The sequence below is a fragment of the Crinia signifera genome, chromosome 12 (genome assembly GCF_055691185.1).
Source record: "Crinia signifera chromosome 12, ASM5569118v1, whole genome shotgun sequence".
NCBI classification, from domain to species: domain Eukaryota; kingdom Metazoa; phylum Chordata; class Amphibia; order Anura; family Myobatrachidae; genus Crinia; species Crinia signifera.
Genome location: NC_139228.1, coordinates 73,062,691 through 73,134,779, shown reverse-complemented (window position 1 = coordinate 73,134,779; position 72,089 = coordinate 73,062,691). Strand labels below are relative to the sequence as shown.

Sequence of the window (72,089 nt, the reverse complement as noted above, 5' to 3'; positions counted from 1 at the left end):
GTCCAAGGGCGACGCCTCATTTCGTCTCGTGGCTGGCGTTGGTTTGTACCTGCTAGCCAACCATACACCCTATTTTCCTCGTAATCGGCCTCAACGGTGCGCTGCTTGTTATGTTTGAATTTGAGTAGATCATTCTTGTAAGTGAGACACTGCTGTTCAAGCTTCTCAATCCATGCCGCATTTGCAGGGTCACACAACATGGAGTTATGTTCTTTTAACAGGTCTCCAATTTTATTCTTGGTGACCTGTAACTCCCGGCCAGCCTCCTCGATCACTAAGACCATGAGGTCTAACGAGCAATGATTAAGAATTCCAATCCATTTTTTAACAAAATCGGGATTGTGTCTCCCAATGGTCGGTGTATTGCGCACTCTAAATCCCCTCGGAATGTGTTTACTCTGGAAATAGTCGGACAATGATGTCCCATGGAGGAGAAAGTCTGTTTCACGTCTCCTCAGGCGGAACAGCTGATGGTAGATCTCCTCCATGGTAAATGAGGGATTTGCTGTAGTGTCATCATGTGCAAACAGAATATTTCCAATTTCCACTGTGGAAAACGTGAAGGTATCACATGCAGGAACATTAAGAATACGACAGCCAGCCATATCATTTGTAACAGTTCCACTAGCATTATCCATGATGATAGGGTAATGCAACGGCCAGTTCAACTTACGGCAGGTCGTATAAAAAAGGTCCAGTAGGTCTCAAAGCTAACAGCAATACAGATATAGCCAGATTTTAGATTAGTGGTGCCTTGCAACCGATGCTGGTCAGGACCAGCACAACAAATATAGTCCAATATCTGCCGGCACTCCAAGTGAATGAACAACAACTTGCCCCTGGTGCCTGTGAAAGGTATACAGCAATCCAAATCCTCACGGACAGAAAGGCACTCAGGAGACGGTTTCATGCAAATAAAAATGTTGTATTGAATGGGGACGTTTCGGGGTATGAGCCCCTTCTTCAGCCCACTCCTACAGCAATGAGGACAAACATAAAACACATTTTTATACTCACAAAACCACGGAGCCTCACACGCTGCTGGATGCACGGAGTCGCCGCCCGGAAGTCATCACGCAGCACTTCCGTCTCAAGGCGCCTGGCTAGCGTTGCCAAGCAACGTTTAGCATTGCGTTCCAGGAACCAGGAAGTGAACTGCCGCTTGAGATACGTGCTGGATCGCTCCTTCTAGACCAGGCAGAGCGGGCACCCGGGGCTGTGAAACAACATATAAAAACATTAAAACATGACAAGAAAACATGACAATAAACAAAAACGTGGCATATATACATAAAATTGGAAGGAGACGATATGTCGCTGATATGCGAATCTGGACTCAGATGAGGTCATGCTGACAGTGCACCAGGCTGCATGGAGCATGGTGTTAAGCTCACATGCAGCCCCACTGCACATCATGCAATTTCCCAACCGATTCCAATGGATCCGCATAGATCCGGCAGCAAATCATACTCCTTCATAAGCAAGTAATACATCAAATGCTAAACATTAAAGCACAGTGAAAAAAAATAGGAAGAAGAAAAATTGAATTACATGAGACTATTCCAATTAATCTTTTCATTTAGACCTTTGGGAGAGATGGTATTTAAACGGAAAATCCATTCGGATTCTTTTATCAATAATTTTTTGGCTCTGTTACCACCCCTGAGTGAATCAGGGACACCATCGATGATGAAGTGTTTAAACTCACCGATGGAATGCCCCATGGCCTTAAAGTGGCGCGCCACAGGCTGGTCAATCTCCCTCCCTCGTAGAGAAAGGTTAATTGCCGACCGGTGGAGTGCCATCCTATCGCGGAAGGGACGTATTGTTTGGCCTATATAAAAAAGGCCACAAGGACAAACTATGGCATACACAACATGTGTGGATTTGCAAGTAAAGACAGATCTAATTTGAAACCTCTTTGCAGAGTGTGGGTGTTTAAAGTCTTTACAACTAACCATATGCTTACACGTCTCACAGGACCAACAGCTATAGCAGCCCGGAGGTTTAACATAAGTATTGGGTGGCCGTGAGATACCCATCCCAGTGACATCAGTTTTTACCAACCTATCCCTAAGGTTGGGGCCTCTACGAAAGGCAGCCATTGGTCTGATGTTTCTTAAAGCAGGGAGGTCAGGATCAGTTTTAACAATAGGCCATAAGGCATTTGTAGCATGCCTAATGATGGGACTGGCCACTGAAAAAGTGGTGGACCATGGGAGTACTGATGTGGTGTCACGTTGCTTAGGTCTTAGCAATTGAGATCTGGGCATTTTCATAACTTGCTGTTTTTGCTAAAGCAACACCGTGAGGTCATAGCCTCTAGCAATAAATTTCTCGATCAGGGCATCTAGTCTCATTTCAACTTTATCAGAGTCACTTATAATCCTTTTGACTCTGATCATTTGAGACAATGGCAGCCCTCTTTTGAGGGCAGGGGGATGATGGCTAGATGCCATCAGAAAACTGTTTTTTTCTGACACTTCAGAAATGACACTTTGTCACCCATGTTAGTCTATGAGGTTTTTTTTGGGAAGGCATAACTCGGGGTAGGGGAACAATTGAGACTTGGGGTTTGTTTTATTAGGTAGATATTGTCCCAGTGGAGTGCCTTTTGGGGTTGAGGATTTTCAGATAGGTACAGTTTTTTTAGAATTTAGTGAAACATGCCCCATTATAGAGATAGGAGCTCCAACTTGTTGCGCATGCGCAGTAAATAGCCGCCAGCCCAGCAGGGGGAGTAAACAGAGAGGCTTCACTGGGTGTACAAACATGGCCGACTGTGAAGCAATATTGAGTGCAGTGGGCAGAACCTCCATAAACTGCCTGGACAGCGTTGAGGTACTGGGGGGACAGAAAGTGGGTGGCGCCGGCGACTCATTCATATTCCCTGCTTGGTTCATCCATCTCCCCACAGCCAGCGCCGCCTGCCCGGCTCATAGCCCATGCCTCTCCCTGCCCGACTGGTCCCGCTCCAAACAGCCAGCGCCACCTGCTTGGCTCGACAAGCTCCCCACAGCCAGCGCAGCGCCAGAGGAGGAAGCGGCACGATGGGTGAGTTGCGGTGAAGGCAGCCCTCCCTGCCTTCACCGGTCCAGACAGAGCCTCCTTGACAAAGCAGGAGCGGTGCCTGGCTCCCTGCCAGCCCCCAAGTCAGGAGCAGTGACAGAAGCCGCCCGCCCGGACCAAGCCGCGCACAGAGCCGCCAGCCGGGAGGGAGAAGACCCTGCAGCCGCCCGGTCACCATCTCACCCTAACCCCCGGAGACAGCCACACAGCGGGGCCCAGGACCACTAACCCAGGACAGCAACTCCAGCTACAGGGGGACCCGTCGGAGGGCAACAGACAGCACCAGAGACACAGGGGGGTATCGGAGGGCAGGCAGGAAAGAAAAGTAGGTGCCTCAAGTCCTGGGGCAGGATTTTTCACATTATTTCTGTACGCTTCCCCCCGTGTGTATGTTGCCCCCCGTGTGTATGCTGCCCCCCGTGTGTATGCTGCCCCCCGTGTGTATGCTGCCCCCTGTGTGTATGCTGCCCCCTGTGTGTATGCTGCCCCCTGTGTGTATGCTGCCCCCTGTGTGTATGCTGCCCCCTGTGTGTACGCTGTGCCCCCTGTGTGTACGCTGCCCCCTGTGTGTATGCTGTGCCCCCCCATGTGTACGCTGTGCCCCCCGTGTGTATGCTGCCCCCTGTGTGTATGGTGCCCCCTGTGTGTATGCTGCCCCCTGTGTGTACGCTGTGCCCCCCGTGTGTATGCTGCCCCCTGTGTGTATGCTGTGCCCCCCCCATGTGTACGCTGTGCCCCCCCCATGTGTACGCTGTGCCCCCTGTGTGTATGCTGCCCCCTGTGTGTATGCTGCCCCCTGTGTGTATGCTGCCCCCTGTGTGTATGCTGCCCCTGTGTGTATGCTGACCCCCGGGTGTACGCTGTGCCCCCCCCCGTGTGTACGCTGTGCCCCCCCCCCCCCGTGTGTATGCTGTGCCCCCCCGTGTGTACGCTGTGCCCCCCCCGTGTGTACGCTGTGCCCCCCCCGTGTGTACACTGTGCCCCCCCGTGTGTACGCTGTGCCCCCCCCCCGTGGTGTACGCTGTGCCCCCCCCCGTGTGTACGCTGTGCCCCCCCCTGTGTACGCTGTGCCCCCCCGTGGTACGCTGTGCCCCCCCCCCCCCCCCGTGTGTACGCTGTGCCCCCCCCGTGTGTACGCTGTGCCCCCCCCGCCCCGTGTGTACGCTGTGCCCCCCCCCCCCCGTGTACGCTGGGCCCCCCCCCGTGTGTACGCTGTGCCCCCCCCGTGTACACTGTGTACGCTGTGCCCCCCCGTGTACGCTGTGCCCCCCGTGTACGCTGTGCCCCCCCGTGTACGCTGTGCCCCCCCGTGTACGCTGTGCCCCCCCATGTGTACGCTGTGCCCCCCCCGTGTGTGCTGTGCCCCCCCCCCCGTGTGTACGCTGTGCCCCCCCCCCCCGTTACGCTGTGCCCCCCGTGTGTACGCTGTGCCCCCCCGTGTGTACGCTGTGCCCCCCCCGTGTGTACGCTGTGCCCCCCCCCGTGTGTACGCTGTGCCCCCCCCGTGTGTACGCTGTGCCCCCCCCCCCCGTGTACGCTGTGCCCCCCCCCCCCCCCCCCCGTGTGTACGCTGTGCCCCCCCCCCGTGTGTACGCTGTGCCCCCCCGTGTGTACGCTGTTGCCCCCCCCCGTGTGTACGCTGTGCCCCCCCCCGTGTGTACGCTGTGCCCCCCCCGTGTGTACGCTGTGCCCCCCGTGTACGCTGTACCCCCGTGTACGCTGTGCCCCCCCGTGTACACTGTGTACGCTGTGCCCCCCGTGTACGCTGTGCCCCCCGTGTACGCTGTGCCCCCCGTGTACGCTGTGCCCCCCGTGTACGCTGTGCCCCCCCGTGTACGCTGTGCCCCCCCGTGTACGCTGTGCCCCCGTGTGTACGCTGTACCCCCCCCCCGTGTGTACGCTGTGCCCCCCGTGTACGCTGTGCCCCCCGTGTACACTGTGCCCCCCCCGTGTGTACGCTGTGCCCCCCCCCCCCCCGTGTGTACGCTGTGGCCCCCCCCCCGTGTGTACGCTGTGCCCCCCCCCCCCGTGTGTACGCTGTGCCCCCCCCGTGTACGCTGTGCCCCCCCCGTGTGTACGCTGTGCCCCCCCCCCCGTGTGTACGCTGTGCCCCCCCGTGTGTACGCTGTGCCCCCCCCCCCCCGTGTGTACGCTGTGCCCCCCCCCCCCCCGTGTGTACGCTGTGCCCCCCCCCCGTGTGTACGCTGTGCCCCCCCCGTGTGTACGCTGTGCCCCCCCCGTGTGTACGCTGTGCCCCCCCCCCGTGTGTACGCTGTGCCCCCCCCCCGTGTGTACGCTGTGCCCCCCCGTGTACGCTGTGCCCCCCGTGTACACTGTGTACGCTGTGCCCCCCTGTGTACGCTGTGCCCCCCGTGTACGCTGTGCCCCCGTGTACGCTGTGCCCCCCCGTGTGTACGCTGTGCCCCCCCGTGTGTACGCTGTGCCCCCCGTGTGTACGCTGTGCCCCCCCCCGTGTGTACGCTGTGCCCCCCGTGTACGCTGTGCCCCCCGTGTACACTGTGTACGCTGTGCCCCCCCGTGTACGCTGTGCCCCCCGTGTACGCTGTGCCCCCCGTGTGTACGCTGTGCCCCCCGTGTGTACGCTGTGCCCCCCCGTGTGTACGCTGTGCCCCCCCCCCGTGTGTACGCTGTGCCCCCCCGTGTGTACGCTGTGCCCCCCGTGTGTACGCTGTGCCCCCCCGTGTGTACGCTGCGCCCCACCGTGTGTACGCTGCGCCCCACCGTGTGTACGCTGCGCCCCACCGTGTGTACGCTGCGCCCCACCGTGTGTACGCTGCGCCCCCCCGTGTGTACGCTGCGCCCCCCTCCCGTGTGCACGCTGTGATCCCCAAACACCCCCCCCGTGTGTACGCTGTGGTCCGTCCCCCCGTTTGTACGCTGTCCCCCACCCCCAGTGCCCCCGTGTGTACGCTGCCCTCCCCCCAGTGCCGCCCCCCCCCCCCCATGTGTACACATTATTGTTGTTGTAATAATTATTATTATTATTATTATTATTATATTTCCTGCCCAGACTCTGTCCTCCTCATGCTGCCACCGGGACTCGTCGGGACCAGGTTCAGCCGCTTCCACAGCCTGCAGCCCGGTGAAGCCCCGGCCTTGATTTGCCTCCGCCATTCGGGCCATGAGAGGAGCAGCTGCACCCAGGTAAATCCATCCCCCCACTGTCCCTGTGTGTACCCTGTCCCCCATCCCCACTATCCCTGTGTGCACCATGTCCCCCCAACTGTCCCCCACACCCCTATCCCTGTGCATACCCTTCCCCCCACTGTCCCTGTATGTACCGTGCCGGCCGTGTGTACGCTGTCCCCCCAGTGCCCGCCGTTTATACGCTGCCCCCCCACCCGTGCCCCACCGTGTGTACTCTGTCCCCCCTGTACTGCAGCTGCACCCAGGTAAATCCGTCCCTCCACTCTGCGTCCCCCCTCCCTGCATCCTACGCCACTCTGCACCCCCCTTCCCTGCATCCTCCGCCACTCCGCATCCTACACCACCCTGTGTCCCCCTCCCTGCATCCTACGCCACTCTGTATTCCCCCACCCTGCATCCTCTGCCATCCCTCATCCTACACCACCCTGCGTCCCCCCTCCCTGCATCATACGCCACTCTGTATTCCCCCTCCCTGCATCCTACACCACCCTGCGTCCATCCTCTCTGAATCCTACGCCACTCGGTATTCCCCCTCCCTGCATCCTCTGTCATCCCTCATCCTACACCACCCTGCATCCCCTCTCCCTGCATGCATCCTACGCCACTCTGCATCCCCCTACCTGCATCCTACATGCCTCATCCTACACCACCCTGCGTCCCCCCTCCCTGCATCCTACGCCACCCTGAATCCTACACCACCCTGCATCCTACACCACCCTGCATCACCTCACTGCATCCTACGCCACTCTGTATTTCCCACCTCCCTGAATCCTCCACCGCCCCGCATCTTACACCACCCTGCGTCCCCCCTCTCTGCATCCTACGCCACTCTGTATTCCCCCTCCCTGCATCCTCTGCCATCCCCTCATCCCTATGCCACTATGCATCCCCCTCCCTGCATCCTCCACCACCCCGCATCCTACACCACCCTGCATCCCTCACTGCATCCTACGCCACCCAGCATCCTACGGCACTCTTCGTCCCCCCTCCCTGCATCCTACGCCACTCTGCATCCCCCCTCCCTGCATCCTCCACCACCCTGCATCCTACACCACCCTGCATCCATCCTCTCTGCATCCTACACCACTCTGTATTCCCCCTCCCAGCATCCTCCACCACCCCGCATCCTACACCACCCTGCGTCCCCCCATCTCTGCATCCTACGCCACTCTGTATTCCCCTCCCTGCATCCTCTGCCATCCCTCATCCTACACCACCCTGCGTCCCCTCTCCCTGCATGCATCCTACGCCACTCTGCATCCCCCTCCCTGCATCCTACATCCCTCATCCTACACCACCCTGCGTCCACCCTCCCAGCATCCGACGGCACTCTTCATCCCCCCTCCCTGCATCCTCCACCACTCCGCATCCTACACCACCCCTGCGTCCCCCCTCTCTGCATTCTACGCCACTCTGTATTCCCCCTCCCTGCATCCTCCACCACCCTGCATCCTACACCACCCTGCGTCCCCCCTCTCTGCATCCTACGCCACTCTGTATCCCCCTCCCTGCATCCTCCACCACCCCGCATCCTACACCACCCTGCAACCCCTCACTGCATCCTACGCCACTCTGTATTCCCCCTCCCTGAATCCTCCACCACCCGCATCCTACACCACCCTGCGTCCCCCCTCTCTGCATCCTACTCCACTCTGTATTCACCCTCCCTGCATCCTCTGCCATCCCTCATCCCATGCCAATATGCATCCCCCCTCCCTGCATCCTCCACCACCCCGCATCCTACACAACCCTGCAACCCCTCCCTGCATCCTACGCCACTCTGTATTCCCCCTCCCTGCATCCTCCACCACCCCGCATCCTACACAACCCTGCAACCCCTCACTGCATCCTACGCCACTCTGTATTCCCCCTCCCTGCATCCTCCACCACCCCGCATCCTACACCACCCTGCGTCCCCCATCTCTGTATCCTACGCCACTCTGTATTTCTCCTCCCTGCATCCTCTGCCATCCCTCATCCTACCACCACCCTGCGTCCCCTCTCCCTCTCTGCATCCTCCACCACCCCGCATCCTACACCACCCTGCGTCCCCCCTATCTGCATCCCACGCCACTCTGTATCCCCCTCCCTGCATCCTAAGCCACCCAGCATCCTATGGCACTCTTCGTCCCCCTCCCTGCATCCTACGCCACTCTGCATCCTACACCACCCTGCATCCCCTCACTGCATCCTACGCCACTCTGTATTCCCCCTCCCTGAATCCTCCACCACCCGCATCCTACACCACCCTGCGTCCCCCCTCTCTGCATCCTACTCCACTCTGTATTCCCCTCCCTGCATCCTCTGCCATCCCTCATCCCATGCCAATATGCATCCCCCCTCCCTGCATCCTCCACCACCCCGCATCCTACACAACCCTGCAACCCCTCCCTGCATCCTACGCCACTCTGTATTCCCCTCCCTGCATCCTCCACCACCCCGCATCCTACACAACCCTGCAACCCCTCACTGCATCCTATGCCACTCTGTATTCCCCCTCCCTGCATCCTCCACCACCCCGCATCCTACACCACCCTGCGTCCCCCATCTCTGTATCCTACGCCACTCTGTATTTCTCCTCCCTGCATCCTCTGCCATCCCTCATCCTACACCACCCTGCGTCCCCTCTCCCTCTCTGCATCCTCCACCACCCCGCATCCTACACCACCCTGCGTCCCCCTATCTGCATCCCACGCCACTCTGCATCCCCCTCCCTGCATCCTAAGCCACCCAGCATCCTATGGCACTCTTCGTCCCCCCTCCTGCATCCTACGCCACTCTGCATCCTACACCACCCTGCATCCCCTCACTGCATCCTACGCCACTCTGTATTCCCCCTCCCTGCATCCTCCACCACCCGCATCCTACACCACCATGCGTCCATCCTCTCTGCATCCTACACCACTCTGTATTCCCCCTCCCTGCATCCTCCACCACCCCGCATCTTACACCACCCTGCGTCCCCCATCTCTGCATCCTACACCACTCTGTATTCACCCTCCCTGCATCCTCTGCCATCCCTCATCCTACACCACCCTGCGTCCCTCTCCCTGCATGCATCCTACGCCACTCTGCATCCCCCTCCCTGCATCCTACATCCCTCATCCTACACCACCCTGCGTCCCCTCTCCCTGCATGCATCCTACGCCACTCTGCATCCCCCTCCCTGCATCCTACATCCCTCATCCTACACCACCCTGCGTCCCCTCTCCCTGCATGCATCCTACGCCACTCTGCATCCCACCTCCCTGCATCAACCACCCCGCATCCTACACCACCCTGCATCCCCTCACTGCATCCTACGCCACTCTGTATTCCCCCTCCCTGAATCCTCCACCACCCCGCATCCAACACCACCCTGCGTCCCCCCTCCCTGCATTCTATGCCACTCTGTATTCCCCCTCCCTGCATCCTACGCCACCCAGCATCCTACGCCACTCTGCGTCCCCCTCCCTGCATTCTACGCCACTCTGCATCTCCCCTGCCTGCATCCTCCACCACCCTGCATCCTACACCACCCTGCGTCCCCCTCCCTGCATCCTACGCCACTCTGTATTCCCCCTCCCTGCATCCTCCACCACCCCGCACCACCCTGCGTCCATCCTCTCTGCATCCTACACCACTCTGTATTCCCCCTCCCTGCATCCTCCACCACCCCGCATCCTACACCACCCTGCGTCCCCCATCTCTGCATCCTACGCCACTCTTGTATTCCCCCTCCCTGCATCCTCTGCCATCCCTCATCCTACACCACCCTGCGTCCCCTCTCCCTGCATGCATCCTACGCCACTCTGCATCCCCCTCCCTGCATCCTACATCCCTCATCCTACACCACCCTGCGTCCACCCTCCCTGCATCCTACGCCACTCTGTATTCCCCCTCCCTGCATTCTACGCCACCCAGCATCCTACGGCACTCTTCGTCCTGAATCCTACGCCACTCTGCATCCCCCCTCCCTGCATCCTCCACCACCCCGCATCCTACACCACCCTGCAACCCCTCACTGCATCCTACGCCACTCTGTATTCCCCCTCCCTGAATCCTCCACCACCCGCATCCTACACCACCCTGCGTCCCCCCTCTCTGCATCCTACTCCACTCTGTATTCCCCCTCCCTGCATCCTCTGCCATCCCTCATATCATGCCAATATGCATCCCCCCTCCCTGCATCCTCCACCACCCCGCATCCTACACAACCCCTGCAACCCCTCACTGCATCCTACGCCACTCTGTATTCCCCCTCCCTGTATCCTCCACCACCCCGCATCCTACACCACCATGCGTCCATCCTCTCTGCATCCTACACCACTCTGTATTCCCCCTCCCTGCATCCTCCACCACCCCGCATCCTACACCACCCTGCGTCCCCCATCTCTGCATCCTACACCACTCTGTATTCACCCTCCCTGCATCCTCTGCCATCCCTCATCCTACACCACCCCTGCGTCCCCTCTCCCTGCATGCATCCTACGCCACTCTGCATCCCCCTCCCTGCATCCTACATCCCTCATCCTACACCACCCTGCGTCCCCTCTCCCTGCATGCATCCTACGCCACTCTGCATCCCCCTCCTGCATCCTACATCCCTCATCCTACACCACCCTGCGTCCCCTCTCCCTGCATGCATCCTACGCCACTCTGCATCCCCCCTCCCTGCATCAACCACCCCGCATCCTACACCACCCTGCATCCCCTCACTGCATCCTACACCACTCTGTATTCCCCCTCCCTGAATCCTCCACCACCCCGCATCCTACACCACCCTGCGTCCCCCCTCCCTGCATTCTACGCCACTCTGTATTCCCCCTCCCTGCATCCTACGCCACCCAGCATCCTACGCCACTCTGCGTCCCCCTCCCTGCATTCTACGCCACTCTGCATCTCCCCTGCCTGCATCCTCCACCACCCTGCATCCCACACCACCCTGCGTCCCCCTCCCTGCATCCTACGCCACTCTGTATTCCCCCTCCCTGCATCCTCCACCACCCCGCACCACCCTGCGTCCATCCTCTCTGCATCCTACACCACTCTGTATTCCCCCTCCCTGCATCCTCCACCACCCCGCATCCTACACCACCCTGCGTCCCCCATCTCTGCATCCTACGCCACTCTGTATTCCCCCTCCCTGCATCCTCTGCCATCCCTCATCCTACACCACCCTGCGTCCCCTCTCCCTGCATGCATCCTACGCCACTCTGCATCCCCTCCCTGCATCCTACATCCCTCATCCTACACCACCCTGCGTCCACCCTCCCTGCATCCTACGCCACTCTGTATTCCCCCTCCCTGCATTCTACGCCACCCAGCATCCTACGGCACTCTTCGTCCTGAATCCTACGCCACTCTGCATCCCCCCTCCCTGCATCCTCCACCACCCCGCATCCTACACCACCCTGCAACCCCTCACTGCATCCCTACGCCACTCTGTATTCCCCCTCCCTGAATCCTCCACCACCCGCATCCTACACCACCCTGCGTCCCCCCTCTCTGCATCCTACTCCACTCTGTATTCCCCCTCCCTGCATCCTCTGCCATCCCTCATATCATGCCAATATGCATCCCCCCTCCCTGCATCCTCCACCACCCCGCATCCTACACAACCCTGCAACCCCTCACTGCATCCTACGCCACTCTGTATTCCCCCTCCCTGCATCCTCCACCACCCCGCATCCTACACCACCCTGCGTCCCCCATCTCTGCATCCTACGCCACTCTGTATTTCTCCTCCCTGCATCCTCTGCCATCCCTCATCCTACACCACCCTGCGTCCCCTCTCCCTCTCTGCATCCTCCACCACCCCGCATCCTACACCACCCTGCGTCCCCCCTATCTGCATCCCACGCCACTCTGTATCCCCCTCCCTGCATCCTAAGCCACCCAGCATCCTATGGCACTCTTCGTCCCCCCTCCCTGCATCCTACGCCACTCTGCATCCTACACCACCCTGCATCCCCTCACTGCATCCTACGCCACTCTGTATTCCCCTCCCTGCATCCTCCACCACCCCGCATCCTACACCACCCTGCGTCCATCCTCTCTGCATCCTACACCACTCTGTATTCCCCCTCCCTGCATCCTCCACCACCCCGCATCCTACACCACCCTGCGTCCCCCATCTCTGCATCCTACACCACTCTGTATTCCCCTCCCTGCATCCTCTGTCCATCCCTCATCCTACACCACCCTGCGTCCCCTCTCCCTGCATGCATCCTACGCCACTCTGCATCCCCCTCCCTGCATCCTACATCCTCATCCTACACCACCCTGCGTCCCCTCTCCCTGCATGCATCCTACGCCACTCTGCATCCCCCTCCCTGCATCCTACATCCCTCATCCTACACCACCCTGCGTCCCCTCTCCCTGCATGCATCCTACGCCACTCTGCATCCCCCCTCCCTGCATCAACCACCCCGCATCCTACACCACCCTGCATCCCCTCACTGCATCCTACGCCACTCTGTATTCCCCCTCCCTGAATCCTCCACCACCCCGCATCCTACACCACCCTGCGTCCCCCCTCCCTGCATTCTACGCCACTCTGTATTCCCCCTCCCTGCATCCTCCACCACCCCGCATCCTATGCCACTCTGCAAACCCCCCTCCCTGCATCCTCCACATCCTCCACCACCTTACATCCTACACCTCTCTGCATCCTACGCCACTCTGTATTCCCCCTCCCTGCATCCTCTGCCATCCCTCATCCTACACCACCCTGCGTCCACCCTCCCTGCATCCTACGCCACTCTGTATTCTCCCTCCCAGCATCCTACGCCACTCTTAGTCCCCCTCCCTGCATCATACGCCACTCTGCATCTCCCCTGCCTGCATCTTCCACCACTCCGCATCCTACACCACCCTGCGTCCCCCCTCCATGCATCCTACGCCACTCTGTATTCCCCCTCCCTGCATCCTCCACCACCCCGCATCCTACACCACCCTGCGTCCATCCTCTCTGCATCCTACACCACTCTGTATTCCCCTCCCTGCATCCTCCACCACCCCGCATCCTACACCACCCTGCGTCCCCTCTCCCTGCATGCATCCTACGCCACTCTGCATCCCCTACCTGCATCCTACATCCCTCATCCTACACCACCCTGCGTCCACCCTCCCTGCATCCTACGCCACTCTGTATTCCCCCTGACTGCATCCTCACACCCCGCATCCTACACCACCCTGCATCCCCCCTCTCTGCATCCTACGCCACTCTGTATCCCCCTCCCTGCATCCTACGCCACCCAGCATCCTACGGCACTCTTCGTCCCCACTCCCTGCATCCTACGCCACTCTGCATCCTCCACCACCCCGCATCCTACACCACCCTGCAACCCCTCACTGCATCCTACGCCACTCTGTATTCCCCCTCCCTGAATCCTCCACCACCCCGCATCCTACACCACCCTGCGTCCCCCCTCTCTGCATCCTACGCCACTCTGTATTCCCCCTCCCTGCATCCTCTGCCATCCCTCATCCTATGACAATATGCATCCCCCCTCCCTGCATCCTCCACCACCCCGCATCCTACACCACCCTGCATCCCCTCACTGCATCCTACGCCACTCTGTATTCCCCCTCCCTGCATCCTCTACCACCCCGCATCCTACACCACCCTGCGTCCCCCATCTCTGCATCCTACGCCACTCTGTATTTCTCCTCCCTGCATCCTCTGCCATCCCTCATCCTACACCACCCTGCGTCCCCTCTCCCTGCATGCATCCTACGCCACTCTGCATCCCCCTCCCTGCATCCTACATCCCTCAACCTACACCACCCTGCGTCCACCCTCCCTGCATCCTACGCCACTCTGTATTCCCCCTCCCTGCATCCTCCACCACCCCGCATCCTACACCACCCTGCGTCCCCCCTCTCTGCATCCCACGCCACTCTGTATCCCCCTCCCTGCATCCTATGCCACCCAGCATCCTACGGCACTCTTCGTCCCCCCTCCCTGCATCCTACGCCACTCTGCATCCCCCCTCCCTGCATCCTCCACCACCCTGCATCCCCTCACTGCATCCTACACCACTCTGTATTCCCCCTCCCTGCATCCTCCACCACCCCGCATCCTACACCACCCTGCGTCCCCCCTCTCTGCATCCTATGCCACTCTGTATCGCCCTCCCTGCATCCTACGCCATCCAGCATCCTACGGCACTCTTCATCCCCCCTCCCTGCATTCTACGCCACTCTGCATCCCCCCTCCCTGCATCCTCCACCACCCCGCATCCTACACCACCCTGCGTCCTACACCACCCTGCGTCCCCCCTCCCTGCATTCTACGCCACTCTGTATTCCCCCTCCCTGCATCCTACACCACCCTGCGTCCCCCCTCTCTGCATCCTACGCCACTCTGTATCCCCCTACCTGCATCCTACGCCACCCAGCAACATCCTACGGCACTCTTCGTCCCCCCTCCCTGAATCCTACGCCACTCTGCATCCCCCCTCACTGCATCCTCCACCACCCTGCATCCTACACCACCCTGCATCCCCTCACTGCATCCTACGCCACTCTGTATTCCCCCTCCCTGAATCCTCCACCACCCCGCATCCTACACCACCCTGCGTCCCCCCTCCTGCATTCCACGCCACTCTGTATTCCCCCTCCCTGCATCCTCCACCACCCCGCATCCTATGCCACTCTGCATCCCCCTCCCTGCATCCTCCACCACCTCACATCCTACACCTCTCTGCAATCCTACACCACTCTGTATTTTCCCTCCCTGCATCCTCCACCACCCCGCATCCTCCACCTACCTGCATCCTACGCCACTCTGTATTCCCCCTCCCTGCATCCTCCGCCATCACGCATCCTACACCACTCTGCGTCCCCCTCCCTGCACCCTCTGCCACCCCACGTCCTACTCTCACCCTGCATATTCTCTCACCCTGCACCACCCCCATCTCCAGTTACACACTTGTTATTTAAGGAAGATGGCTGGTGAGTAGGATTTCTTTCAACAGGAACATCACCTGGATACTACTGGACAAGGGGACCAAACTACTAGCAACATAGGTAAGTATCTAAATCATGTCTCCCAACTTTCTGTGCGCCGACCCGGGACTATGGGGCATGACCCAGAGGCTCTGTGAGCCTCTAGCCATGCCCCCAGTCCCCTGGCATGTGCACAGCGTTTATTCCCCGCTGCTTAGCAGCCGACAGGGGGACTCCCAACAGCCCCCACAACGCGGGACACTGCCGCCCGCGGGTGGGACAGCGGGACTGGCCCTAATAATCGGGACTGTCCCGCTAAAATCGGGACTGTTGGGAGGTATGTCTATATGAATGGGCTCTGTATGCATTAAAGTTTTATTTTTCAGGTGTGTGTGTGTTTTTATTTAACTATTTGTACTGATGTGGGACTACAGGTCACAGCAGGCCCTTTATTGCCCTGCATGGTGGGACTTGTGGTTCTCCAAGTCCCACCATGCGGTGCAGGCTTGCTGGGTCTTATAGTTCCACAGCAATACACAATAGTTTGTTCTTTTTTTACATTTTACATCAGCCCCGATGGCCACAGCCCACGGCCATCTGGTACAGCCCTGGGCTTCAGCATGGGCAGTTAAGTTCTAGAGAGGGAGTCCCACTTTCCCAGGATTCCTGCCCATGCTGACCGGTCAGCATGCGGACCGGCCCTTGAGCCAGACTGGGCTGTTGGCATCTCCATGGAGACGCCAAAAGCCAATCAGGGCTGAATGCTTCCAAAGCACACACACACACACCCCTCCCCCCCCCAGTCAGTGTGGGGTGAGCTGCTGCAGGACATGAGAGGCAACGCTGGAACCTGGAATTTATAAGTAGAGATGTAAAATTAGTGTGTGTACAATAAACTTTTACTTTTCACTGTGTCTGTGTTTTATTTCAACATTCTTTTTACAGGTGGACTACAAGTCCAAGGGTTCCCATTAATGGCCCGCCGCATGCTGGGATTTGTGGTTCGCCAGGTCCAAGCATGCGGGGGGATGCCTGCTGGGACTTGTAGTTCACCTGCAAAAAGCAATGTTTTGTTTGCGTGATTGTACCATATCAGCCTGGCGTCCACCGCCCAGGACGCCGTGGACAGCCCCGGGCTTCAGCCCTGGAAGGGTGAAGCCTATTATGGGGGGGGGGGGTGACTCCTTTATTGGGGGGGTCCCATCTCCCCCAGTGACCCCATCCAGGGCTGACCAGCCACAATGAGCATGATACGGCCGGGGGACCTTACGTAAAAAGTGTCCCCCGGCTGTGGCATGACACCACAGGCTGTTGGAGCCCGGTGCTGGTTTCCAAAATATGGGGACCCCCAGTTTTTTAGTCCCCCGTATTTTTGGAACCAGAACCGGCCCAAGAGTCCGGAGCTGGTTTCAGAAATACGGGGGAACCCTAAACTTTTTGTCCCCTGTATTTTTGGAACCATGTCAGGCTCAATGAGCCCGGGGCTGGTTATGCTCAGGAGGGGGAACCCCATGCCATTTTTTTCTCACCCTTTGATTCTCATCTGTATAATTACCAACTAATCATATTTATGTCCATTTTTTTATATATTGCAGACTTAATTTAGATATGGAGATCATGATAGAATTCATGTGTACCCTGTCCCCCCCACTGTCCCTTTATGTACCCTATGCCCCCGTATGTACGTTGACCCTCCCCCAGTGCCCCCCGTGTGTATGCTGTGCCCCTCGTGTGTATGCTGCCCCCGTTTTCGCGCTGTCCCCCTCCCAGTGCCCCCGTGTGTAAGCTGTGCCCTCGTGTGTACGCTGTGCCCATCGTGTGTTTTCTGTGCCCGACTTGCCCCCCACATGTGTACGCTGTGCCCCTCCCCCTGTGTACATAGTGGGGAAGTACGCGGACACCCCTGCAAGCCAGCCTCGGGATTCCCAGGATTTGCATTCACGGCGCAAGTCATCATGATTTCTTCAATGTCTCTACTCCTGCAAAGGACACATTTCACCCTGCTCTGTGCCGTTCCAGTCCTGGCTGCTGGAGGGGAGCAGAAGAGGAGAACCGTGCGGTGCCAGCAGCAGAAGGTTAGAAAGCTCAGGAGAGTGCACTGAAGAGCTGAGGGGGAAGAAGGCTGCAGGGAACCTGGAACCAGAGGACCGGACAGGATGAATGAAGAGTTGCAGAGAAGTGAATCATCCAGAGTGTCCCCCAGAAGCAGCCTCCTTTGAAGCACAGTGGGCCAGGTTAGTAGCTACTACATACACATTCCACAGCCTATAACCCTACCCACACACACCCCCGCAGCCTATAACCCTAACCATACACACCGCGCAGCCTATAACCCTAACCATACACACACCCCGCAGCCTGTAACCCTAACCATACACACCCACCCCGCAGCCTATTAACTTAACCATAAACACCCTGCAGCCTACGACACACCATGCACACACCCTGCAGCCTATAACACTAACCATGAACCCCCCCCCCCCCCCCGCACAGCCTATAACCCTAACCATACAGACCCTGCAGTCTATAACCCTAACAATACACCTCCCCCCGCAGCCTATAACCCTAACCATACACACCCTGCAGTCTATAACCCTAACAATACACCTCCCCCCGCAGCCTACAACCCTAACCATACCCACCCTGCAGCCGATAACCCTAACAATACACCTCCCCCGCAGCCTATAACCCTAACCTTGCACACCCTGCAGTCTATAACCCTAACAATACACCTCCCCCGCAGCCTACAACCCTAACCATACCCACCCTGCAGCCGATAACCCTAACCATACACTCCCCCCCGCAGCCTATAACCCTAACAATACACCCTCCCCCTCAGCCTATAACCCTAACCATACACCACCCTGCAGCCTATAACCCTAACCATGCACCCCCCCCACAGCTTATAACCCTAACCATACACCCCCCCGGCAGCCTTTAACCCTAACCATGCACACCCCCCACAGCCTATAACCCTAACCATACACACACACACCCCGCAGCCTACTGTATAACCCTAACCATACACACACCCCACAGCCTATAACTCTAACCATACACACCCTGCAGCCTATAAACCTAACCATACACACACCGCAGCCTATAACCCTAACCATACACACACCCCGCAGCCTATAACCCTAAACACACACACACACCCCGCAGCCTATAACCCTAACCACACATACACACACACCACAGCCTGTAACCCTAACCATACACCCCCAGCCTATAAACCCTAACCATACACGCACACCCCACAGCCTATAACCCTAACCATACACACCCCACAGCCTATAACCCTAACCATACACCCCCCCCCAATACACTAACCATACCCCCCCCCCCCCCGCAGCCTATTATCCTGACCATACACACACCCCACAGCCTATAACACTAACTATACACACACCCTGCAGCCTATAACCCTAACCATACACACACACACACACACCTCGCAGCCTATAACACTAAGCATACACACACCCTGCAGCCTATAACCCTAACCATAAACACACACACCCTGCAGCCTATAAACCTAACCATAACACACACACACACACACTGCAGCCTATAACCCTAACCATACACAGAACCCGCAGCCAATAACCCTAATCAAACACACACCCTGCAGCCTATAACCCGAAACATACACCTCCCCCTGCAGCCTATTACACTAACCATACACACCCCACAGCCTATAAACCTAACCATACACACACATCCTGCAGCCTATAACCCTAACATATACACACCCCGCAGTCGATAACCCTAACTATACACCCCCGAGCTTATAACCCTAACCATACACACACACATTCCCGCAGCCTATTACCTTAACCATACACACACACCCCGCAGCCTATAAACCTAACCGTACCCTCCCCAGCAGCCTATTGCCCTAACCATACACACACCCTGCAGCCTATAACCCTAACCATACACACACACCGCAGCCTATAACCCTAATCAAACACACCCCCCCCCGCAGCCTATAACCCTACCCATACACCCCGCCCCCGCAGCCTATAACCCTAACCATACACTCCCCCCTCAGCCTATAACCCTAACCATAGACCCCCCTGCAGCCTATAACCCTAACCATACCCCCCTCCCCCACAGCCTATTACCCTAACCATACACACCCCACAGCCTATAACCCCCTCAGTGCCCCCATGTATACTGTTCCCCCCCTCTCCCTTCAGTGACCCCATGTGTACACTGTCCCCTTCTCACTGGCCCTTGCGGCCTTCTCCCCCCACACCTCCTGCCCGCACCTCTCACGAGGCCGACCAGTGACCGGTAGCTTTCATTTGCTCGGGGGCTTCTCAACCGCTGACCGCCCCTCCCCGTCCTGCACAAACCAGCTAGGCTCTCACTGCGGCTTCCTTCCTACTACTGCCTGCTCTATCAGACCTCAACTAACCCCCCTTCTACTCCCGCACCCCCGGCACTGCACCTGCCTGCGCCAGTGCGGATTCCTCTGCCCGCTGTGGGCTCTGACCATGACCCAGCTCTTTTCCACTGGCTCCATCACCATCCTGCCTGAGCTTCAAGTGAGGTCTGCTGCTGATACGTTCATTACTTTTAATTAATTGGGACACCAGCACCTTAGGTTACATTGTTTTACCATTAATTACATGTGATTTATGTATATTTTTGTATATGACTTTATTATGTGTTTATAAAATATTTTTGTTATTTCAATTGAACTGAGTCTTGTGCCATTATTGAAAAGGGGGACCTATATTACATTTAGTTTTCAACTTTAATCAAAGGTATAGTTGCTAATGCTACAGTATGTCCCTATTCCCATCCTTGCTGGCGGGTCGCCAGAACGTACGCGCTGGCGACCCGCCAGCAGCCTCGCCAGCGAGGAGACTGAGACGCGCGTGCGTCTCACGCGCACGCGCGTCTCCGTCGCTAGCGTGGCGGAAACCCTGTCCGTCTCCGCCTCAGGGAGACGGACGGGGTTAGGGGGGATGCGGGCAGGCGGCGGGGACCCCGGGTTACCGCCGGCAAGCCGGCGGGGACCCGGGGAAACGTTTCGAAGCGCCGTCAGAAGGGGGCGCGCGCGCCTCTCATGCGCGCGCGTCCCCTTCTCACGATCGCCATGGCGCTGGCGGGGGATGGCGGCTGGCGACGCCAGCGCCATCCCCTGCAAAGATGGGAACAGACCCATCTGTATGTGTGCTTTCCAATTATCTTTTATTTCTTACAAGCTGGTTTGCTTGTTGTCATATGCGGCTTTCCTTGGCTATTATTATATTTATTCAATACTAGCTGACCCACCCGGCGTTGCCCGGGAAAACCTGGGGTTTCTTTATTTCCAAAATTGCTGAAAAATGTCATCTTACAGTATGCTGTGCCAAAGTCCTAAGATTGTAATTTGTAATAGATTCCACCATAATGTTAGAATGTGTTTGCATTGATACTCAATGACGGCAATGAAATCAGGTGTGGTGTTGTTGTTTGAAACACAACGCTCCTGAGTTGATAACTTGTATGTGTTGATGAATTCCACATCCACTCCTGAGATTTAGCACCTACTGTATGACATACCCTCCAACATCTGAGGGTCAGAAATTAGTACAAAATCAGAAAGGGACGTGGCCACACCTCCATTTCTATACTTTCAATGGTACAGTTTCTAGGGTGTGTAATTACAGGCGCTGAGTGCGTGGAGACCGGGGTGGGCGTTACTTACCGCGCCATCATTAATTAAAAATTCACTGCTCCCTGCCAGTGCCACTCCCCTCACCGAACCTGCCTGCAGCAGTCTCTGAGGTCTGGGGATCTGTAAAGCACATGCACCGGGCATCTCTACAAAACAGTGGGGCAGCCCCTGAGTGTGGAAGCAGGTCCGTGGGCCTGGCCACATGATGTCATGACGCGACGCACGCTACCCGCACCACTGTAATGCACCACTGGGAATGGGCCAAATTCTTCCCTACACCCGCCGGGCCAATCCACTGATCCAGCCAATGGGTGCATTGATAAGGTTTGAGTGTAAGAAGTTGAAGAATAAGACTGAGAAAAAGATTTGCCATGTTAAAAAGTGTACAATTTACTCAATAAATCGTGAAAAAAAAATGTAAGTGTACATAGAAGTACAATCAAGAAATGAAAGTAGGATTAAAAAATAAGTTCTGATTCAAACTGATAATTGTTTGGATGGGGTGGGTTGTGAAACAAATCTATAGGTGTGGGTATGGATATTGTGGGCATAATTGGTGTTTGTTACACCTACAGGGGGTCCTCAATTGATGGGATTTTCACTACAGTGTCACGGTCACAGTGTCACCATAGGGGGATTCCCAATTGGGGTCCAGGTGGTCTTTTAGGGACCCTTTACAATCCTGTAGGTCTCTTCTCCTTGAGCCTACGGTCTCCCTTAATGATAGTCAATCACTGAGGGAGACTGTAGGCTCCAGGAGAAGAGACCAACGGGATTGTAAAGGGGTCCCTAAAAGACTACCTGAACCCCAATTGGAAATCTCCCTACGGTGACACTGTAGTGAAAATTTCTCATCAACTGGGGACCCCCTGTAGGTGTACCAAACACCAATTATGCCCACAATATCCATACCCCCCTCCACTTATAGATTTGTTTCGCAACCCACCCCCATCCAAACCATTATCAGTTTGAATCGGAATTTATTTTTTAATTCTACTTTCATTTCTTGATTGTACTTCTATGTACACATATTTTTTTCACGATTTATTGAGAAAATTGTACACTATAACGTGACAAATCTTCATCTCAGTCTTATTCTTCAACTTCTTACACTCATAACATTCAAACAAATGCATGCAGCGCTCATGCCCATGGACCAAACATTATCTATGAACCAAAAGAGTCTGGGAAACCCTTAAGGCAGAGCAGTGCCTGATATCCAGTGTAGCCACTTTGTATTGATCAATGGGTGCATTGGCCAGGACAAAGATTTCTCAGTGCAACTGGCCGGGGAGCGCAGTGACAGGCTGGAGGACTGGAGAGACGGATATGGGGTACAAAGTAGAAACGGTACATTAGGTACAGTTTTTATTTGCCGGTACAGACTGTTAAATAAACGGCAAATAATTTTTTATGTGTTCTGTGTGTTTGTGTGTGTTGTACTGTTTTTGTGTGTGTTGTAATGTATGTGGTTGTGTGTGTTGTATTGTATGTATCTGTCCAATGCGTAAGTGTGTGAGGTGTGCTATGTATATACAGTATGTGTGTGTTGTGTCTTTGTGTATCTGTGCAATGTTTAAGTGTGTGTTTTCTGTGTGTTGTACTGTTTTTTGGGTGTGTGTGTGGTGAATGTGGGTGTGTGTTGTGCTGTTAGAGGTATGTTATGTGTGTGTGTTGTGTGCATCTGCCCAATGTGTAAGTGCGTAAGGTGTGCTATGTATAAATCTGTGTGTGTGTGTGTGTAGTGTGCTGTGTGTATCTGTGCAATGTTTAAGTGTGTGTGTTCTGTGTATTGTACTGTTTTTGGGTGTGTGTTATAGTGAATGTGGGTGTGTGTTGTACTGTGAGTGGTGTGTTATGTGTGTGTTGTGTTGTGTGTATCTGCCGAATGTGTAAGTTTGTGAGGTGTGCTACGTATATATGTGTGTGTAGTGTGCTTTGCGTATCCTGGCAATGTTTAAGTGTGTGTTTGTTGTACTGTTTTTGGGTATGTGTTGTAGTGTGCATGGATTTGTATTGTACTGCATGTGGTGTGTTGTGTGTGTGTGTGTGTATCTGTCCAATGTGTAAGTGTGTGAGGTGCTCTACGTATAAATGTGTGTGTTGTGTGCTATGTCTGCGTATGTGGTGTACTGTGTGTGCGTGTACAATGTGTATGTGTGTGTGTTATGTGTGGTCTATGTATATCCTCAATTATTTCCTAATTGTTTAAAGCCTTCACCATAATGTTAGAATGTGTCTTTCATACTCAATGACAGCAATGAAATCAGGTGTGGAGTTGTTCCTTCGCAAACGGTTTCCCAGATCATCGATCTTTTCCCCAGAACATCAATGAAGGAAAATTAAAACTTGGTGTTTTTTAAATTTCTATGTGAAATTTCCCAAAAAGGGCTTCGAGGTGCACACCACTGGGTCCAGAGGTATCTTGTTGCTGAATTTGGTGTCTCTGAGTGCCACGGTGTGTCCGCAATGCGACGGACACGCACACACACACACACACACGCACACACACACACACGCACACAGACTCTTCAACTTATTATATAGATAGCACCAGAGGTATGGTGTGACTCATTACCTCCCTCCCTTTTTTTAGACTAAAATAGGTCACATTTCTCTTAGCAGAATTTGATCGTACCCAAAAAACAAACTTGATCATTGCACAAAACCAAAATGGCCCCGGGAGGGCTGCTGAGTATGCACGAGTCGTGTATAGCTCCTGCCCTGGTCCTTTCCAGGGAGGACCATGGGAGGAGGCACATGCGCAGCAGCCCTCCGCAGGGAGCCTGCCGCCCTGGTCACCCCATCGACACTCACCTTAACTCCGGCGATCCATTCTGGAGACAGCACCACTGCCATGCCAGAAGGGGGAGGCCTGGCTCTGTGTTCCCTGCTCAGCATCTGCGGACACCGGGGAAGAGGGGAGTGGCTGCCTGGAACTCACTGCTGGAGGGGAAACCATCAAGTCAGACAGAAGGAGCAGACTGGTCCCCATCTCTGGAAGGAACCCCCAGCCTGGCAAAGTTCCATGACCTGGTAGGGTCAGCGTGTCATGTATAGGTAGGCATCATTGTCACACACCCATAGCCTATCCATACATTCATACATACGCGCACACACACACACATATATGTAGCCTATCCATACATACTCACACACCCGCAGATGATCCATGACCTGGTAGGGTCAGCGTGTCATGTATATATCATTTGTAATTTGATCTCTGCCCCAGGCAAGGGGCGTGGTCTCATAAAAATGGACATGGCCTCACCGGAGAAGACTACCTTTCACCCCAGTTTTTGGCTCTTCAAAAACAGACCTTTGCCACCACAGGAAAAACATTTTTTCACCATATTAAGCCCCATACAGTAATGTCCCCTGTACCATATGCCCCACACTGCAATGCCCGTGATACATTATGTCCTAAAGTATAGCTTCTACACACTGGGTGTCATGCTCATTGCCAGTGCTTTCATGCTCTGGGACGGGTGTCATACTCCTTGCCAGGGGTTTGTAATGCGGGTAGCCAGTGGTAATGCTTGTTGCCAAGGGTGTGTTATTGTTAAACATTTTTAAAAATCCAATGTTTATTCTTACAGTGAAATTTTACATTTCTGAATAAAAAAAAAAAAATTGAAAAAAAGCTATGAAATTCCTTTGACAAAAAACCTTACGGTTTCACATGTCCCATTAAGGCTTCTTAAACATGATCTGGCATTTCTGAAACCTGTTGTAACTCTTCCACTCAAACTCCAAAAAGCAATGAAATTCCGTTCATTAAGGCTGGCGCCTTAATGGACGTGTTCCTTGCGCAGTACAGATATGGTACGCCATCACAGCCTGTGGGTAAGTGCAGATTCAGCACTCTCACAGAGTGAGATTGCTGTCACTCACACAATGGTGGAGCTGCTAATTCACAGATTTGTGTGCTCATTGGAATACACACATGCAGTCTATGCAACTGAAGATCTGAACAGTTATGTGGCGCACTCATCCTAATAAGTACCTGCAATCATCTAAAATGAGTTACTATAGTGTTCATTCTAGCACCCGCCATCTTTGAAAACCCATGCAGTTCCGCTTCCCTGCCTGGGGTGTATCTGTCTGCTGTAGTGCTTCTAGCACAGTGTGATCTGTATATCAGCACTGCAAACCAGACCTGTGCTAGAAACACTACAGCAGACAGCAACACCCCAGACAGGGTAGATGAACTGCATGGGTTTTCAAAGATAGCGGGTGCTAGAATAAACACTATTACTAGAACTATCCCACTGAGAGTCCAACATCTTTCACACTCACTACATACTGTATATCCATTTCATTTAGTATTCACATGCAGTTACCAGAAACATCTTTCATAATTGCAAAAACTATAATACTCCCAACTACTATGCATCTACACTTTCTTCTCCCACCTTCATGCTGCTCTGTCTTCCCCGATACCTACTGCTGTGTGTATTCCCTCATCTGCACCAATGTGTCTTTCCCCATCTGCGCTGCCCTGTCTTTTCACACAGATGCCACTGTTTCCTTCTATCTGTGCCACTGGCTTCCCCTCTATTAGTGGTACTCTGTCTCCCCCTCCATCCATGCTGCTCTGCCTGCCTCATCCATGACACAGTTTCCTTCCATCTGTACTGCTGTCTCCCCTCTCCATCTGTACTGCTCTGTTTTCCGTTTATCCCCTTTGCTCCGAACCCCCTCCCCCATCAGTGCTGTCTTTCCTCCAACTGCTCCTCTGTTTCCTACCCAATCGCATCACTCTGTCTTACCTTCCCCAATCTGTGCCACTGTTTTCCACCCATCTGCTTCGTTAGTCCCCCATCAGTGCTGCTTAGCCTTCCTACCATCTACGCATTTCTATTCCCCATCCGCACCACACTGCCTCCTACCCCATTCAACACCACTTTTACCCCATCCTCTCGGCTCTGTTTACTGCTCAGACCTTCAGTTGCATAGACTGCATGTGTGTATTCCAATGAGCACACAAATCTGTGAATTAGCAGCTCCACCATTGTGTGAGTGACAGCAATCTCACTCTGTGAGTGCTGAATCTGCACTTACCCACAGGCTGTGATGGCGTACCATATCTGTATTGCGCAAGGAACACGTCCATTAAGGCGTCAGCCTTAATGAACGGAATTTCATTGCTTTTTGGAGTTTGAGTGGAAGAGTTACAACAGGTTTCAGAAATGCCAGATCATGTTTAAGAAGCCTTAATGGGACATGTGAAACCGTAAGGTTTTTTGTCAAAGGAATATATATATATCCACACACTCACATTTACATACATATATATATATATATATATATATATATATATATTCCATTTGTTTTACTTCCAGCTAATTATCTCTCAGATTATTCAAATATCCTATCTACTTTTATGATATTTATTAAAAAATATCACCTTCCTTATAGAAACCTCTGGCTACAATCTGCTGGACTCATTTGCTGCCATGGACTGACCCAGGAAGCATCATTCCACACGTGCTGGAATCAGACTGTTATTATTGGATTATTTTCTGCAATCAGAACCACCACAGACCACAACCAGTGTCATAAAGAACAGGACATGGAATAACAATGTGGAATTGCCTGACATTCCCGTGCTGCCGCAAGGCGAGACGTCCAGATGAAGAATCATCAAGTGGAGCCCAGCGCACGGTTACCCAGAACAACAACAATGGAAAATCTGCTGAAAGACTCTTACTGATTGGGTGCTTAAGAACACCAGGAGAGTTGGTTTCCACTAGAACCTATTTTAAGGATGTAGACGCTAATAGCTATATACCCTATAATAGCAGTCACCACCACAAATGGAAAGATGGAATCTCATTCTCACAGTTCACCAGAGTAAAGAGAAATTGCACCAAAGAGGAGGATTATGTCATCCAATCTGAAGTGTTGTCCAAGAGATTTCAGGATAGAGGGTATAGCCCAGGAAAAATAAATGTGGCAAAACAAAAAGCAGCCCTATTGGATAGAGAAACCAGGTTGAGTGGTAACATCACCTCCAAGAAAGACCAAAGACCTACAAGCCGTCCATTTATTACTCAGTTTAATAAAGAAAATGTGTTGATCAGAAAAGTCCTGGAGAAAAATTGGAGCATTCTTCAAAACGACCCCATTCTAGGCCCCACATTACCAACTCGACCTAATGTTATATTCTGCCGTGCGCCTAATTTAAAGAGCCTCATCGCCCCCAGCCAATTTCAACCTAAAACTAAGGAAACCACAACACGAAGCAGAACACAACACTTTTTGAACGACCAAAATAGATGTCCTCCATGTTGTAAATGCATATATTGCAAATTCGTAGAAAATAAAACTTTTAAGTGGACCATCGATAAAAAGATAAAAAGATCTTGTCCTTGAACCATCCATGTACTTGCTACTCCAGTTTTGTGATCTACAGAATAACATGCAGTTGCGGTCTACATTATATAGGAAAAACTAAGCGACAATTGAAGATCCGCTTACAGGAACATATGAGGAATATCAAACATAAAATAACCACTCAAGGTCTCCCTCGCCATTATACAGAGAAACATAATGGAGAGTTAGACACCAAGAATTTTTCCTTTACGGTATTGGAGCACATTCCTTTGCACCCTAGAGGAGGTAATAGAGAACTAACTTTGTCTAAAAAAGAAACATTCTGGATCTATACCATCAATTCTCTATTTCCACTAGGTCTAAATCAGAGTATAGACATAGTATCCTTTCTATGAAAGGCTCCATCTGATTCCCTCTTTCTTCCTGTCCTTTATTTGTGACCTTGTACTATGTCCCATATGTGTCTTTATGTTAAATAAGTTATGGCATCACTATATAGTGGTACATACAAATGTTTCTATATATTATTACAAAATAGTTATAGTGTTTTTTTGTTATACATGTGGATTTGCACTGTATGTACTATATGTCCCACTGTAAAAAAGCCATAGAGGTTCCCTCCTTTTTTTGTTATGTGGATTTGCACTATATGTATTGTACATTCCACTGTCAAATAGCCACAGATGTGGGCTTTCTGTACAAATGGAGTCTGGAAGGCTATAAACCCATTCCTACTAATGCACAGTGGTGAAGTATATTTGATGTATTTTTTATGGATCTATTGTCCATTATTAGCACTTTAGATATACATTCCGTTAAGCTACTTAACGGATCCCAGTTAGTCACCTTAGTAATCTAGAATAGATAGTTACACTACCACTATATCGATTAGGGATCTATTTTCATCCACTAGGGGTCACGTGAAACCTCAGTATTAGGATTATTTACATAACCCTGTATTTATACCTAATATAAATTGATTATTTCCTCTATTTAGTATTATCCTATATTTAGTATAGGAACACATAGCTTTAAGTCACTAAGAATTTCCCCCTCCTTTTGTTTAGTATAGTATTTATCTGTAAGTGTGTCCATGTTATAGTTGGGATGATTGAGGAAAGCACCTAGATAGGGAGCACATTTTGTGTAACACATCCATTAATGCAGCTGGAACGCAAGGTGATACGCATCGGAAGTTCCGTGCTGAGGTTATTCCTAAAATTCCTAAAATACTTATCAGACTTTAGAGTGAGTCACCTGGGAACTAATGAATATGCCCACAATAAGACTCCATGGTTACTAGAATATGCTGAGTATAAAGGGCATCTAGACAGCCGGTTATGTGATATAAGCTGGACCGGAAGTGCGTCACTGGAACGCAAGGTGGAACGCACCGGAAGTCCCTAGTAGAACGGGTACACAGTCAGCTAGGTACTGCATCTAAGTTGGACCAGAAGTGCGTCACTGGAACGCATGGTGGAGCGGACCGGAAGTCACGCTCCGGCCGCGCTTTCTGCTTTTTTCTGCTTAGTTAATCACTAAATACTTAGTCCATCTTTTACAAAACAAACAGAAAGTTAGGACAATGGCCGCGCTAGATTGATACTGCTGCCAATGGCAAACACCAAGGATCACCCTTATCCTCCACAAACACTCCAAAAGTCTATCTTTGCCTAATCTGTGCTGCACATCTTGTGGGGCACTCACCCTATAGGAAGTATGGCTAACATATACAGAAATGCCAGCATTAATGTTATACATTGACTTCCTGTCATTGGTTCAGACAGGAATTGACCTCATACTCAAAGGGGTATATAAGAGGCTCCTTTTGAGCAGCCAGTACACTGGCTCTCTAAGGACCTGTGCTACATAGCGATTTCCCTATTGAGATAAGGTTGCACCTTGTCAGACTCCATATATGTCTAATCCAGTGGTAGCCAACTCTAACCCTCGAGAGCTACCAACAGTTCTCATTTTCCAGACAACCTAGCTGCTGTACAGCTGCACTCATTAATCACTGACACATTTTAAAAGATTCACAGATGGAGCTAATTAGCTCATTTGTGATTATGTGAGGAGACCTGCAAAACATGCACTGTTGGTAGCTCTCGAGGACTAGGGTTGGCTACCCCAGGTCTACCCCAGGTCTTATCCAATTGTATAGATGTTTTCTGATGTTAACTTACCTTCTTTTAGTTATATTGGAGACAGAAGTTTACAGCCAAATACATTTGATGTCTAAAGTGATTCATGATCTTTTTGGAGTTTTTGTGTGCAGCATATGTAAAATCGGCATGTTATAAAACTTTATTTCAAACCCTTCCCTCCCAATCTGGTTATTCAAAACCCATGATGTTTTTGCTATTCAAAACCCATTATATTATGGTTATTAAAAAAAGCCCATTTTATTTGTAGGCGGCCTTGAAAATTTCTGTCGCATTTAAACAACATCTTTCAGCATCTTGTTGGAGTTTTGTGTGCAGCGTATGTGAAATCGGTATGTCTAGTCAGGCTCAACAGCCCTAGCGCTAGTAGTAGATTTAATGGTGAGCCATTTTAAAATAAGAATATTAACATCATTCAATGTAGACCATTTTTGAATAATAAAAAAATTACAATTAATTTAAACATTTATTTCGGGCAACTGGGATTAATTTCCGCCTCTGCTTGAGGATGCTAGAAAGATGAATAATAATAATTGTCACTCCCTGTATTTCCGGCATATTCATATGGATTTCCAGATTATTTATATAGAATAATAGATGTTTTGCAAATTAAGCTGAAAGTTGCCAGTGCAGTCTCACAGCGAGTCTGACAGCATATTTACACTGTTCTAACTTATCAATAAGAAAATGAATAATGTGCATGGTGGCTGTGCCACTACCAATTCTTAAAGAACTGGCAACCCCATTGCCAAGGGGCCAGTCCTGATAGCCATGCAATAACAGCCACGGGTGGGGGGGGGGGGAATTGGGATGGGTCTCTTTGTCTCAGGTTCCCAAGCCTGTATGTGGGTCTCTTTGTCTTTGGTTCCCAAGCCTGTATGTGGGTCTCTTTGTCTTTGGTTCCCAAGCCTGTATGTGGGTCTCTTGGTCTTCGGTTCCCAAGCCTGCATGTGGGTCTCTTTTTGGTTCCCAAGCCAGAGCTGTTGCTTTAAATCATTGCAACAGAAATGTCCTGCTGTCCACCTTCAGCTAAAAGATCCTCAAAGAGCTGGATGAAATATTTGGGATCAGTATGGAAGCAGAGCATATTTGCAGTCATTAGCATGGTAATAGACAGGCAACGGCTCAAAAAGTCTTCACTGGAGCTGAAGATTAGGAAATACCTTATTGGGTAGGCGAGCTGACTATCCATGTATGAATAGGCTATGTAGGTACGGCTATGGGGTCAAATTTGGCCCCAGCCTATGCCAACACATTCATGAATTGGTATAAAGAAGAAGGCATTTTCACACAATATGATGCCAACATCATGTTTTATCGAAGATTTATCGACGATGTGCTGGTGATTTGGAGAGGGGATATTTCGTAATTTCTCATGATGGTAGATTCATTGAATGTCCTAGACTCCCCCATCAGATTCACCACCTGTGCAGATAATGAATCTGTCAATTTTTTGGACTTAACCCTGTTTCTGAAAGATCAAATGCTTGAATTTACGCTTTATAGAAACCCACTGCCCGGAATATGCTGCTCTGGTCATCCAGTCACCATCCACCGCATCTAAAATCCAGTCTTCCTATCTCCCAATTTGTGCGGGTCCTCAGGAACAACTCTGATGAGTCAAGAGCCGAGACACAGATTAAGGAGTATCAGGAGAGATTCCTTAACAGAGGATATAAAATGACCACCTTATTGAGATGCCTCACCAGGGCAAGGGACATTGTCACCATGGACCATAAACCATCGAAGACACTAACACCTGGGAGAGTTATTCTCAATGTTACATGTGACACTAATCTAGCTGTCACACAAAGAACCATCAAAAAACATTAGAATTTGATCCAAACTGATCCAGTATTTAACAAAATACCAGCTGACCCACCATTGTTGAGTATCAACAGCGGCCGTAATTTGAAAGATCTTCTTCTGCGGCCAGATATGAGACCTAATGACGGGAGCAGAAGAAACTGGCTGAGTCAAGCTAAAGGCTGTTACCGATGTCTCGGTTGTACCGCTTGTAGGGCTATGCAAACTGGCAAATTTTTTTGTCATCCTCAAAGCGGGAAGAAAATCTACTTGAGACACCGGATAACCTGTCAGCTGGATCACATTGTATATTTTTTGACTTGTCCCTGTGGACTTTTATATGTCAGAAAGACTATCCGCACATACAGAGAGAGAGTGGCCCAACACAGGTCATCGATTCGTCTGGCATATGAAACGGGAGTAACCGACAAACCGGTGACCGCACACTTTCTAAAGTGTCAACATCAAATCTCGACACTAAGAGGAATGATCATTGATTGGATTCCGCCTCCACCTAGGGGGGGCGATAGAGGACTCACTCTATTAAAAGCTGAATCACGGTGGATTCATAGGCTGGAGACCTTAGCACCAAAAGGCCTGAATGAGGTCAATCACCTTTCAATCTTCATATAAAATGATTATGCTTATATCCGGATCGATTGCTTGCTTTGTATATATGATGAAGAAAAAATGATGGGAGTATAATACTGTAGGTTATATGAAATGAAAAAAATCCTTTTTTTTGTATTGGTAGCCATTGGTGGCATTTGGCATATGGTCTTTTTTTATATTATATGCATGTATGTATTGTTTGTGGTGGTAGCACGTTGCACTTTAAATAATAGATATGGGTGGCCCGATGCAGCTGGTTGCAATGGTTACCCGTCAATTTGCTTATGATAAATTAATGTGTATTAATGTGATCATACATTGTTGTGTAATAATGGTTGCTTGGGGCAGCTTGATGCGGTATTAATATGCTCTATTTTACATTAGAGCTTAAGTTGAAGCTGTGGCGCCGGCTATTATGATTAGCGGCGCGTGGACGGCTAGATGCGTTCCAGTGCCGCACTAGATATCCGCCGCGAGGTCCGGGGCACTTGTTTATGTTGTAAACTTCCGGTAATATGCGTTCCACGGCTGTGGAACGCACGCCGCGGCTATAATGATTACATTGGTAAGAGCTCTTTCAAGCTGCGCTCCGTGATCGGAGTACTGGGGGCGCTTTCAACATTGATGTAAGTACCCAGACATTATGTAGCGTTTATGCCCATGCATCCTCTAAGTAATAGTTGTGATACCCTGAAGGTTACTTCCGGGGCGGGTTACTCTGGTTATTAGCTGCTTGGGTATTTAAGCCCTGCCAGGCTGGTGAGGGATAGGCTTCACACTCTTTTGGTGGTCTTGAAAAAGGTCCCTGCGTGGACCGAAATGTCGACACGTTGCACTATGTGTGAATAAATCTCTTTTTTGGATGATACAACAGCCTAGTGAGTGCTCTCTATAAAATGGAAATATATATATATATTTTGCATGTATGTATCCTGATGACGGGGAGGCTATCCCCGAAACGTAGGTCACTTGCCATGTGTGTAAAACACGTTTAACTTTCTGCACAAGTCTCCGAGTGCCGCCTCCAGTTTTTTGTTTGTATGCACAGAGCGCTGCTCTGTAGGAAGGCACCAGAGCTCAGTATTCCCCAAGGGGGATCCAGCAGTGCCGGAGCCAGAAGTCTTGGATATATGTGTGTGTGTGTGTGTGTGTGTGTGTGTGTGTATTGTTATTGGTTTTTTTTTGTCACAAACATTTTTGACAGGGGGAGCTAAATTTATAGATACGCCAGTGACAGGGCTTTACTGTTGCCAGCTCTCAGAGCTGATTTCCTGGAATTATTCTAATGCCCAGAAACCTTGGCAGCTAGCCAGTGCCAAGCATGCTGCCAACGTAACTTCTCCTTTGCATTGAGAATCTGGCATTGAGCTATTGACCCTCTTGCATAAAAATCACTCCGGTTTAGAACATCCTGCCATATTTATTAGATAATGATGTAATTTTTATTATAGAATGTAAGCTATGAAGTGGTAAAATAAAATAAAAAAAACAAGAACGACAATTATTGGTTGCTATAAACCAGGCGTGTCCAAACTATGGCCCTCCAGCTTTTGTGAAACTACAAGTCCCATCATGCCTTGCCACAGTTTTGCTATTAGTGAATGCTGAAACTATTGCAAGGCATGCTGGGATGTGTAGTTTCACAGGGGATGGAGGGCTACAGTTCGGACATGCCTGCCATAAACCATACAAATGCAGTTGTGTGCAAAGGCTGTAAACACTGAAAGGGTGCAATTCTCTAGTATTAAAAAGAAAAACAATTGCCTGAAAAATGTCAAACCCCGGATGACTGAGGGTGGGATGTTCTAACATCCGCAGCTCTGTTTCGCCCCCCCTTCACCGGCCACCACATTCTTAATGATCGCATGTGCTCTAACATATGCGATCATTAATGCAAGGGATAGCTTTTACGATAAGAGCTGTCCCTTGCGATGCGGCGCTGGTCTTCCAGTTCTGAGACCCGAGAGTCCATCTGCACATGTGCAGAGCACGGTATCGGCCGCAGGGAATGCTGGGAGGGATCCGTGACGGATCCCTCAAACAGCGTTGCGGTAAGAAGCCCATAGGCTTCTGCAGGGATTCCCGCTGCAGCGCTGCGACTGCAGAGGGGGGACAGAGCATACAGAAATGCAGTATAAACCTCGATAACAGGGTTTTTACCACATTTCTGCTTTAGAGAATCTCCCCCTGGGTGATTAAATTGCTAGAAGAGGATGTAAACCATAAAACTTCCGTGACTGGCTGGGATTAGCGGGAGACCCAGGATTAGAATTGAACTACTTGAAGCAATTGGCAATCCCTTGTGAACACCAATATTCATAATATTTTTGTGATACATCAGTTTCACTTGGACTCTATTCCACAATATTAGGCAACTTCTCAGAGTGTTCCAAAATAGGTGGGGATGTAGTTGGCATCCTGACGGTCACAAACCGGCGGTCAGAAGACAACATTGGAATCTTACCACTTCAGAAACCCGACACTGATATGCTACCATTTACAACCCCGAAAATAAGAATCCCGGATAGGGTTAGGCTGCGGGAAAGGAAGCATAGGGTTAGGCTTTGGGAGGATTTGGATTAACCACTAGGGGGAGGGTTAGGCTGTGGGAGGGGAAGGTTAGGCTGTGGGAGGGGAAGGTTAGGCTGCAGGGGGGGGAGTGTTAGGCTGTGAAAGAGTTGGGTTAGGAGGATGTGTAAGGGGAGGGTTATGGTTAGGCTGTGCAAGGGGAGGGTTAGAGTAAGGCTGTGGGAGGTGTTAGAGTGTGGGAGGGGTTAGGCACCCGGGTGAAGGTTCGGCTGTGGGAGTGGACAGTTAGGTTGTGGGTAGGGAGGGTTAGGGAGGTGGTAAGTTGTCACGGTAAGCTTACATTTCAAAAAGTTTTTGTGGTCTTAATGCTGGCAGCAAATGTGGAACTTTTAGGACGTTACCTTGCAATGTCACCTGATGGTCTGTGAAGTGTGTATTGGCAGTGGTTGGGGGCAGTAAAGTGAAGTTTTGCCTAGGGTGCTAAGAAACCGGTTCTTGACAGTACTAAGAAAGATGAAGCTTTCTTAGGAGCCAGCGGCATAACTATACACTTTTTACTTGCCGCAGGCAGGTGCTGCACGAGTTGCCCGCCAGCAGAAACGGCTCTGCTTCCCACTACAGGTGGAAGGGAGTGTCAGCGCCTGGCACCCTCAAACAGCCGCAGGGTCTGTGGGGGCTAATGCTCTGCCACTGTTGGGTCTGTGCATGGGTGTAAGATTTATTTATTTACAGTTTCTTTTATAATGCAACATATTCAGTTACAATATAACTTAACTTTAGTGACCGAATCAAGAGATAAACCCCCTTACCTATCGGAGTTTGGCGCTATCTGTACAAGTCTTTGTGCTGATTAAACATACTGCATGTTGTGCGATTGCTGATATTGTCTTTAAAGACAAATATAGATGTCATCATTATCAACCGATTTCTTTTATGAATACCCACGGCTATGATGATACATTCATCTTCATTTATCAGCTTGGTCATTTTTTCATATCCAAAGCAATGAAACAGCTTGGCACTGGGGGAGAGTAGTAATTAGGCTGATAATGATGGCAAGTCTTTGTTAGAAACAAACCCAATCAGGTGAACATAGCTAGGTTTGTTTGTAGCCTCCTTAAATAAATATGGTAAAGATAGTAACCTATGGATTATTTGTAAGCTTGAGTTCAGGCTTCTTACTTCCGTTCAATGAGCGGCAATGCATTGGAGTAACATAGCAAAGTTTGTAAGGGCCCCTATTTATCACCTAATGCTTACAAATGTATACAGCACATGATACTTGGACAGGCAAAGTGGGCCCCTCTCAGCTCTGGGCCCCATAGCAGCGGCACCACCTGCAACTATGGTCATTATGCCCCTGCGGCAATGCCCATATTTTATTGCCGTACATATGTTAGCCCCAAAATCATACATTTTAATAAGCACCTCTATGGGTCTGTGATTTATTTTGTGTCTGCTATCGTTCCAAAATCTTCTCAAATGTGTTACTGCCCATCGTTAAAACAGAAATTCAATAATTCTATGCTTTTATTACACTCTGTTTTCTTAAACACTGTTATTATTTCTGCAGATGGCGTTAGTTTGTTGCACAAGGTACTAGCCACGGCGTATGAGGCCTACCCTTTGCAGCAGGTGTTTGCCAGAAGCAGCAACCTTTTTGTTAACTATGACTTGCATAAAAACATTACAAAATGGCTGAAGATTCAGAACAGTGATGGAAAAGTGATTTCTTCTAGAGAATTGTTTTGATTTTATAAGTTTATGAATGCAATGTTGACAGAGAGAGGGAGGACAGCTAATTAGTCTCTACAATATGAGAAATCACCTGATAAGAAGGCCACGCATGCGTAGACCCCAAGGCCATTGAATCTTTCCAGTAACAAGAGAGTTGGGTGTTAAGTGAACTGTGACCGTATGATTGAAGCAAAGCTTGCCAATAAGACTCAATGCTTATGATTAATTAATGTGAGTAAAGTATAAATATCAGAGCTAGAGAAGGAAAGGGCAGGTAGTTGAGGAAGAACAGGCAAGCACCTGTAAGGGTTATAAAGTAATTGTATATAATTCTGCGTTATCACCAGCAGGGCTGGCTCTTCCACTAGGTGGCTCTCATTACGGATGACTATGAGGAATACATGCTTGGTGTACTTAATATAGGTGGCGGCTGATTCTGCAGGTTCACATCCTGAGCCCCCACTTTTGGCTAAATCCTATCCCTTTTCCATATGCTCAGATGGGGAACATCCACGAGTTGGGATGTGGTGCACTGCCACCACATACCTCCCAACAAGACCTTCTCCAGGAGGGACACAATGCTCTTCTTCCGGACTTTCATGTTAACTTATAATTGCCATCACCTGTGTTTACAGTTTAATTGAGAAGAAAAGTGTTTCACCACAGTTGATGGCAATCAAACATTAAGAGAAAAGCCCCACAACAGAGCATTGTGTCCCTCCTGGAGAGGGTCATGATGGGAGTTATGCCACCATTGTAACGTTGGGACATAGGGAGGTCAGTTGACCATCGATGGTTAGCAACCACTGATGGTCTGCTATGGATTCAAGGCGGAGTTCCTATTATTGCGGCGGAGAGCCAAAGATGCCTTGACCACATTTTTATGTTCATCGCGCATCGCTTTTCCCTGCCCTTCTTTACTGATTGGCCAGCTGCCATTGTCTGTTCCTAATTCTGCTATTGAAGCAGAGTGCCGATGGCACCACGATGGAGACAATTGATTATAAAGCATTCAAGGGGCATTCCTACGTGAGTAATATAGGCTATTGTCAATATAGCTGCCTAGACATGGCCAGCCTGTGTGGGTCCCAATATGTCACCACCAGCACGTGATTCCCACTTCGCCGCTGCTTACAAAGAAACGGAATATGGCGGAATAAGAGCTAACTCCAGGACTACATTTCCCGTCAGGCCGCGGGGAAATACGGGGCGTGGCGTGACGCCGTGACGCAGATACGTCGACGTATTCCAGGACGTTGCTGTGGTAGCGGCGGGCGCCATGTTGGGGCAGACGGGAAGCGTTTAGGCGGCAGGTTCCGGCCGCTCATTGTTGTCCTCAGAGCCGGGTGTGCTTCGGGTGTTCCCCGGCTTCCTCATGCCCAGGGACCGCGGGCGGCGGGAGGAGTGAGGTCACCATGCCGTTGTGAGTATTCGGGGGGGAGATGTGACGTCATTAACAGGCTCCGTGCCGCCAGCGCTGCCGCATCCGGGGAGCGCAGTGCCCTGTGTCCTTGTAATGCCTCTGCCTTCGGCTCCCGTGCTACAGGGCGGTGCAGACCATATACCATGGGTGCACACAGGGCCCCTGCATCCATACTGTATAGGCGCACAGTGTATGTGTGATGGTTAGAGGGTATAACCATACAGGCCACAGGTGCATAGGGTGCATTATCTTCACCTGGATGCTCAGTGCAGGATCCACATATTCTACGTAATTTTACAGAGTGTGTGTGTGTGCATAGTGTTCCTGCAGTCACTGTGTATAGCAGTGGTGGTTACCATGCTATTACCTACAGGGTACCTGCAGTTGGATACACCTGATGTCCATACCCAGTGGTTGCATAGGTGTATTACTGTATTCATGGCTAGGCCACCTCTGGCATTCACCTGCTGCAGGAGTAAACATCCCAGCATGCTCTGCCACAGTTTTGCTATTATAGCCTGCTATAACTGGGGCAGCGCATTCTGGGATGTGTAGTTCCACAACGGCTGGAGTGTCTCCAGTTACTTGATTCTTGTATATTAAAATTTTTATGTTTTAATTATAAGGCGACCCAAGTGGTTGGCAGGGCTGTACATATGACAAGTTAGAACAATATAGGTTATACAGAACTATACATTACAGTAAAGCTGGGTACATACTAGTAGATAGAACGACCGATAGATCAGGCAACGTGTTCTCCATACATGCTGCCTGTTCTGTCAGAACTGACATCCCAAATGGGCAGGTGCATTTGTATGCTCCCACCCACTGAGCTGTCAATCATCGGCGGCTCCTGGCCGGGCTGTATAGGTGGTTGGCGGATCTCCCCTACACCCAGCATGATGCGCTGATGTATCTGTACATTTAAATCCGGCATGGTCGATATATCGGCCAGTGTGTACGCACCTTAACTGAAAAGGTAAAACAAAGCACAATTAACAGAACAAATTCTCATACACCGTACAGCATAAATGTAATGAAGCAATAGCGTTGTCCACATGCTACCATGGGCAGGTTGTCCTTGGTATTTATTACTAGTTTATATAGCGCGTACATATTCCGCAACGCTTTCCAGATACTATAACATCAGTCCCTGTTCCAGTGGAGCTTACAATCTATATTCTCTAGTACATGTACACGCACATTCATTCTATGATTAATGGGAGACAATTAACCTACCAGTAGATTTTTTGGACCGTGGGAGGAGACCGGGGTACCCGGAGGAAACCCCCGCAAGCACTGGGAGAAAATACAAACTCCACACTCATAGTAGAGCTGAATGAACACGTGAGAATAGAGGGGGGTATCGATGGTAGCTGAGCAAGTATATATTGTGATAGGGTGGAAGTGCCAATTTTAATGTCAGGTTTCAGTTGGTCTTCTTTTTTAATTCTCTGATCATTCCCTGCTGTATCTCCACAATAGTATCACATTTTGTGGAAAGAAAAACAAAGGTGCGGCTTGTGTGCTTTTTCCATCATAGTGTGGCCTAACTGATCTATGCACTATTTTTTCCCCTGTCCTCTTGTTATGTCTGCTCGAGTAATCTATTACAAAGATAATCAACCATTGTGCCTAAGGGGTTGATGAACCAATCAGTGAAAAGGGGAGACGTTGCCCCTAGCAACCAGATTCTACTTATTCAACTAGCACCTTTGTAGAAGATGATGGAATCTGGTTGTCGTGGGTGACCTCTCCACTTCTATAAACACACACCTTAGTCAATATAGCCCTTGGAGTCTATTTCATGATTTTGGATAGGTAATGCCTAATCTAGAACCAGCCCCTGCGAGCTCATCTCTACCCTATGCTCTCTATGTTAAGCTGTGACCACTATAGTCAAAATTGCATAATGCAAATCACACCATGCTATGCATTTCCCAATCCCGATGCACAGCCCCGCGGAATAGAATGTAGAAATAGACTGCGCCGTACAGTCTATTTTATGCTCTCACGGAACGAGGACCATGCTGTTGAATGCAGCATGGGCCCCCACGCCCTTCCTATCTGATAGCCTGCTTGAAAGGTCTAGTCATCGTCTGTGTTCTCTCTATTGGGAGATTGACAGATTGCTCAGGAAACATCGCTGGTGCTGGTTTGTGTGCTGTGCGATTCGGTGTCGCTCACAAAGCTCAACTCGCCCTGTATGTACGGGGCATTCATTTACATACAATTTTATGTTTTGTATCATATGTAATTTATCATTGGTTTGTGCAGTTATTACGGTTTTTCTGATTTTTGGTCGTACTTTGTTACGACTGGTGTAGGGATTTGGGATGTTTTGCTCATCTGTATGAATGTGGACATAAGTTGTCATGGCCAAGTTATACTTAATTGTATGTCTTATACATACCTGTTATTATTCTACCCATATTTTAGGTATTTTTATTGTAGTGTTTGGTATTTCACAGGAATCATTTTATATAGAGAAAATACAGACAATTTCTGAGCAATTTCACTAGACCCCTCAAAAAATGCCCCTACATTGCTGTGTGTGGCCCTGCACATCACTATCTCCCAGTGATCAATAAACCAGAACTCTGGTTATTAATCGGTCAGGGCCAGTGTTCTTACCGGAGGCCCTGACAGTTGGGATCCCGTCAGTCATTTACCCGACGTTGGGATCTCGACTCTCAAAACGCCGACAGAAGGGTGCCCGATGGTCACCCGCTATTTTCACTCGACCCCCATAGAGGGAGAATAGAATCGGTGGCGAGCCTCCATGCCCGCAGCGTGGCGTGCGCAGCAATCCCGCAAGGGTCTTTGTTGCGCTCACCATGCTGTCTGAGTCTGGGCAGTCGGGATCCCAATGTCTGGCTGATGACTGTCTGGATCCCGACTGTCGGAACCCTATACCAAACCCCCCTGACAGATCACAGTGCTGATATATCGCTGTTTGCTGAGAGATCATGCTGAAGCGTTGTGAGCAATGTAACATCACCCAGAAAGCTTCAGCATTGCTATACGTGTAGGCCCCATGGGGGGGGGGGTGCAGATTGGATGGACCAAGAGGTTCTCTTCTGTCAAACTTGATGCAATTGTTTTTTTTTTTCTGCAGATATCTGCTCTGCGAGTGCCACATGGAGCAATTCAGTTGTTGCTCTGTTTAGGCGCGTAACAGCACCGTTCCCATCACGCCCATTAACTAGGTTTTTGTCTCTTGACGTCGCTAAAATTTAGGCATTCACCCGACGTCGGGATCCCGACTGTCAAAACACTAGTGTTCCTGCTAGGCTGTTTTAGCGGCCCTGCCCGATTTTTAAAGGGCAGAATGCGCCCTGCCCCTCTAGCAGAGCCCCGCTAAAACAGCCTGCCCGCCGGAGTGCATCGGGGAATCCCAGCGCCGCCATAGATTGCGGTGCACGGCACTTTCCCGGCAGCTCGGGGACTTAGTTACGGCCGGGCACGCCCCCTTCAGTGATGCGGCGGCCCGGGCACACCCCCATTTGTGACGCTGCGGCCCGGGCGTGCCCGGTCCGCCCCTCCAGCGCCCTGCACCGTTTGGTTCCTAGAAGGAACACTAAAACACCGACAGCTGGGTTCCCGACGGCCACCTGATTTTCCCTCGTGGGGGCCCACGACCCCCATAGAGGGAGAATAGAATAGGTGGCTCGCGTAGCCGGGATCCCGACTGTCAGACCCCTATACCACACCTGAAAAAACAGGGGGTGAAGCAGCGCTTAATTGTTCTGAAACAACTGGACTGATTTTACACACAAAAAAGTACATTTTATTTAAAAATACAAATATAGTGACCATTAGTGTTTATAATTGACACTGCAATGCATGCATTTGATCGTTCCAAACGGTTCCTGTTTAAAAATGTGTACTGTCCGTTCCTATTTTGCCCCTGTTTTTAGATAGGTAGGTATATATTTACCATCCACCATGTATAATATGCGCAGTCCCGCTCTCCTGTTCACCTGTATTTAGTGTATTTTAGTGTATTTAGTTGGTCCGGCTGGATTCAGTTCACCATGGAGGGTGGCTTGGCGGTATAGCTGCTTTGCTGGTGCAGTCTGGGGCTGGTCCGGGTCAGTTAATATGAATGTATAGAATAACCCTTTATTCTATACATTCATCTGGACTGACCCAGACTGCACCAGCAGTTTGCACCCCAGCAAAGCAGCTATACCACCAAGCCACCCTCCATGGTGAACTGAATCCAGCCGACCAGCTAAATACACCAAACAGGAGAGCGGAACTGCGCATATTATACATGGTGGACGGTAAACATAAACCTACCTATCTAAAAACAGGGGCAAAATAGGAACGGACAGTACAAATTTTTTAAAAAGGAACAGTTTGGAACGATCAAATGCATGCATTGCAGTGTCAATTATAAACACTAACGGTCACTATATTTGTATTTTTGGTACTTATGTAGTATCTGGGCGTCCGATTTAGAAATCGCATCGCATGCGACCAGATCGTATGCGATGCGATGGTCAAGATTTTTCCATAGGATTCAATGTTAAAATGGTCTGAGTCCATTTTAACATAGAATTCAATGGGAAAAAGGGGTCCTTTTCCTTTCCCCACTATCCAAGTGGGCATGGAGTTGGATATAAACCTGTGGCGAGCGTAGCGAGCCACCGAAGCGTGGCGAGCGGACACAGAATACTTTTTAAGAAATATGCGTCCCCTCGCGGGGCTCGCTGCGCTCGCCACGCTATATAAAATAAACTCTATATCCACTTGGATAGTGGGGAAATGAACAGGACCTTCTTAACATTGAATCCTATGCAAAATCGCATCGCATCTGATTGTATGCCTTAAGGTAAGGCATACAATCACAAAATCGGACGCCCAGATACTACATAAGTACCGTATTTTTAAATATTACTTTTTAAAATTTACTTTTTTGTGTGTAAAATCAGTCCAATTGTTTCATCTTTTTTTCTGAACAATTAAACACTGCTTCACCCCCCATTTCTTTTTATGAGTTTCAGTGGACCGTCTATTCCCCCCCCCCCCCACACACACCTTTTTTAGCAGCTGCTGGTGAGACCGCTTCTGTCAAGCGCCACTACCACCCCTAAGGGTACAAACATTTTGCAATTTATGCAGCCCTTTAATGTGCTGGAAAAATATATATATATATTTGTAGTGTCGGTGATGGTACAGATCCCAGAACAACATACATTTAAATAGCTCGATCTAGCTATTTAAATAAATGTTTCATACAGAAGAAAAATTTTGATATTTCTGTAATGTGAGTTTACAACTTAAAACCTGTAATGTGAGTTTACAACTTAAAACCTTTCACATTGCAAATGGTGGGACGCACCCAGGATATGGACTCTGGTTCATATGGGCAGAAACCAGGCATTTGCAAGATAAAACCGGGTTGCTGGCGCCTTCGGGGGGGCGAGGGAGGAAGCAGCACTTAGCGCTGATGCTGCCTTCTCCCTATAGTGTGAACGGGACCAGGGTCGCATGGCCCGGGTTACCCATTCACACTGCCCAGCAACATGGGTCCGACCCAGGAATAACCCTTCGTTTAACCTAGGTCGTATTGGCGTAAAGGCCCTTTCACACCGCACGGTGACAACGTGGGTCAGACCCGGGTTATTTGTGCTGTGTGAAAGGGGTACATGAGTCCACTTCCCTGTGGTATCTTGATCCAGGAAGGATTGGTATAGAGCGTTTGTTTATTTTTTTTAAATATTGGAGACTGTTGTCTAGGTAACCACATACCAGTATCCTCAATGGGGGAGGGGATTGATAATTCTACTAGAACTGACCTTGTGGAAATATTTGTCCAAAATGGCAAATTTTTGGCAGTTTTCTCTACACAAATCTAATTTTGTCAAATCGCCACTTATTGCATTTTCCCATTTAGTACAGGTTAAGTGTTCTTTATCCGGATATCTGTTATCCGAATTATTCTGAAAACCATAGTTTTCGGAATGTACATCTGACATCTGTGACTGGCACTACTGGGGACATGATATTTAACTGGCACTTAATATGTGCAAGAATTGCTTAGCATTCAAATTCAGTGCCTGAGATAATACACAAAATTTGTTTCATGTTTTGAACCCTTGTTTCATGCACAAATATATAGTCAAAATTTAACACAAAATCTCAGCATGTACACAAATTACAATAATAGAGAGTACACGCAGTGATACCCCTTTCACACCGCACTTGTTAAACGGTATATTGCCGTTTTTTTCCCCTTTCTAAACATTTAAGGCTGCAGTGGGAAAGCGCCAGAGTTGATTTACCGGTTAAAGATAACCGGTATTTCAAAACATTTAAAAAGCAGAGTACTACACGTTTCAGAGCCGTTTTTTATGCAGTGAGAATGGCTCTGAAACGGTATTTAGTAAAAACAACAGATTCCAGACCTGTGACAGGCTGTCCCCTGCATGCTGCCTTGAACCGTGTTCAGGGGATTAAACGGGTTGACTGATGTGAATGGTACTTAAACGGTAATCTACTGCAATATGAAGGCTCAGACCCGATGTAAAAATACCCGTTTTTGAACCGTTTTGGCAGTGTGAAAGCGGTATGAGATATGCACTCGTTTTCTATTCGATTTTGCTTTTTATAAGTAAGCTTTTAGCAGCATTTGATGCAGATTCAATCCAATACACATTCACGTATAGTGGAAATCGAAAAGAAAAACTTGCCAGGCAAGTGGAAGTAGAAATTGAACGGCATATTGAATGCCAGATCTGACCATGTGTACATTCCTTCAGGGTTTTATGTTGTAAAATTTTAAGGAAATGATGGTCCTGTTTACAAGTCATGGATGATGTTTTAGCTTTTTGTTTTCTACTCTTCAAAACATATTTACATTTCATCAAGAGCTGTAGACAAACCCATTGCAAATACGTAGTCTAAAGGGGATGTAGCAATATTCCACTACTGAGCCCTCTACCTGCTGCTTTTTAACATTACCATGACCAAGGAATCCCCATAGGAGTATATTCAATGTTTTTTTTGCGAGCTGTGACCGCACGCAAGGTCAGTATTCAACTGACCCGGCAGCACCAGACGTTTCCCTGTCGCTAGGTTTTTGCAGCGACGGGGAAACTGCGCGTGAGGCCGCTAAAGCAGCAAGGCTTGCAGCTAAAAGCAGCAAGGCTCCCTGCATTAGCTGCGAGCATCGCTGTTTGGTTGAATACTCGCCATCATCGGACAGCGAGGATTCACCCGGAACGTAGAATAGCGTGAGCAGCAAGGGTGGCTTGTTTTTGCCAATACCTTCTGTTTTAAACCCCTCGCTGGCTGCATTAAATATGGCCCATAGTTACTGAGGGACCTGCGGAACTAATACGTGTACTTAGTCTACTATTGTCTACACCTGACCAAAAATGCAGGCACCACTTCATTTGTGCTGATGCTCAGGGTGACCTTTATTAGTACTGGTGGTGTAACATAGCAACCTGGCAGGTTAAATCTTTATGTAACTGCTGTAAGTGTAAGAAATCCTGTGGTTAATACTGGTCCATACCAGGACCCTGCTCAGTCAGTCTCTCTACAGCGAGTCTAGTAATAGATGTGGTCACAGCTGGAAGTATGTGTTTCCATCTGCAATGGTTCTTTCACAATGTATGGTTTTTATTTGCAATCTTTTTCTCTTTAGTCCATTGGGAAACCAGGGAACACCACAGCAGACACAGAAAAATTTCGGTATCACCTCCCCGATCAGCTTAGCAGTGCCCAAGGACACGGATTGCACCCTCACAAACAAACTTATCGAAACGCTAAAACCTTTCGGGGTCTTCGAAGAGGAGGAGGAATTGCAGCGAAGGTGAGCAACGGCGGTCTATTGTCCTACCGGGCTATTTAGCTTTATGTAAAAGAACTGGTCCATCAGCTGCAACTTAACTGTGTAGATGAAGCAATCTCTAACTCACTCTCAGTAATGACCAATGCTCCATGTCATGTTGCTTGTTCCCAGCCAATTGATAGGCAGCTGTATACACCTGGAAGATGCTTAGACTTATCTCAGTCTGATCGGGATGCGGTCATTCGTCAGACTGCATTTAGGTCTACAGTCATTAGGTCGACCCCACTAGGTCGACTGGCAGGAAGGTCGACCTGACTTAAGGTCGACATGGGCCAAGGTCGACATGACTTAAGGTCGAATTTGCATAAAGGTCGACATGAGGAAGGTCGACTGGTCATAATGTCGACATGGGTTTTTCGCTGTTTTTTTGAGCCGACATGTGCCGACAGGCGGTATTTCATGCCCTACCATCCACTAGGGCGTGGTGGGAGAATAAAATAGTGTGCCGAGCGCAGCGAGGCACCGTGCCCGAAGCATTGCGAGCGATGCGAGGGTCCGATTCTCATTGCCAACTGTGTCCATGTCGACTGTGTCGACATTCGGATAAAAAAAACAGTGAAAAACCCATGTCGACCTTATGACCAGTCGACCTTCCTTATGTCGACCTTTATGCAAATTCGACCTTAAGTCATGTCGACCTTGGCCCATGTCGACCTTAAGTCAGGTCGACCTTCCTGCCAGTCGACCTAGTGGGGTCGACCTAATGACTGTAGACCTAAATGCAGTCTGACGAATGATCCCATTCCGTCTGATCTTACCTATAAGCTACTATACTGCGATACCTTTTAAGGTGATGGAACCCTTCAGCACATCACGGTTGGCCGGGGACTTTGTGGCATGGCTGAGGAGGAAGCCCCATCACTACATATGATCTGATCGCAGGGTGCTCACATCCAGTCCCGGGCTATACGGTAACGGACTTGTTGCTGCTGTACTATCCCAGCACTTACTGAGAACCATGGGTTGTAGTTCTGTCCCCTTGTTCAGAAGTCAGCCAGGTATGTCCAAATTGTGGCCCTCCAGCTGTTATGAAACAGTCCCATCATGCCTTGCCACAGTTTGGTATTCGGGAATGCTAAAACTATGACAACCATCTGGGATGTGTAGTTTCACAACAGCTGGAGGGCCATCGTTTGGCCATCCGTGTCCTAAGCCATTGAAGACTTGTGCGTTACTTTCTTCACACATAAAGTCAGCTACAATGGCCGTGCCAGCAGGAACATAACTATTACTGTTCTATAATGTTATCATGTACAAATCTGATTCCATACATTATTTGCAGGTTATTTTGCAAGCAAATCATTTTGGATTTTATTCATGTAAATTGTTTATTTATTTTTCACCCCACAGGATTTTAATTTTGGGGAAGTTGAACAATTTAGTGAAAGAATGGATCCGTGAAATCAGTGAAATTAAGGTAAGTACCCTTAAGTGTTAACAAAGGTCAGACCATAATGCCTTTTTGTAACCGGTCAGCAGGCATATGGATTGTATGGTCTACGTCCGGGTGACTGGCGGTCAGAATACAGACGCCGGCATCCTGACGGAGGGAATCCTGACACACCCTCTCCCTTCTAGCAGCCTAACCCACCTGAGGGTCTTCGGTTTTATTCCCAAGTATTGAAGGGTATTTCCACACAAGCAGTGTTATGTAATGTGTGATGTGTGCACTGATAGGGTGGAAGGGAAGCTCTCTATTAAGGGTGTGGATTATTTTATCGACCACACTAAGGTCGACAGTCATTCGACAGTTCTAGGTCTACAGGGTTGAAGGTCGACAGGGGACAAGGTCGACGTGTTGTGTCCACAGGTCGCGAGGTTGATATGGGGGTTTTTTTTTAACTTTTTTTTTTTTTACACGAGTGTCGACACAGTTGACATGGACAGTGTTTGAAGTCAACCGCAGCCCCTCGTATCGCTCGCTATGCTTCGGGCACGGTGACTCGCTGCGCTCGGCACACTATTTTATTTTCCCACCACGCCCTAGTGGATGGTAGGGCTGAAATACCGCCCGTCGGGTGAAATAAACCCTGTCTACCTTGTCCCCTGTCGACCCAACGGTGTTGACCTCATGACTGTCAACCTGTGGTCGGTAATACGACCGTAAGCCATTATTAATTATATGAATATTGATTGTCGACAATTAGTTTTGTGATGAACAGGAAATTGAGCTTTTAAACCATTTACAGACTTTGTGGTTTATAATCCAGGTATCTAATGTTACAGGAGCATACAGCCCAACATTTAGACAAAATGACAAAGCTGCAACCCACCCCAGATGCTCAATAAGATCCACTTGGATTTAAGTTCTGCCCTCAGTGTTCTTCCCAGGAGCAGTACCATGGGTGCTACACCCGGCTACTTTAGACATGCCACGGCACTATCCTGCTCCATAATAAAATCAGGGTCGCTCTGACGGGCTCCTTTAAGAGGCCTGGGTGCGGTTTGGACTGCGAGAACCTTGCAGAGAGGGTAGACCTAGAGTGCAGATCTGCATTGCAGGGCACAATTCTATTGGTGTCTAACCTGCAAGTGGGCAGATCTGTGTTACGTCACGTCTGGGCTCACCTGATTGGCAGACATCCCTAGATAGGGATGTCTCTCTGAAATTGGGACCATTTTAGTACGCAGTAGGCATGTTATCCCTCTTAATACACAAGTTGTTCTAATGAATATCAAGGTGTGAACATCAGAACTCCATTATCTGTACACTTTAGCTTCACTTGTCTCATTTATTTATTTTTATTTATATATATATATATATATATATATATTTTGTATTATTATTTTCTTTGTCTGTTACATCTAATGCTCTTTATCCCATCAGAATCTTCCACAAGCCGTAATTGAGAATGTTGGAGGCAAGATATTTACTTTTGGGTCATACAGATTGGGTGTCCACACAAAAGGTATTTACTTGTAAAACTATAAATGAAGTATGGTATTACGTTGTATAACTAGATTCTTACCTACCTGCCAATTGAAAGCTATGTTTAGCCACTTGAGTGGTATGCCTGGAAATTGGAAAGCTGCCCCCGTCACTCCCCCTCACCTCTCCAGCAATCGTACGCCGGAGCTCCCCTGCAGCTGCCCCCACCACTATTAGTTGTAGGCAGGCTCGGGGATGTTCCGTGCGGCTCAGGGGGACTCAGGAGTTCGGTCGGCCGAGCCTGCCACCTGTTGTGAACGATGGCTGGGGCAGCGGCAGGTCCCGGGAGCTCCGGCGTATGAATGCCGGAGGGGAGATTAGAGGAAACGACGGTGGGGTGGCCCTGGTAGGTTTGTCCTGCACCAGCGAGAACCACCACTCTATGGTGTGTGGAGGTCTTGTGGAGCTATCGGGGGTCAGCCAACTTGGTCCAATTGCTCGGAAGCTTGAAGACTCCTGAGTTTAAGAAGTTGCAACCATGTATTACTCTTACATATAGGAAATTTTGCCTGTTTAACCCTAAAAGGGTAACTTCAAAGTATACTTTGGCCTAGACCTATTGGTAGTCATATGTTTCAGTGGGTGAACCATTATTTGAGTGCAGCCCCTCTGACGGGAGATTAATGAAAGTACAACATAATATGGTGAGTTTTACCACTCGTGATGCTTTGAAGATTCTATGTTGAGCATCACTGACCTTAAAAACATTGGTCTCCAACACACATTCACTTTAATTTGTCCTTGGATGTTTGTAGACACCAGTAAGTAGTAGTACACACGAAGATTGGTTTACCTTGCATAATGGCTTCCTCCGCACTTTATTCAAAGGTTTACGTATGTGAAGGCTTTTTATTCCATTAACCACTGTACATCCCGTAGTTTGGTCTGAGTGTAGGCTGCCACTGAAGTGCTGCAAGTATGCAGTCACCATGTTGGAACCAGATTGCGGCTAGATGAAGTCCGTGTAAATCGCATCGTCATTGCCTGTTGATATTCCTATGCCACACCGGTGCTGTAGTGCTGATTTGTGTTTTTGTACGTCTGTATCCTTCAGGTGCGGATATTGATGCCTTGTGTGTGGCTCCAAGACACGTCGACAGAAGTGACTTTTTTTCATCGTTTTATGACAAATTGAAACTTCAAGATAAAGTGAAAGACTTGCGTGTAAGTTACCCCCAATATTCCGAAGGTTTTGCCTGTTGAGCAGCAGCTGCTGGTACTTAAGACCTGCGGTTGCATAAGAGCATTTGAGAGCATAAAAATGCACTTGGTGCAAATGAATATGTGCCTTTGGGAAAACGAATGACTATTTTATGTTGGACATTGTGCTTTCCCATTGGTACAGTAAACCGTACGTGTCAGGCCTGATTTGTCCTGTGGATGTTCGTCTCTGCATCGCTTTACTTATGAGCACTTATGAGTTTTCTTCTTTCTTTCAGTCTGTGGAAGAAGCGTTTGTACCTGTGATTAAGCTCTGCTTTGATGGGATAGAGGTAACACATACTGCTACGGTTCACTATGACTATATGATATGCAGGTTTTGGGATACACACACGATGACCATGGCTGGTCTCACAGTTTCATTTTTAGCATTAGAAGTGCCCCTGACTAGTTTTATAGTATTCTTATCCCTTTTGGAAAATTGCTTCTGTTCTCCGTTTTGAAGGACTTAAATTTGCTTGTGGCATCCTCTGTTCTATTCTTAACAGTCAGTAGTGTAGAACAATGACACACAGCTTTATACACGAAATAAAAATGCCTATGTCATGTAACATAACCTCAAAATAGGTAGTTTAGGATAAAGGGGAACATTGGTTAGGATACATCTCTTAAAATATCTAGGTAGTTCTACAATAATTCTTTAAGGTCTGTCCCGTCTACAACAGGCTTTTTATATTATTTTTACTTTATTGTCATTTTTCGCCCATGCCTTTTCATTAGTGCTACCGGACTCCTATGTTCACGCAGTGATAGAGGCCCCACACTTATAGGAGTCCTGTGGATTCCTCAGCACGCAGGCTGCCATCTTTTGGAAGACTTCGTGGACTTGTTTATATGTGTGTGTAAGCTTGCATAGCTGACTTGTTGGCCATGGAATAGCTTTGAGAGGCTGGAGACTGAAGGAAGTAAAAAGATTTTAAAAAAGGAGCATATTAGACTTATCTACTTTAAATTTAAAGTTTACAAGTCCCTTACCCTTTGAGGTCCGCACCACAAAAAAAAGCAAAGGGAAAAAAAATTCTTTGCGTTTTTTTATTCACTGAGGATATTAACAACAATCAATAGTTTTTTAAAATGAGACCCCACAGTTTTTGAGATATAGGCCTATACCAAACGGGTTGAGAAATCCGTTTATAGTAAAAAAAAAAATTGGTGCGGACCTCAAAGGGTTTTAATGAACTTTGCAAGGGTATGGTGCACTGTTGTGTGTTTTGACCCATGATAATGAGGCTGACTTTTACTCTTCTCTCTCCCAAATCTCTTCTAGATTGATATTTTATTTGCTAGACTTGCACTTCAGACAATTCCCGAGGACTTGGACCTGAGAGATGATAGCCTGCTGAAGAACCTAGACATAAGATGCATACGGAGTCTTAATGGTAAACGCACTGCGTATCCTGGGTGCTAGTGACATCAGCCAATGCTGGGGCTGCCATTCTGCTGTCTGTAGGTCAGGCAGGGGGGCGTGGCCGCTGGCCAGTGCAATCCCTCACAGGACATTTTCCTTTTCATACCTTGTATTTGGATAACAATGAATATAGGGGTAGCCTGCTTTTTTTTTTTTTTTTTTTTTTTTTTTTTTTTTTTTTTTGACAGATGAATGCTGGACATACAAATACTCATAGGGCAGGGATGGGGAACCTTCCTCCCTCCAGCTGTTGGAGAACTACACATCCCAGCATGCCTTGTTACAGTTTTGCTATTTGGCCATGCTAAAACTGTTGCAGGGCATGCTGGGATGTGTAGTTGCACAACAGCTGTAGGTTCTCCATCCCTGTCGTAGGGGAAAGTTCTATTAGCTGCTAGACTTTCCATATGTTGTTAGCTCCTAGGTTAAATGTTAGGCGCTATTCTGTTTTTGTCCTGCGGTAAGCCCTGCAGCCAAAGATAAGCCATAGACTCTGTGTTAAGCTCCTGATACTGTTCAGTTATCCTGCGCAGTAAGTCCTGAGGGGCATGTCATGTTCAATGTTCTTTGCCCTCATCTGAGATGCAAGCTGAAATCTGCACTTAGTGCCCACCCTGGGGTTATTGCAGGAAGTGATTGAACAGCTCCAGCTCTTAACTCAGGAGCTACAATCCTGTTGGAAGTCTTGATGGATGAATTCCAGTTTAGTTCACAGTGAGCGAGAACACGTTCATCATGTTTTCCTCCTCTGCTAGGACATTTTTGTGCACAACATTTGTAGGTCTACAACAGGGATGAGGAACCTTCGGCCCTCCAACTGTTGTTGAACTACACATCCCAGCATGCCCTGCAGCAATCGTAGCATGACCACATTGCAAAACTGTAGCAAGGCATGCTGGGATGTGTATTTCCACAACAACTGGAGGGCCGAAGGTTCCACAACAGCTGGAGGGCCGAAGGTTCCCCATCCCTGGTCTACAACATTTACGAAGGACATGGAACAGAAGAAACTCTCGCTAAATATACCAAACGTTTAATTTGACTGTTTGGAGCAAGATTTCTTCCAACTACCAGACTGACGACTTGTGTTCTTTTTAAATTTAAATGTTCTAATGTGTTTAATTTTAGTTTTTTTTTGTTTTTGTTTTTTTTCCCCATTCATTAGGTTGTCGTGTAACCGATGAAATCCTCCATTTAGTACCAAACATCGATAACTTCAGGTTAACCTTGAGAGCAATTAAACTATGGGCCAAGCGTAAGTTTTATTTTTATGTTTGAAATGATGGTGCTTTGTTTAAAAAAAAAAAAACAAAGTGTTGATTTTTCCATTTGTTTTCCCTTTTCACAGGCCATAATATCTATTCCAACATCCTGGGATTTCTTGGAGGGGTTTCCTGGGCTATGCTGGTGGCAAGAACATGCCAACTGTATCCAAATGCAATAGCATCTACTCTTGTGCATAAGTTTTTCCTGGTATTTTCCAAATGGTGAGTTTATCACATGAGAGAATTAGCAAAAAGGTTTGTTGTATTTCCTCGACACCGGTGCGCCCCACACACACACACACACACGCCATCTGTGCCCAATGTCCAGTGCTTATTACAACCTTTCATCTCAACTGCCAATTTTTTCTCCTTTTTATAGGGAATGGCCTAACCCGGTTTTATTGAAGCAGCCTGAAGAGTGTAACCTTAATTTGCCTGTTTGGGACCCCAGGGTTAGTAACAATGTATGGTCTACAATTCCGTGCCTCTCTGGGGTGTGTTTCCCAGGAGACCATTGTCTTAGAGCAGGGGTGTCCAACCTGGTTCTACCAGCAGTCCACGTTTTCTAGACCCCTAGCTGGAGCACAGGTGCAGTCATTACTAACTGTCACATTTTCAAATATGTGCTACATATATTCCTAACTGACACATTCGACAGATCCACAGGTGGCCTGAGAAACATTAACTGTTGGTAGACCTCCAGGACCGGTTTGGCCACTCTTGTCCTAGAGCTTATATTTTTGGGTGCTACAAACAGAGGACATACCCTTCTACATGTAATACTTGTTCTTCGAACATGGAAATGCTGTAACTGAAACTTGTGCGTCTGTCTCCATTTTACATAATTGTTCGTATTCTCTGTTTATGTAGGTGAATCCCAGTGACCGGTACCACCTGATGCCCATTATCACGCCAGCTTACCCACAGCAGAATTCTACCTACAATGTGTCTGTTTCTACACGGATGGTCATGGTGGAAGAATTCAAGCAAGGTGGGTTATATGCAGTTACAGGCAGTTCCTAATGATCTTGATGGCAAGAAATTGTTAATTCGCTCCAACTCCCACATTATGCTCAGCAGTCGACCAAGATGCTGTTTCTTTATTGTTCAGATTACATGGTCTGTGCTCTTGAGACCTTTTTGTCTCTGGTAATACAGTCTCCTTGCTTTTCACCAATCATCTTTTCAGCTCTCAAAACCCTCACAATTATGTTTTTGCAGTTGGTTAATTTGATATGTCTTAATTACCTGGTTAATCTCTGCAGGTCTGGCTATAACAGATGAGATCTTACTGGGTAAAGCAGATTGGTCCAAGCTTTTTGAAGCTCCAAACTTCTTTCAAAAATACAAGTATGTATATTATAACCTGTCTGCAATGTTTGGGGGTGGAATTAAAAATAAAATGAAACCAATTCATTTAATGAGGTATGTGTGGAGTACACTTCTTTTCTATGATATGATGATCATTGTTCCTCTTATGCCAAAAATGAGCTCCATTAAAGATGCGTTTTGTTCGACCTTGTGTTCTAAGCATTCTACTCTTACCCCCATGGTTATCCTTTAGTGCAAGTATTTGATTGGTGCTCCTGCTCTTCGGGGGCTTTTCCATCATATGAGATGGTGATTGCCACATTGCTGGATTTATATGCAGTCCTGCAGCAGTATAATGACAGATGCTTGGTTGGCCTCCTGAAATGTAGTCCGGGCAGGGCTTCACATAGAAATAGTTCATAATGTTGGGTGAAAAGGTAGGTTCTTCTGAGATGTGGGCTGGGGGAGAATAGAGGGTAATTTTGAGTTATTTGAATTGGAGCAATGCTTTGGGAATCTACAGTGATGAGGTCAATATTTGTTACCAATTTTGCTTGACTGCTGTGTCTTCCTGGTTTATATCTCCTTAAGGGGCAGATGTATTAAGCCTTAACAAGAGATAAGTGCAAGGGTGATAAAGAGAGATAAACATCCAGCCAATCACCTGCTAACTGCCATGTTACAGGCTGTGTTTGAAAAAAGTCAGTTAGCAGGTGATTGGCTGGACGTTTATCTCTATTTATCACCCTTGCATTTATCTCTTGTTAAGGCTTAATACATCTGCCCCTAAGTTCCTTAAATTTTACTGAGGTTAGACTCTGCTTTTGATGAAGGAAGGCTAAATTGAATATGTAACTACAGCAGAAGCCTTCTTTAGGCGACTGATATCTGCAAACACTCCAGTTTTGTTATTGATGGCACCTATGTATCAAACTTTCTTTTAAAACTTCCTAAATGTAAGTATGATATAACAAGAGGCAGATTCAGTTATCTGAGATGTGTTTTGGAGGAACTTGCATTTAGAGATCCACAATCGGGAGCCCTCTGTTAGCGCGCAATTCTGCTCATCTTCACAGCACAACCCACAGCTATTTGAATATGCTGCTTGGAGATAGCAGGCCGCCACAGTAAATATGGCAGAGTTGGTTGTTAAATCTCTAAAAGTGTCAATTCATCCAACATGAATGTGACTATGACGCACCGGGCGACTGTGCTTATGACTCACTTGTCTATCTGTGTGCGACTTAATCTATACAGGAAGTGCTGCAATGTAGCGGCTGCAGCTTTTTTTCCAAAGTTCTGTTTCGCTTCTTATACAGACTCACACAATATACTTGTCGTATATTACATTCATCAGCTCAGTCTCCTTGTGCATCCTTGTCGCATTGTGACTAAAACACATTTTTTGGGGGGCAAAACGATGCCTAAGTTTAGGGGCCTTCTGGCATCTCTCACTTTGCATGTGCATGATAGATTAAAGGGCATTCCTAAAACACTACTTTACATTGCTGAGAATGGGGCTATAACCAAATTCTTAAATATTATGTGTACAGATTAGTCATTTAAACTGCATTTACACTTTTCTTTTTTTCGTAAGCTCCATACACACAGAGCAATATGATCACTAAGCAATACAGTATATTGCTCAGTGTCCCGTTTTCATCAGCGATCAGAGACTCTGCCTGCGGAAGCCCTAGGTCACAGGAGCGCGCCCCAGCGACCACCCCAGTGCTGGTCGCGGGAGTGCAACATTTTGCAAAGGCAAAAAAATAAGTGTCTAATTCCAAATTGTAGCTTAGTTAGGTTATTTGGATATTCTTAAATATATTAAGTGTTCACTCTAGGATTTTGTGCAGGCAGGGCGCTGCTGCACGTGGGCAGCGCAAGGGGGGCGGACCGGGCCCGCCGACATCCTAAAAATGGCGTGCCTGGGCCACGTTGTCATGAAAAGGGGCAGGCCCAGCCGCCGCAGTCACTAAGAGGGCGGGCCCAACCCTGTCGCAGTCTACAGCGGCGCTGGGCTTCCATGTGAACACCATCGGGGCAGGCAACAGGCTCTCTTATCGGGGCGCTGCGGGACAGCTTAGCGGGAAGACTAATTAAGCAAAATAATTAAATGGCCTTACTAAAACATGCTCAAATGAGTCGTGATCATCACATTAAAGATGCTAATTGAAAATATATTTTAAGAGAAATCCTTGGTAGTCCTATATTGAGAAATGCAAAGGTGTTTTTTTTTTTTTTTTTTACCTCTAAGGATATGTTAAAAAAAAAAAAAATAATAATCTATAGCTGTATTATGTAAGCCTGGTCAGATAAGAAGTACAAATGACTGCAGAACTGTATGCAAATTGTTTCCGCATCACTCTGCTTATCTATGGAAAATTTTTGTCTGATATTGCAATTCTTCTCGCTCATAGAAAACCAACCCTAGATAGATAACCAGCTAGTATTTACCTCCAGTAAGTAAATAGGTAGCCACCATGTATGACACAACTAATCTGGGAAATTAACAAAACCATTGCTGCTTTTATAGAGTAATCTTAAGTGGGTAAATGAGTTGGGTCCGGATTTACCCAGATCTTATTGGTTATACGGCTGTGACATGTTTTGGAGTCAAAACATGTGATAGCCAATAAGATCCTGTTTTGAGATCTGGGTAAATCCGGCCCTGCACAACTCTAGTAAATAGTGTTTATTGTTGCCCCCCTGCACCTGTTGCAACCCGTGCAGTTCCTCTTTCCTTTCAAGGGTGTCGCGCTTCGCTCTGCTGCTTCTAGCGCACTCTGGTCTGTATCTGAGCACCGAAAGCACCAGAGCAGACGTTGACACCCCAGGTCGGGAAAGACTGACTGTGTGGCTTGTGTGTTAGGTGCAGGGTACTAGAATGAACAGTAGGTGAACTCCGTTTAATGGAGATGCTCAACCTTCCAGACTTGGCTCACTGCCCCCTAGAAAAGTGCTTGCCAAAAAGTGCAACGAAGCCTCCCCTGTCGCTGTTCACCTGAAGTTTGATAGTATTGGGCATAATACAACATTTGGGGAGGATAATTAATTGGTTGACTTGTGTGATGTACATTTTATCTCTGTATATGAATAGCTAATAAATATTAAAAGGAAAAAAAAAGCAACTGAAAAGAAAAAAGCAAAAAAAAAAACAAGAGAATGTGTCCGTGTTTTTGTTTTAATGTTCATGTAGCCCTGTGTAAGTCCGATTTTGGCATTTGCCCTGACGTGTGAAGACCTTTTGCAATACATTACCTGTGGGCAACTATGAGGGTCAGTATGAAAACGTCCGTCAGTACATGCTTTGAGTCCTCGGGAAACAACGTGCCTTATGTAGAGCTTTGCACTGAGCGATTTTGTTGTTACAATTTGGATATATAGAGGGGTATGCAATCTGGGATTCCAACAGTCGGAATCCCAGGCCATTTTTATTCCGTTTGACACAAACTCAACAGTTGGAATTCAAGTGTCGGAAAGTCTGATGATTGGCGGAAAACGGCAGAGAATTCGACAATCCGCGGCTATTTCCGGCAAAACGTTTGTCGGTAACTGCCTTCAATTCTGTCGGAAACAGCAGCATTGTATAGGCGGGGCCACTATTTCCCCTATCAGAAATAGCAGCTGGTATTGAATACCCCTCCCCCTCCGAGTAACGGCACCCAACCGGAGATTGATAATTAGTCAAATCAACAAGACCGGTACTCTGATTTGGGGGGTAACGGCACCAAATCAGAGTACCGGTTGTCAGGTTTCCGATGTACGTAGACTGACCATCAGAATCCCAACTATTGGACCGTCATGCTACACCCCTCCAATTATTGTCATAGGTTTGTATGGTGGGGAATACATGCATAGTGCTTCATAAATAAGACAGGGAGGACTTGCTCACTTTTGTGTTTAGTCCTACTGGGAGTGACTTAGATTATAGATTGCCATATGGGTGCACTATAGTCTAGGTGTGGAGTCTTACTGGTAGCCTACCTACTGTATGAAAGTTCAGCATTATAACCTTGGGATAGGAGGAAGATTGTCTAAAAATTAATCAGCCTATATACACACACACGGCTAACTAGTCCTCACCTCTATGAAGTGAAATATCACCATTGACCACTAGAATTCACTCGACGGACAAAATTACTCCTTAAGTGAAAGCAGTTTTTCAGGGACACTCATCTGTTTGAAACTTGCTGGAGAGAGGGAGCTGTGAAGAGAGATTGGAAGTAGGAGCGGATAGGGACTGTGGATGGAGAGTTTTTGGGCTAAAACTCTTCACAGCTCAAAGTGAAAGTACGTTCGCAGAAGCCGTCATTTTGTCGGGTTCTTAATTAGTTTTCTATAAATAGTTTTTCAAATGCCCAAACTGGCCGTACACTAGAGATCTGTTATCTGATTAATGCTGCACATGTAACTGTTCTCAGTCATCCTGGTCCATTTGGTTATGTACCTAGATCCTGGCCACTTCTGGCTGCATCTTCTGTGACTTGTTGCGGTCATTAACCAGCTACTAGAGGTGTAACGCACAGACAGGATGGATTGTAGGGCTTTCCTTTTATATGTACGGTACTTGTTTCCTAGCACGGCGCCCGGGATTTTGATTGTAATAATCGCGGCCGCAAAAATCACATCCATCGCATGCAAACCAAATCGCATGCGATGCGATCGACGCGATTTTTGCATTGGAATCAATGTAAAATGGTCCCTGAGACCCAATTTTACATTGATTTCAATGTAAAAAGCCCCAAAACCCCCCATTTTCATTGCAAACCCCCCTCATGGGTGAAATGGCCCTCCATTGTTAACGCCACCCCACTATTGACGCCAACCCGAAGCGTGGCGAGCCCGCGAGGGGAGGCGGTACGCGTCCTCCGACCTTTTCATACCCTCACTATCCACGTCGGCGTGGAGTTGACTTTATAAAGTGTGGCGAGCCACCGAGCCCGAAGCGTGGCGAGCGCAGCGAGCATAACTTCACAGGTAAACGCGTCAGAGGACATGTACCGCCGCCCCTCACGGGCTCGCTGCGCTTGCCACGCATCAAGTTGGCATCAATAGTTGAGTGGCATTAACAATGGGGGGGCATTAAGCATACTTAATACCCATGAGGGGGCATATACAATGAGATATTTCCCATTGTTCCCTATGTAAACTCGCGTCAATCGCATCGCTTGCCATTATAATGGCACGCGATGGATGCGATCAACGCAATTTTCTCTTTACCGGCAATTAAAGCTGGTAATTGACAGAAAATCGCGTCGATCACATGCCTTAAGTACCTTAACTTAAGGCATGCGATCAACCCCGACGGGCGCCGTGCTAGGAAACAAGTACCATATGTACTTGGAGCTGTATAGGGGACAACATGTAGACGAATAGTAATGTCTTTCTTTTTCTTTAAACCTGGCTCTTGGTGCTGTATAGAGATTTAGTTTACAGATGCATTTGTTTCCCTAGAATAACGTACACATATAAGGTAAGTTTTTTGTTTTTCTATTCATCATCTGCTGGGGACAGAACCATCTACTGCTGCCCCCAGGTTACATCTGTTTCCAGTGTTCCCAAGCAGCAGGGCTGGATACAGGTCTGGGAACGTCTGCTGTAACTCGGGCAATGTATTACAATGTGACCATAAGCTGCTTTTTTTTCTTTCGTTTTGTGAGCTATAGACCCTGAATTTGCCAAGTTTCACACCCTTGCATTTTAAAGTCTCTATATTGTGATTTAAATATGATTGGTATTGTGTAGTTCATTTTGGTTTATAAATATATAAAAGTGGAATTAAACCCACTCCCTACAGAAGAACAGCTTACAGTAAAGATCCATAGAAACACCAGTTATTATGGATCATATTCCGTGGCGGGTCTACAGTTTTCTTGGCCAATGGCTGTGGGGGGTATTTATATCATGTCTAGTTGGCCAATGCCTGTGGAGTATTTTTTGTTTGTTTTGTGAAGCGGCATTTTGGGGTATAGATAAATTATTCTGAACTTACGTGTACACAATGCTGTTATCACTGCGGTTTTATATTGGATTTTAGCAGAATTGCTGCTTTATATACAAAACAACCTTCTGCGTAGACTGTTCAGCATTTTGGGGGGGTTTAAAAAAAAATGCAATGTGATTGTAGGTTGTTTTTTGGGAACAGATGTTCTATCGTGGAGTCTTGACCCATTATCCGCAGTTATTTTGACACCCTAATGGTATTTGTAATCTTTAAAATAAAATAGTTGTCTTTATCTTCAAAGGCATTATATTATCCTCCTTGCAAGTGCACCGACAGAAAAGCAGCACCTGGAGTGGTAAGTACAGCTCTGCTCATGTGATTGTGGGGAATGACCAGACTGAATCCCCCTCACAGTAAAATGCTTTTACTTCCAACGGTTGTGACTGTTGGTAAACGTGGTTGGAAGACTATTAGATACAACCATTACCCTAGTGTGTCTGTGGTCTTTATTCAGACCAGGCTAGAACCCAGTAATGTAGAAGGGACCAGGCCTAAGTAGAAGAAAGACCAGAACATATTTTTTATTTTTTTTCATGGTAATGGTACGATTTTGTTTTGGGCTTGGGTACAAGGTTAGAGCCTAACAGCACAGATGCAGAAATGGATAGCCAAGCCAAATTGAATGGTCAATTGTTAACTGAACCTTGGTCACTATGCAATAAAAGCTGGAAAATAACAAATGCTCAGGCACTATTGGTAGGCGGAATGTGCTAGAGGCCTATGTACTAAAGTGCACTTAAGAGCATCCATAGAGCGGAAGCCTTTGGGGCACACTTACCTATAGAGCATGACTTAGATGTAAGGCAAGCAGGAGCCAAGTTCCTGACATAAAGCGTCTGTTCCAACCTTGTGTTTGTGTGTATACATAACTGTGGTGGGACCTTTTTTACAGGGTGGGTTTGGTCGAGTCAAAAATCCGTATCCTTGTTGGAAGTCTGGAGAAGAATGAATTCATCACACTGGCTCATGTGAACCCGCAATCATTCCCAGCCCCTGGAGAGAACCCAGAAAAGTAAGTCTATGGATATTAATGTCTGTTTTAGAATAAGGGGGTATTCAATCTAAGCCATTTTCGCCGTCTTTTGACTTCAACTCGACAGTCGGTATTCAATGTTCCGTGTATCAAAGGCCGCGGATTTCACAATCCACGGCCGTTTCCAACAAAATAGATTAATCTGAAACGGACAGCCTTCAATACTGTCAAAACTGCAGCATTGAATAGACTAGTACCAATATTTCCACCCGCGGGGATTGAATACCACCCACCTGTTTGTGGAGGAGGAGAAGGTGACAAATTAACCTGAATAAAAATGTACTAAAGATAGATAAAATGGAAAGCGTTACATCCGAAGTGCCAGAATTTATTTAATGACCATTAGAAGCAGAAGAGCAGTCAGGAGCTTCTTCTTCTGCATACTCTGACCTTTCAGATATCGACATTCTGCGGTTATGGACATTACGAATGTTGACCAGATACCATTGTGGTGCCTTGTCTAGTCATCTACTGTAGGGTTTCTGATTAATTTCTTTTTATGTGTTCGGAATGGGCAAATTCCTCCAGATTCTTCAATGTCAGGGATTTTAATGTAGCAAATATGACATCTATCAGGGTTTCTACAACCAGTTATGACTTTCAGCATAGGTTTCCTATGTTTCCACTCCGGCGTTGCTTTAGTCTATAGACACACACTAATCATACGTTGGAGCCTTACTGAGTGAAGGGTTTGGTTTCCTCTATTGAAGGCCTGGTCCAGATTTCATTCTCCCTGGAAAGGATGTGGGAGTCTTTTTTTTTTTTTTTCTTCCATACTCCAGAAGCACCATGTTCCAGAGATCCTCTGTTCATAGGGAAGATTGTCCTACAGATCTTTCCTTCCAACACGATTGTGAACCAGATTTTTTTTTTATCGCCTCTTGAGACTGGCCTTAATCAGTATCAAGAATTCATTGGAATCCAGGTTTCTTTATTTTCAAAAGAAAGTGTAAAATCTTTTCTCCTTATTGCCTCAACTTGAGGATCTTCTGAATGAGGTGTGATAAACAATTATTTTTAGAAAGTACACAAGGCCATGAGGTAGACCTTCTGAAGTGGATTACTTGAGCAAGCAGGACCTTTTATCCGGGAGAATGATCAATTCATCCGGGGGAGTTTAAACTTTGGTAGAGAATTGGGGTTTGCTGTACATCAACATGTTGTCCATAGGCTATGTACAGGTACAACCACAAGGTGACCAATTACTGATCACGGATAAGAGACCCTTTATACATAAACTCCATGTATGTTTCAGCTTCTTTGTCTACAATGCCCATCCCAACCTGTAGCAATTCTGGCGAGGCTTCTGAAAAGTGCTGATCATTCTGGTGCCCCCAAATTGGCCAAGAGCAGCTTGGTGTTCTAATTTTCCTTCGTTTATTGTCCAGTCCTCCATGAGGATTTATGCTGTGTCCCAACTTGTTATTTAGATGTTATGCAAACTATTATGAAGGCCAGGAAACCGGTTTCCAATAGAAACTAACACAGGATGTGCAGCCTGTGTTTTTTTTTTTTATATACATTCAGACGATGTGTACCCAGCATGATATCGGCAATTGCAAATACTCTTATCGATGCCAACAGTAACTAGCCTCTGTATGGGGGGATACAGAAGTCAAAGGATATCACCAATGACCCGTAGGAGCGCGAATCATTAACAGTAGTGTGCACATACTAGACTATTTGCATGAAAATATTGTTAAAGTCTGTCTTTACCTTTTGGACTTAAGATTTAAATAAATGCGTGTAGGCTGTTGCGCACACATACTAGTGTCACTCTTTATTCCAGGGAAGAATTCCGGACCATGTGGGTGATTGGGTTGGTGTTCAAAAAGATGGAAAACTCCGAAAATCTCAGCGTTGATCTCACTTATGACATCCAGTCATTCACAGACACTGGTAAGGAGCCTTCAAGACCTTTATTTTGTGGAATATTAATGTAGCAACATTCCGTTTAAATGACAATGTTGTCATAACTAGTCTTGGAGCACCTGCTTGCATGGGTTTGGTCAAATGTGGTTCTGGCTGAAAGATCTACAGCAGGCATTCCCAACCACGGTCCTCAAGGCACACTAACAGTGCAGGTTTTAGTGATATCCAGGCTTCAGCACAGATGGTTTAATCAGAATCCCTCAGATACTAATTAAGTCACCTGTGCTCAAGCCTGGATATCTACAAAACCTGCACTGTTGGTGTGCCTTGAGGACCGTGGTTGGGAATGCCTGATCTACAGTGTCTTAAGCAGTCAATATGTCTATACCCCAAAAGGTTGGCATGTGTTGTATTTTTTTTTTTTTACTGACTTGTTCTTACTTCACCATTTATGTTGGCATAGAGGGAAAATAAAATATAGTGTGAGCTCGAAGCTTGGCTAGTAAAGAGCTACGCTACTTCAGGGTCCATGTCGACATGGACACCATAAAAATTGTGAAAAACTCATGAAGGCCTTTTGACCCGCACCCTATCAAATGATTGATCGATTTATTTTTTTTTTTTTTGTAGTTTACAGGCAAGCTATTAACAGCAAGATGTTTGAAATGGACATGAAAATTGCTGCAATGCACGTTAAACGGAAGCAACTGCATCAGCTCCTCCCTACACACGTCCTTCCGAAAAAGAAAAAGGTAAGTTGAGTGTCACCACTACGTGGGGGGCTCTTGTTAGCTCTGTAGGGAGACTCTTTGACTTTTGACATGAAAATTGTTAACCATGCAGAACCTTGCCTGATGAAACCCTTCAAACCATTTAAAAACGTTACTTAAGTGGTTTCCTTGGAGGCACAAAAATCATGGCTTGTTTCTGCCGGGCTCCTTGTACAACCTGTTATGGTTTCATGTTTGATTACAGCTTCATATTAGCCATTATTTTGTTTGTTTTGATGGTCAGGGTTTTCAGTAATCTTTATAACTGGCTAAATGATAACCCACCTCTTGCATCATACCCACCGCACTGGCAGCCATTTTTGTAAATGTCTCCCGTCTGCTCACTGGCAGCCATTTTTGTAAATGCATCCCGTCAGCTCACTGGCAGTCATTTTGTAAATACATCCCGTCGGCTTACTGGCAGCCATTTTGTAAATGCATCCCGTCTGCTTACTGGCAGCCATTTTGTAAATGCATCCCGTCTGCTTACTGGCAGCCATTTTGTGATTTGAACTTCATGTTTGTAAAAATGATAAATAAATGAGAGATAAATAGTCCTTGTTGTGTCCTCACTTCTGTAGGAAAACTTTACTCTGTGGCAAGTATAAAGATTTGTGATGTACTGCTTTATTTTACAGCATTCAGTGGAAGGTGTTAGGCTGGTCTCTTTGCATGAAGGCAGTCTGGACTTATCAATGGACAGTGACAACAGTATGTCTGTGCCTTCTCCCACCAACGCCACAAAGAGCAGTCCATTGAATGTCTCTGGATTGTCTCAGGGGTAAGACAGTAATGTGTTTTTTGTGTGTGCACTAAAAAAATATTGTGCAACGCACTTGTTCTCTGAATTGAAATCAAAATCCCAAAAAGCTTTATCTGTGTTTTACTCCATTTAGAAGGAACAGTCCGGGAGCAACATTGAACTCTTCACTGACCAACGTATCTGCTTCTGAAGTCAATGTGCCACAGTGCAATTCCGCAGACACTTCATGGGGTAGGTTTTAAAGACTTTCAGTGGGGGTATATCTACAGTTTTGGTAATTGCAATGTCTAAGTGAAGGAATTCTGTTGCAGGTAATCTGAACGAAAGCATTCCCGGCGATAGTAACTCGCCGCCAGCCATTACTTCAACACCAAAGCCTGTGGTGTCCCGAGTTGTGACCGCAACACGGGTGGTGAACCAAGTACCCAAGCCTATTGCAGTCGTAGCGACAAAAATACCCAGTCCGGTAGCAGGTTTAAAGCGGACTTCCTCGCCAACCTCAGAAGATGGTCCCAAGAAAACCAAAACTGTAGAGGTAATTTTTCAGGTTTCTAAATATTGATATTTTGGTTTTGTTCCCAGCTTGTTTTTAAGATGGTTTTCAATCCCTTCTCGTCAACAGGGGATTGAGGTTAAGCAGGCACCTCTAAAGAGGGTTCATGCTGTTTTTTCGGGGTTTTACAATGAGGAAGCATTCAGTGTCCAAAACATGCTTCATTTTTGAAGTTTGTTGGGTTTTTGAAGTCTGGTTTCGATACCAGAGTATTTTTATACCATCAGCATATACTGTTGTGCGTTCGCGCATCACCAGCTGTCACCCTGTTTTACAGGATGAGTGAACGACTTTCCATAGTCTCCAACATGTCGTTCATGGGCAAAAACACCCAGTGTGCGGGCACACCTTTAGAATTACACAGCAGTCTATCGTTTTACCAGCTAAACGGGCTGTAATATAGGTTCAAAAAATCTATCTACAAATTTGCATGAAATAATAGCTCTCAACAGACTAACCCCACGTAAGATTAGGATCTGCTTGTTTGAAGGGGTTGCGACAGACCATTTCACAAAATCTATAGCGCTTCTTTTCCTGCTGTAACCGAAACCACGCAAAGAATGATGTTCTGTTTTGTAGGAAGAAGCTGATGACGAATGTGCAGCGACAGACCTGGATGACTCACAGAAAAGTGAAATGGAAACTGTAAAGGTGAGGCAGATAGAGGTCATTCACTGGTTCCAAATCTGATGGCGTTTATCACCACTCTTCATTATAGACTTCTTTCTACTGCAGTGAACATGGATCCATGCAGAATTAGGTTCCCCGTTTTATTCTGTGATAGAACTGGAATTTTGGGAGTTGAGCGAGTGGTGAAATTTAAAGTTCTCCCCTAAATGCTGAAAAGTATTAAAATGGAGAATGATAAACAACCAGCCAATCAGCTCCTGCCTTACATTTTTCAAACACAGCCTGTGACATGGCAGGTTGGAGCTGATTAGCTGGCTGTTTATCACTTAGCATCTGGCCCATATTCCGTTCTTTATGGGAATCCGTCCTGATGCTGCTCCTTGACCAAATACAATGCGGATTCCCTCATGCGTAATCCTGTCTGGTCTTATTGCTTGATCTGCATATATTGCTGCTTTTGTTTTTATCTGAAGCCTTCCATTCTGAATTGTAGGATCAAGATGGTGACGTGAAATCTTCATCTCCTGTCCCTGGATCACTGCCATCTTCTCAGGTATTCTACAGACTCCCAATTGCTGCATCTTCTCATCTGACATTTAAACACCAGGGGTAGAGCTTTTTGCTCTACAAATGATCCAGAATACATTTTAAAGCCTTATATCTAAAACCATGAGAAATTCAAAGCTTTGTGTCTTTGAAGTAGCCTGCACATGTCCCGCCAGGTTTCCAGAGGCTGCTGTGCCCCCTCCTCGGTAAGCTGCAACATTGTCCCCCTTATCTGTATATCTTTCATTCATTTCAATTTATGAATGAACAGGCAGTCAAATCTGCCTATATCGTCAATGACTGCATGTTCAACAGTGGGTTAGGTGACGTCTGCCTTCGTTTGGAAATCTGAACGATTGCCTGTGCACGTCAGGCCGAGTTTAATGAAGGACAGAGCAATCATGCGCTGTCCCTCATTAGCATAACCAAGGCCGTTAGCGATGTTGCAGGGTTTTATGTGCAGCACGTGAAACCTAGTATCCGTCACCCATACACACTGAGCAATGTAGGAGATTTGTCTATCTGCAACAGCAAATCCACTTGGCTGTACCCTGCTTTAGAAGAGGAGTCAAGTGGCGAGAGATAAGTATTTGCCAGCCATCTCCTAAATTCCATGCTACAGGTTGTGCTTGAAAACTTGACAAACAACATTAGAAAAAAAAAAGACCTGTACATTTCTCCGACACTTCGCATAGTGCTATCATTGGGTGGGGTAGATCATTCCGACAGTCATTAGTCAGAATCCCGGATACAGGGACTAAAGGTGGCCATACATCTACAGATCGATTATCAGATTGGGCTGGTTGGAACCAAATCCTGGTAATGGATGAGAGCAAATGACAGTTGATTATTTGCTTTGAATTGCTGGAAACCTGCCAAAAACTGTCATTCAGATATTATAAGGTTTTTGTTCCAACCAGCCCAATCTGACAATCGATCTGTAGATGTATGACCACCTTTAGACAACGGGGCGAGCAAACAAAGCCCTTTGTAGGCTTGCCACGCTACACTCGCCACATATATTCTATTCTCCCTCTCTGGGGGTGGTAGACCCCACAAGGGAGAATAGCCCCTTTCAGCCAGGCTCCCGACTGTCTGGAGGTTATCCGGCACCCCCCATCATTTGTCACGTGATCCACACAAACTTTTTTTTTTTCTATAGTGGGATGTAAAATGAATGTCATCTCCTTTTGTTTCAAATTGAAATGTGTGTATTCTAAGGAAAATATAAACTCCTACTCAAATATAATGGATATAATTCTCTTTGGAGTCCTGTAGTCTTTAGAACCTTGAATATCCACATTTTGCTAGTGGAGGTATATTATTCTCGTTAAAATACTTGATTTCTGTTCCTAACCTTCGCTTTTAGTAAGTTCCTTCTGCTCGAAGATTTTTGGTAAGCTTTACCTCCAAGGTAGGAAATTGTGTTTTTGTTTTTTCCAAGCCTTTGCTCAAGTCTTTAGTAAAGTGACTGATCCTGTATTGATCATCACTCCCCTGACCGTCCTGTATTATCCATTTTCGTAAGACAGCCTTCTTTTTCTCCCCTTCCGCCAACTCTGTTTCCCTCCAGCGATCGTCCAGTACAGACCTGTCTGATATCCCGGCACTGCCTGCTAATCCCATCCCAGTTATCAAGAATTCAATAAAACTGAGACTGAACCGGTAAAACGCCTCCAACCATAGCACCTCAGGGTCCATTAACGATATATATGTGTATATATATATATATCCGCCAGATGAACTGTGGTCTCCTTAAAGTTCTGAGAAGAGTACAACAGTGTGGCGTGATTGAAACAAGAGTTTAGACTTATGTTATTGGGCTGTAAGCATCCTTTCTGGAAGTCCAGGTTAGTATGATGAAAATGAAGTACTAAACAAACGTGTTGCCATCGGTTCTATACTGATTAAACTAAAGGACTGAAATTGTAAAGAAAACAAATGAGACTGATAACTGTATCTGTACTAAATGATATTTCATGTATCTTTTTGCTAAATTGACAATACAACTGGCCTAAAATCTGTCAGCAGATGCACTTTTATGTTTCTTTTTAACAGTAGTGAGGAACATTTAGACGGGTTTCTTTTAATTGTCTTTTGGTTTCATTCATGTTTTACATGTTGGATGCCAACACTGGACGTGTAATTTTGATTGGTTTACTGAGGGGAAAAAAGTGAAATCTTGATGGTCTTATTAGGGTATTATTTGTTTGGAGTTCTGAAGCTTCAATTTAGGCCAATTTTTAAAAGGTCTTTGTATTTTACTTTTTGTTATTTACGGGGCATGAAGGTTGGTGATAGTACAAAGTAACTATATCTCAGCAGTTCCTCCGAGCGTGTCTGGCTACCAACATCCGTCAACATGTCTGTCAAAGTCCTAGGGAGAACTTTTGAATTCCTTAAACAACCTAAATTAGTGTATAGGTTGAAGCACCTGACCTATGAAGGCCAATGAGGAAGGTGATCAATTTTCAGTTTCCAAACTGTTTAAAATCTAGGCTTTTGGTAAGAATTACCATTTTATTTACATTTTTTTTTTTGGTGATGTTTTTTTAAACCATGCCTCAAAGTGCTAGCTGAGCAAGGCTTGAGAACAGCCAGATGGAATGTACTAGTGAGGCCCTCAAAAAAATTTTCTTTTATGTTCAATAGTTCAAGAATTGAAGCTATCTGCCTCCTGAGTTGAGTAGAATATAGGGAGTATATCAGAAATGGGGTGTCTGTAGTAACGTCATAGATAGTTCATATGAAACAATGGAAATATTATCGTCGGAACCCAAATACAGCCTTTTGGTTTCTCGGCGAGGGGCAGACACGTGACCCCCCGCTATGCTTATTACACTTTTTTTCCCTTTTGCTCACGCATGTACATTTTCTGTGTTGGGTTTTTCAGGTAACCATTTGAAACGACTCTTTACCCTAAACTTGTATAAAGTCTGACTTGGGTGTATTTTTACTTTTCTTTTTCGTGTAAAAATCACAACCCTCCCCCTGTTGGTCGTTAATGCTTTTACCTTTTTCTTTATAGTTTTTAAACGTACAAAATGAACCACACAAGGCCTTTGTGTATGCTGTTGTTACACCAGGCTCGAGATTGGTTCAGTAGTTGTTTTTGTTCTCCCGTTTTTTTATTATGGTCCGCTGGTTTGTAGCAACTACACAAGTTGGTTGTCTTCGTTTTTTTTTTTTTTTTTCTTGTTTTCCGTTTTTCAAGACGAAGTTAGCCCTTTAATTTCCCCAGTCACCCACCCGCAGTGTTGTACCTTTTTAGCCCTAGTTCCCACAACATCAGACTGTCGCTTCCGCATGATGTATGTATTGTCTTATGACCGGAGTTTGCTTTGTTTTATAGTACCCGTACTACTTGTATTTTTCAAAAGCTATTTTGTAAACAGATGTATTTCTCCATTGAAAAAAAAAACAAAATAAAATGAATAAATAAAAACCGCACAAAACAATGAAGCATTTCATTTATTTTATTTTTTTACAGATGGTAGTCTCTTTACTGTCTATTCCGGGGGTGGTTATTTACAGTTTCTTATATAGCGCACACATATTCCGCAGCGCTGTACAGGGTATAGTTGAACATTCACATCAGTCCCTGGCCCAGTGGAGCTTACAATCTATATTCCCAACCACATGTACACGCACACACAGACATTCTACGGTTAATTTTTGTTGGAAGCCAATTGACCTACCAATATATTTTAATATTGTGGGAGAAAACCGTAGTAAACCCACGCAAACACGGGGAGAATATACAAACTCTGCACAGTTAGGGCCATGGTGGGTATTGAACCCATGACCTCAGCGCTGTGAGGCAGTAATGCTAATCATTGCCACCAACTGTCATGTTTTGTGGATGTCATTAATCATCCACAGGTTAGATTTATGTTGCACGATTAGTAGTTATCCCTTCTGTTTCCACAGACAAATGACACGTCACCTGTTGGTGATATTTGAATAGCGGTTAAGAACCCCTAAAAATACTCCGACGTTTCCTCTGACTCTTTGATAAGGTATTGTTGCAGGCAGCCTTGTACAATCCAGAATAGAATAGTCAGTGCTTTTGCAATCGGGGATGGGGGTAACCATTGGTCCTCCAGCTATTGTTGAACTACACATCCCAGCCTGCCCTGCAACAGTTTTAGCAGGGCATGCTGGGATGTGTAGTTCAATAACAGCTGGAGGGCCGAAGGCTCCCCATCCCTGATTTAGGTGATGGGACGTACATTGTCAGACCCTTAAAGCTTCCCTGATTTTTAAGCAGATTATTTCCCTCTGACTTCTATGAAACAACTCAAACAACATTACCTAATGCACAAAATCCAGGTGATCTTTTCTTAATACACAATGTGGGCACTGAAGGGAGATTTAATCCGGTCACAGTGGAGCCTCAGTGTTACCTTGTCCTGCGACAGTTATCCGGATGATAGACCAACACTGTATATAGATTGGTGGCTTCAAAAGTACAATGTGAACGATGCATACACACACACACACACACACACAAACACACACACACAAGGATTCATTCTGTTTGGAAGCCAAACCTACCAGTATGTTTTTTGATTGAAGGCATACCCAACGGAATCCCAGGCAAGCACGAGTGAAAATACACAAACTCCACACCCTTCAGGCCATGGTGGAACCCATGACCTAATTACTGAGGCAGTGATGCTAACCATTACACCATTTATAGCAACATGAGGATTTTGTGTGCATTAAAAGGTGTAACCTTATCCAGACCTATGAGGGAATCTGTAAAACCACTTCATACACTGACCGGAAACAGAAATTAATGACTCTACCACTACCAGCTCACAATGTAAAGTGTTCCTGTGCAAGGTGCTGAGTACCTGTCCGTATTCAGGATATTACATCACACGTGTACGGATACAGGATGACCGAGCAGGCTTGTATGCACATGGTAAGTGTAATGCTGGGTACACACCAGGACGACAACGGTCCGATCCAATTCCGACCGATTGGATGTAGATTGTGTGGTGATTGGGACCTTTTCTGTCCTGGTGTGGACCGATACCGATCCGATGCGCAGTCGCGTCGGTCGGTCGTTATTCAGATCCTACCTGCAGCAGGTAGGATCTAGAAACAACCATACTCCTGGGTGTGGGTCGCCATCGGATCCGCTCACGGTGCACATCGTGAGCGGGTTGTGCCCCCCGCGTCATCGTGACCGGGTTGAAGGAAACAGTGGATGGTAGGGCATGAAATACCGCCTGTTGGCACATGTCGGCTCAAAAACTGAGAAAAACCCCATGTCGACCTTTAGACTGTCGAACTAATGACATGTCGACCTAATGGTGTGACTACGTCATGCTGTAGACCAAATGACCGCATCCCGCTGAAACATGCTATGTGAACTTACGGTATACGGTCATTTGGGGTACAGCATGATGGTCGACATGGCATTAGGTCGATAATGTCTAGGTCGACATGGGGTTATTCACTGGTTTTTGAGCCAACGTGCCGCAAAAGTGAAAAGCACCATGTTGACCTTTTGACTGTCGACTGAATGCTTGTGTCGACCAACATGCTGTAGACCAAATGATCCCAACACGGCTTTGTGCTACTTGGTGGAGTCATATACCTCGTGCTCAATGCCGTGGGCATACTCAGGTCCTTTATTCTGGTTCACTCGGACAGGCAAATTAGACTGAAGACAGAGAGTGGAAGTTTTCTTGAGGAGGACAATGTAATAGCAGATAATATTAATAATTATTTCTGCTCAGTATTCACTGCTGAAAGAGAGGGGAAGGGGCCACAGTTAAGTAGCAAGTATAGTCAGAAAACTGAGGGAGAGACAAGTACATTTACAGAGGAGAAAGTCCTCACAGAACTCTCAAAACTGAAAGTGGATAAATCAATGGGGCCAGATGGGATACATCCAAGGATACTAAAAGAGCTTAAAGGGGAGCTGGTAAAACCAATAACAGAATTATTCAACCAGTCACTAGCTACTGGAGTAATCCCAGAGGACTGGAAAACAGCGAATGTAGTCCCACTGCACAAAAGTGGAAGCAAGGAAGAGGTAAGCAACTCTCGACCAGTGAGCCTTACATCAGTAGTAGGGAAATTGATGGAAACACTCTTAAAACAAAGAGTTGTAGAATATCTCAAAACCAGCAATTTACAGGATCCAAAACAGCATGGGTTTACTGGGGGAAGATCATGTCAAACAAATCTTATTGACTTTTTTTTGACTGGGTGACTAAAGTAATAGATCAAAGTGGGGCTGTAGAGTTAGCTTATCTAGACTTTAGTAAAGCTTTTGACACTGTTCCACATCGCAGACTGTTAAATAAACTTGAAAGCTTGGGATTGGATTCTAAGATAGTTGAATGGATAAGAGCGTGGTTGCATGACAGAAAACAGAGAGTTGTCGTAAACGGAGTACAGTCAAAGGAGGGAAAGGTTACAAGTGGAGTACCCCA

The 72,089-nt window shown here is 47.6% G+C and overlaps 1 protein-coding gene across 1 annotated transcript; it reads left to right on the top strand.

Annotated features, from left to right (window-relative positions):
- The first annotated feature begins 37,284 nt into the window (after positions 1-37,284).
- PAPOLA (poly(A) polymerase alpha) lies at positions 37,285-69,092 on the top strand. Its single transcript, XM_083166755.1, has 22 exons — positions 37,285-37,459; positions 45,120-45,287; positions 46,677-46,743; positions 48,154-48,235; positions 49,310-49,419; positions 49,695-49,748; positions 50,744-50,855; positions 52,050-52,139; positions 52,233-52,371; positions 52,529-52,601; positions 53,020-53,140; positions 53,415-53,499; positions 59,709-59,762; positions 60,360-60,479; positions 62,290-62,399; positions 63,003-63,124; positions 63,781-63,923; positions 64,039-64,136; positions 64,217-64,440; positions 65,038-65,109; positions 65,582-65,641; positions 67,208-69,092. Exons 1-22 carry the CDS (start codon positions 37,452-37,454, stop codon positions 67,301-67,303), a joined length of 2,208 nt encoding a protein of 735 aa, XP_083022881.1. The 5' UTR covers positions 37,285-37,451; the 3' UTR covers positions 67,304-69,092.
- The last annotated feature ends 2,997 nt before the right edge of the window (positions 69,093-72,089 follow it).

Coding starts and splice junctions, on each gene's coding strand:
- PAPOLA (XM_083166755.1), top strand. Junction 48,236..49,309: donor ATTGGGTGTCCACACAAAAG/GTATTTACTTGT, acceptor TGTATCCTTCAG/GTGCGGATATTGATGCCTTG. Junction 64,441..65,037: donor AGAAAACCAAAACTGTAGAG/GTAATTTTTCAG, acceptor TCTGTTTTGTAG/GAAGAAGCTGATGACGAATG.